This window comes from Castanea sativa, chromosome 8 (assembly GCF_040712315.1).
Source record: "Castanea sativa cultivar Marrone di Chiusa Pesio chromosome 8, ASM4071231v1".
NCBI lineage: Eukaryota > Viridiplantae > Streptophyta > Magnoliopsida > Fagales > Fagaceae > Castanea > Castanea sativa.
The window spans coordinates 27,915,521-27,987,609 of record NC_134020.1 but is presented as its reverse complement, the minus strand read 5'-3'; the positions used below and the strand labels follow the sequence as shown (position 1 = coordinate 27,987,609).

At 38.2% G+C, this 72,089-nt stretch overlaps 1 protein-coding gene and 1 long non-coding RNA gene across 2 annotated transcripts; both read left to right on the top strand.

Moving 5' to 3' along the window:
- Positions 1 to 39,366: 39,366 nt before the first annotated feature.
- On the top strand, positions 39,367 to 46,874 carry LOC142607200 (uncharacterized). The gene is made up of 3 exons (XR_012839261.1): positions 39,367 to 39,537; positions 40,724 to 40,792; positions 46,849 to 46,874. It is a non-coding gene; the product is annotated as an uncharacterized LOC142607200 (long non-coding RNA).
- A 13,584-nt stretch (positions 46,875 to 60,458) lies between these two features.
- LOC142605611 (abscisic acid 8'-hydroxylase 2) lies at positions 60,459 to 67,391 on the top strand. The gene is made up of 8 exons (XM_075777038.1): positions 60,459 to 60,835; positions 61,018 to 61,336; positions 61,453 to 61,602; positions 61,745 to 61,993; positions 62,318 to 62,407; positions 63,264 to 63,449; positions 63,860 to 63,978; positions 67,003 to 67,391. The coding sequence occupies exons 1-8, from the start codon at positions 60,609 to 60,611 to the stop codon at positions 67,100 to 67,102; spliced, it is 1,440 nt and encodes a 479-aa protein (XP_075633153.1). The 5' UTR covers positions 60,459 to 60,608; the 3' UTR covers positions 67,103 to 67,391.
- The last annotated feature ends 4,698 nt before the right edge of the window (positions 67,392 to 72,089 follow it).

Genomic DNA, 72,089 nt, shown 5'->3' with positions numbered 1-72,089 from the left:
GTACGGCTGATATCATGCCTTCCCGATTCCAACAGGAACTTGGAGGGAGAATTCGTTTGGGTGAGCGGCAACTAGCTTGCCGATGAGCTTATTTGTCCATTTTCGCCGTGTAGTGTTGAACGGTACAGAGAACCTTTGTTCACTTTAAATTCAAATCTTTTACTTAGCTATTTACGTGTATGCTAACTGGTCTGTTTGTCGATTTGTTATAGAATTAGGAAGATTTCAACCAGATCTCAGAGTCATGCAAGTGAGAGATCTTAACTTCGTACTTAGGTCAGAAATTTTTGTACACAAGGACAGACAACTCTGAGCATCCCATTTGATACTCGGTGTCAATCTGGTGTATACTACCTGGTAATCGTTTAGTCAGACGTTGTTGGTAGACAGCCCACTTCTCTCATATATAGACGTTCGGCACGCAAACTTCCTCCCGCCTACGCTCACCACTGGTGAAGCTCGGGACCTTGGCCCCTATTACACTACCACGGAGGATCTTGCACCAGTGAGGGATGAATCTGCCGAACGTGCGTCTCTAAGCTGCAAAGTCCACGTAGCTATTAAGCAGTCTGAAGCTCAAGTCCTAGCAGCAAAGCCAGGAATAACTGAAGCCGACCTAGACACAAAGATGGTTACTAGGAAAAAAATAACAACTGATTGGTTCTTGTCCGACACTCATCCCACGACTCAGCCTCAGCCTCAAGAAAAAGACCGTACCCCTCCTCCCCCTGTTGGCCGTGGCAAAAAGAGATAGCGTGTTGCCAATCAACCACCTATGGATCCAAGCGGCGCTTTAACGAAGACCTCTTCTCAGGGCAGGATCACAATCCGAGAGCTGAAGGGTGCTTCCCGGCCGACTCCTCAAGTCAGCCAAGTTGGCACTGGTGTAGCATCTTCATCCTGGCCCGAGGTGGGTTGGCAGCCTACCTTCCAACTCGGTGACGGGATTCTGCCAGCATCTGCCAGCTTAAGGACTTGGGCCCAAGGTCATGGGGGGTAGGTGGCCCAGATTCTAGTGCATGGCCTTCTGGTGCCCAAGGATGTTCATTTCTTTATGGAGGGGGTCGAAGAGTCGCTGACCAGACGGTTACAATGGCACACTATAGTTGTAACTCTCTCACCTTCACATTTATTTTGTCGTGTGTGTATTCCTTTTGCTTCCATACTAATCACTATTACAATATCAGGTTGCATAGCTTACTCACATTCTTGATAAGAGGTTGAAAGAGCTTGCCAAGGATGCCGAATGGGAGAAAGCCCTCAAGGATGTTACGGCCACCATGGTAAAGGAAAAGGGTTAGGTTGCTGAGGCTGCTGAAGAGAGGGCTCAAACCTCTAATAAGGCTCGGGAGGTGGCAGAAAAGAAGTTGGCCGAGTTGGAGGCCAAGCTTGGGAGCGTGGAACTTAAACTGGCGAAGGCAGAAAGCTTAAACCTGGCCAATGCTAACAAAATAGCTGACCTAATAGCAGCCCTCAAAGCTTGTGAGGACAAGTGGTCTAATGAAGGTTTTGCAGATGCTAAGAAGCCCGGTCTCATGGGTTCGGAGAGGGGTGGCTGGTAGCCCTTCATAGTCAAGTTGCTACCGATGACGGGGAGGATACTCCCAACATGAGGGAGCTGGTGCGAGCGATTGATACTCACGGGGAAAGTATTGAACTCGAAGTTACTAGCAATCTCAATGTTGCAAAAGACGCGCCAGTGTAGCAACCACCCACCAATCAGCCAACCGAGGATATCTCAAGACAGCAAGCCGATGATGTAGTTCATGTCCCATCCACCAATCCTACAATTTGATGCATTTTTAGCTTTTGTTTTCTGCTCTTGTTTTAGTTTCTACTTTTATTTGTTTGGATTGCCTAGGGTCACTGGGTTGTGGTGACAAAACAATGATTTGATTTGATTTTCTGTATGCTTTTATCAATCATCTAGACATGGTTAATGAACACTTGGTTCAATCTTATTTATGAACATTTATCGAACAGTTACCAAGTTATTCTTTCGGCCGTGTTCAGCTTGGTTGTTTTTGTTTCTGTATTTATACATGATTCTGGTGTCCGGGTAGCCTAGCCATCGTTTTTCACAAGGAGAGATTATACTCGTGTGTATATACTGACCATGGTCGGTATGATGAGGTTGCCTATTTTTAGAAAGAATTGGCTCCTCGACAATAAAAGCCGAATTCGACGTATGTCAACTTATCTAGGAAAGTTTAACGTTGGTAAATATCTTTGTCCATGATTTAGATTGAATCCAAGAGATCAGGTTCAGCAGTCTGACTAATTCGAGGGAGACTTCATGCGTTCGGTGATCAGAACAGAACTTGGAACGGGTTCTTGTTAGATAACATTCGTCCTGCTTTGGTGATGAGGATCGGGCCAGGGATAGGTTTCCATCCTTGATAATTTGTTGTAAAGTTTCCATATGCTTGGCGATTTAGGATCAAACTAGGGAGTAGGTCTCTGTCCTTAGGATAGTTTGTCATAAGGTTTCTATCTGCTTAGTGATTTAGGATCGAACAGAAAAGCAGGTTTCTGTCCTTAGTATATTTTGACGTAAGGCTTCCACCTACTCGGTGATTAGGATCGAACAGAGAAGCATGTTTCTATCCTTAGGATATTTTGACGTAAGGTTTCCACCTGCTTGGTGATCAAGATTGAACAGAGAAGCAGATTTCTGTCCTTAGGATATTTTGACGTAAGGCTTCCACCTGCTTGGTGATCAAGATTGAACCGAGAAGCAAGTTTATGTCCTTAGGATATTTTGACGTAAGGTTTCCACCTACTCGATGATTAGGATTGAACCGAGAAGCAGGTTTCTATCCTTAGGATATTTTGACGTAAGGTTTCCACCTGCTTGGTGATCAAGATTGAACCGAGAACCAGGTTTTCTGTCCTTAGGATAATTGGCCTCTAATCCCCTCGCGTTTGTTGACCGGGTTAATGAATTAACAAACGACGGTATTATATGTACAGATACACCAACTGGATAAACATCGTCTTCTTATTAATTAATAATGTGCACATACAACATCATACTAAGTTAGTGGTAAAATTTGTTCAGATTGTGGGCATTACATGGCAAGGGAAGTGGTTGTTCGTCTAAGTTCTCCAAATAGTATGCCCCCACGCCAGCAATGGCGATCACTCTGTAAGGTCCCTCCCAGGTCGGGACTAACTTTCTCGCATTGGTGTCTCGCATATTTCCTACCACTTTCCACAGTACTAAGTCTCCAGCACCGAATCCCCTTGACTTTATGCCCTGGTTGTAACGATGGGCAAGCTTTTGTGTTGATACTCGACCAGACGTATTGTCGCTGATTCTCGACATTCCTCTAACAAATCTAACTGCCTTGCCATCAATTCGCCATTATGGGTGGGAGTAAACCCCATAACCCATGCACTGCAGAGATTCACCTCAGTCAAAATGACGACCTTCGCTCCATATGTTAGGGAAAAAGGATTTTCTCCTGTGGACCTTTTGGGGGTTGTGCGGTATACCCACAAAATGCTTAGAAGCTCCTCGGCCCATTCACCCTTTGCACCCTCCAATCTTTTCTTTAACCCGCTCACGATCACCTTGTTGATGGCTTCGGCTTGGCCATTGCTCTGCGGATAGGCTGAGGTGGAATATCTATTTTTGATACCGAGATCGCTGCAAAACTTGCGGAAGGCTCTACTTTCGAACTGCAAACCGTTGTCAAACACAAAGGACTCTGGAACTCCAAACCTTGTAACTATGTTTTTCCACACAAATTTTTTTACATTTACATTCCGGATATTTTCCAATGCCTTGGCCTCCATCCACTTGGTGAAGTAGTCCACAACCACTAGAACGAACCTACGATTGCCCGTGGCCCTAGGAAACGGACTGACAATGTCTAGCCCCCACTGTACAAAGGGCCAAGGACTGACGACGGGATTCAGGGATCCTGTTGGTTGGCAGATCAATGGGGCGTGCTTTTGGCATTGTTCATACTTCCGAACGTATTTGGCAGCGTCCCTTTACATTTGTGGCCACCAAAATCCGTAGGCCATCGCTTGTTGTGCCAATGTGCGTCACCCGACGTGGCTACCGCACACCCCTTCATGGAGTTCCGTCAAAAGTTCGCTGACTCTCTCAAGGCGCAAGCATAAAAGATATGGCCCTCCAAAAGACCTTTGCTATAGCTTCCGGTCTGCCGACAACCAATACCGAGTGGCTACCTAGTGCATTGTTCATACTTCCGAACGTATTTGGCAGCGTCCCTTTACATTTGTGGCCACCAAAATCCATAGGCCATCGCTTGTTGTGCCAATGTGCGTCACCCGACGTGGCTACCGCACACCCCCTCATGGAGTTCCGTCAAAAGTTCGCTGACTCTCTCAAGGCGCAAGCATAAAAGATATGGCCCTCCAAAAGACCTTTGGTATAGCTTCCGGTCTGCCGACAACCAATACCGAGTGGCTACCTAGCGTACCCTACCAGCTTCCTTTTCATCGTCTGGCACCCGATCTTCAGCCAAAAAATCAATGATTAGGTCAATCCAACATGATTCGGATAATGCTGCCACTGAAACGCCAACTGTCGTGTTAATGCTTGGTTCTACAATGAGCTCTACTTTCATTAGCCAAGGTACCTCCTTAGTTATTGATGACGCCAGGGTGGCTAAAGAGTTTGCATGTTGATTCTACCCCTTGGTCACTTAGGTCACGTTCGCTTTAAGAAAATGGCCGATGACCTGCCTTGCCACTCGTAAGTACTCCTTCATTCGGGGGTCTGGAGCTTCGAAACTGCCTTGTACTTGACTGACAACCAACCTAGAGTCCGAGTAAATCTCAACTTCCCGAGCACCCATATCCCGTATAGCTCTCAACCCTGCAATCAAAGCTTCGTACTCGGTTTCGTTGTTAGAGACCCTAAAGCCCAACCTGAGAGAATGTTCCAGCCTTATCCCCTCCAGAGTGATGATGATGATTCCAGCCTCAACCCCTCAATGCATTGGAATCGCCATCCACATATACCTTCCAAGGGTAGACGTCGATATGACAAATCACCTTCACCTCCCTCCTTGGGGAAAATTCTGCGACGAAATTAGTAAGCACCTAGCCCTTCACCGAACTTCTCGGCCTATATCTTATGTCGAAGGAGCCCAACTGGGTCCCCTATTTAGCTATTCAACTTGTAAAATCAGATCTTTTTAGCAATGACTACAAGGGATATTCAATTAGCACATAAACAGTATGAGTCTGGAAATAGTGGGGCAACTTTTTCGTGGCATGCACTATTGCTAACATCCCCTTTTGTAGGGGCAAGTACCTCATCTCAGCGTCAACCAAGGTTTTGCTAACATAATACATTGGCTGCTGCACTCTAAGGTCCCTAAGAAGCACAGCGCTCACAGCATATTCAGACACCGAAAGATACATGAACAAGTCCTCTAAAGGCTCTAGGGTTGTCAACATTAGTGCTTGCATCAAATATTTCTTCAGATTTTGAAAAGCATTTTCGTACTCCTTATCCCATTTAAATCCCCTCCTCTTCCTCAAAAGCTGGTAAAATGGACGGCATCAATCAGCGAACTTGGAGATAAACCGATTAAGGGTAGCTAACATGCTTGTCAGTTTTTGAACCTCCTTCGAACTACTTGGCAGTTTGAGGCACTTTACGACTTCAATCTGATCGGGGTTAACCTTTATTCCTCAGTTAGTGATCAAAACCCCGGGAACTTACCAGCCCCCACTCCAAAAACACACTTATCGACATTGAGGCGCAACTTATGCCGTCATAGTATTTCGAACACCTCTTTGAGATCGTTGATATGCTGCGTTTCATGTTTGCTTTTTACGACCATGTCATCTATGTATACCTCAATAGTACACCCAATCTTATCTCTAAACATCCTTTTCATCATTCGTTGGTATATGGCTCCCGCATTCTTTAGTCCAAATGGCATCACCTTACAATGGTAGTTCGCATCAGGGGAGATCTGATGATAGCCCTAGAAAGAATCCAAAAAGCTCATCTTCGGGTGTCTATAAGTGGCATCTACCAGCTAATAAATTTTCGGCACCGGGAACGGATCCTTTGGGTATGCTCGGTTTAGATCGGTAAAGTCAACACAAACCCTCCACTTGCCATTCTTTTTCTTCACCACCATGGTATTCGCAAGCCACTCCGAAAAGAATGTCTCCTTTATAGCCCCCGCTTCCTTTAATCTTGTGACTTTTTGTCTTACAGTTTCGATGTGCTCCTTTGCTGATCTCATCGGCCTCTGCTTCTTTGGAGGGTACAGTGGGTTCACATTGATCTTGTGAACTATAAACTCGAGGTCTACCCCGGGCACTTCGTATGGGCTCCAAGCGAATACATCTATATTCTGCACAAGAAACAAAAGCATCTCCGTCCTTGCCTTGTCCTTCGTACTTGCTCCTATCAAAAAACTCGTATCTTCATCCTATAGTATCTTCACTCTTACTAAATCCTAGGCGCCACTAGCCCCCGTTTTCGCCTAGGGTTCCTATGATTGCTATAAGGGGCCTCCTCGGTTGATCCTTTTTGCTTGATTTCCCAACCAACTGCGGCCACCAAGCATTGCCTAGCCACTTGCAGATTACCCCACACTATAGCGATACCCTACTTGGTGCAAAATTTGACCTTCACATGTAGAGTGGACGGTACTGCTCCCATCATGTGAATCCATGGCCTGTCGAGTATCGTCTTGTATGGAGAAAATTACGCGACCACTATAAAGGTTACCATCACCTCCTTAATTCATATTTACAAGGAGGGAAATCTGCCCTTCTAGGATCACCATCTAGCCGTCAAACCCCACTAGGGGTGTATCATACTTGGAGAGATCTTCCTTCTTTAGTCTAAGCCCCCTGAATAGGCCGGGATACATCACGTCAACACCACTCCCCTGATCTATCATCACTCTTTTTATTGTGAAACCATTTATCCAAGCCGTAACCACCAAAGCATCATCATGTGGTTGAATTGTGCCCTAGATCATCATCGTCGAAGGCTATAGCCTCTCAAATGTATCTCAGCCTCTTTTTAGGGGGTTGCTCATCCGTGCAGCTTCCCATGAGCACCACTGCCAACACATTCCTTGTCCTAGGCTCCAACGTGCCCTTAAAGGTTGCATGAATGACTTCTATCACTCATAGCAGAAGAGGAGGAGGATTCCCCTACGGTCGAGCATCCTACCCAGTCTTCTGATTTCTAGGGCCCACACCCGAACTCTGTCAAATATCCCGCCTTAACCAACTTCCCCAAATGATCTTTTAACACTCTGCATTATTCGGTGGTGTGCCCCTTATCCTTGTGGTGAGTACAATATAGGTTCTAATTTCTTCTCGACGGGTCACCCCCCATTTCGTTTAGCCATCGAAAATACGACTCATTCTTGATTCGATCCACAATCTTGTGCACCGGCTCCTTGAACGCCACATTCACTTCCCCTACCCAAGCCCCTGGCTCTTGAATCTTTAAATCCTTCCGAGGATTGGGTTGAAAACCGCCCTACCAGGGATTGCTTACAACCGAGGCCTTACCTTTATTCTGGAGTCGGTCGTCTTCTAACCGCTTATATTCTTCGATATGCCTCATCAACTACCTCATATCCTTAAGAGGCCTCCTTGTTAATGACTCTCGGAGCTTGGAATCCTCAGGCAATCCCAACTGAAAGGTGCTTACCACGATTTTCTTGTTGCTACCCCCCCCCCTCAATTTCATTGTAAAACTCCCAGTACCGGCTAGTGTAGTTACAAAGGGTTTCTCCGGCCCCCATTTTCATTGATAGCAATGCGTCTACTGGCTATGGTACTCAGCTGCAGGTCATGAACCGGACACCGAACTCCTAGATCAGCTTGGCGAAACTGTGAATCGAGCCCTTCCTTAATCTATTGAACCACCTCAATGCAGTGGGCTCGAAACTACATCAACGTATCATTAAAGGCGTGCAATGACACCATCTGTATATAATGGCTTACGTGCTCTACTAGGTCTGTCTTTCCATCGTAAGAGTTAAACGGCGATCGCTTAAACTTGTTCGGCATAGGGGCTTGCTCAATGTCTCCCGAGAATGGTGATTAAGTAGCTCAACATAACACTCAGCTCATAACGTCCATGGTGGCATTCTGGGGCCATCGTTCTTCGGGGGAAGTCGAACCCATATCTGCATATTCCCTTGACCGTGAGCGGTCCCGGTGATGATGGGGACTGGACTGATAAGACCCGGTTCCATATCGACCTCTCACACTGGCCGACCCTGCTTCACGTTCCCCACGACCTCTCCTCTGATGCCTCCCTCTTGCTTCCAACTCCAAATCTCTCACCAACCTTCGTAATCACTCAAGCTCCTCGCCTCTCTCATCGATATGCTGAAGCTCAGAAGCACCCGACATTGTCCGATGAGTTAGATACGACCTATCTCCAAGGCTGGACTGCTCTTCTTCCCGCTCATGCTCCCTATCTTTGCGTCCCTTTTGCCTTCTTTCTTGCCAAGTAAATCCCTAAGAAGACCTCTCAGAGCCACTTTCAGCAATACTCCCTGACTGACCTTCAGAAATTTTCTCGTTCTGGTCTCAACAGAACCACAGCTTTGTAGGAGATTCCCACAAACAGCACCAATTGTGCGGGCCAAAAATCAGTTAATAATGGGCTCACAATTTATTTGTATTGTGGGTTTTTGGGTTTCCTGCTATGGGTGGCCCTATGATTTGCAACCCAAATACTCTCCTTCTTTCTACAAACCCTTCCCTCCCATTGTCACTCTCCTCTCTTAATCTGATTATTCTTTAGTTCTCACTCTCTCTCTCTTCAAAATTGGCAACCCCAGTTCCTCATTCTTTTCTCCTATTGATAGCCTGAGACAAGTGGAAATGTTATGATTATTCTTGACTATTAGTGGAGATGGGGGTCCAATTCCATCGCTTCAAAGTGGTCTTAGTGGGGGTTCTGTTGGGGACTGTGGCAATGGCATTGGAACTGGCTCCTGCTTCCAAAAAGTTGTTCGGCGGCAATATTCCATAAGGCAATATTGAACCGCTAGGACCTTGTATCCCGAGAAGAAGCATCCTTGGGAGGGGGGTTTTGCTGATTGTCGAGGTATGTTCAGACCAAGGACGTCAGGTGTTGTAATTCAAGGTGAGGGCCCATGGCCCAACGGGCCTAAGGCCTTGTCTCGTGGCTCAAGGCCTCTCCCCATACAACAACCTTATCTCTAAATGCCCCTTTTCAAAGAAAAAAAAATTTGGTTGATAGTACAAACTACAAAGATGCCACCTTAAATTTCGGTGGATCAAAAACTTTTTAGCATAAATGGAGTAATTAATTCATTTTGTAACAACAGTGGGATAATTGAGATCAGTCGTGTTGGAAGATTTGGGTAAGTGGAATTTTAAATAACTATAATCCAAAAGCATTGTTATAAGCTTTTTCATATGAGGGTTCCTCGTGAAGGTCCAAATAAACAATAAGTTCCTCGTTTAGATTTCCTCTCTCTCTCTCTCTCTCTCTCTCTCTCTCTCTCTCTCTCTCTCTCTCTCTCTCTCTCTCTCTCTCTCTCTCTCTCTCTCTCAAAAAATGGGGTAAAGACTTGAAGATTCGAATTTCATACTTTTCCACCATCCCAAAGGGTATGTGCCACTTGGCTAAATGGCCATTTAAAAATAAATTCATCAGTTAAGTTTTGAAAAAGAATGGTAATGCCTCATGGGTTTTATACTCTAGTTATAGACATTACATAATGTAATATAATTTTAATATTTATAATTCGATTACAAATTAATATGGTTGTTAAATTGTCATATTGCAAATTCATGACTCTACCTATTACACACACATATAACTATATCAATTTGTAACAAAATGATTATCAAAATCTGTACTCCAATATTTGTTTTTGAGAAATAATACCCAAAAAAAAACATGAATATTGATGATAATATAGAAAAATCTCGGATCTTGAGTGGTGATTCAAATTCTATATATTGAGTTTGATTCAAAATATAAAATCAGACTCAATATATAGTAATAAAAATTACCAATACAACACATTTTATTCATAGTAATAAAGATTACCATGACTATTGTAATCCTCATTCAATATACCAAACGTGCCCTAATAGTTTAAAATCAGTGTTTGTACATTTTTTTCTAAATATGAAGAAAGTCCATTTGAATTTTGGTTCTTGGCAAAAGAATTTTAGTTAACATCATAATATTGTGTCACGGTAGTTTTTGAGACCTCACAATTTTGCACATCATTATTTTAATATATATTTCTTAATTTAATTTAAATCCTATTTTATATTTAAACTCTTCATTAGAATCTTGATATTTCTTTTTATTTTTTTCTCTTTGAGAAATAAACACACACACACACACGAGAAAAGAAATGTTTTGAGTGAAGTTTACGGTGTATTTTAATGTTAGAACCCCATATTTTCTTTAAATAGTAAAATATATAATTCTATATTTCCATACTAAAGACACATAATCAACCTTTCTTTGGTCGTTCTTATTTGAAAATAAACTTAAGAGTAGAAAGTTGCATTGCTTAAAAGTTTCAAGGCCGCTAAGATCCCAAGGGAGAAAATGATGAAGAAGAAAAAGGAGGCTAGATTATCATACATGCATCCAGGACATAAAAATAAAAATAAAAATAAAAAGTTTTGAAAGTCGGTTTAAGCAAAAATTATAAGTGAGAAATCAACACAAATTTTATGTGATTCGGCAGCTCAAGGGAGTGGGTGGCTATCAATCCACTATATATATAAGGGATTAGGGTTACAACAATGTTTATACTTTATATAGCATAATCATACCCTCTATAAATTCGCAAGATAATCTTGATTTCACTATACTGTACCATAAAGGGCATTGCCCCCACACCCCCAATATATCAAACAAGACCTTATATTGAAAACAAGTCCACAAATATAAACAAGAATTCTCTTAATATTTCTTTTTCTTTTTGAGAAACAAATGCACACACATACACAAAAAGGAGAGAGAATGTTTTGAGTAGAGTTTGTGCTTTTTGTGGTGTGCTTTTATGTTAGAATTTCATATGTTCTTTAAATAGTAAAATATATAATTCTATATCTCCATACTAGAGACAAAAAATCAACTTTTCTTTGGTTGTTCCTATTTGAAGATAAGATTAGAGTAGAAAGTTGATTGCTTGAAATTTCCAAGGCTAGCTGCTAAGAGACCAAAGGAGAAAGTGAAGAAGAAGAAAAAAGGAAACTAGAGTATCCTACACGCATCTAGGGAAAAAAAAGGTTGTGAAAGTTAATTTAAGCAAAAATTATTAGTAAATCAACTAATATTTTATGTGATTTGGCAGTGTGCTTACACTCAAGGTAGCGAGCAGTTATCAATCCGCTATATAAGGAATTAGGGTTACAACGTATAGCATAATCATACCCGCTGCAAATTAATCCCCAAAATAACCTTGCCTCCCACACCCCCACAATCTATCAAACAAAGACCCTATATTTAACAACTCCAAAAGAAGTCCACAAAGATAAATAAAGGCAAAAAGGAAGTTTCAATGTGAGACTGAAGGAAAATGCAATACTTGATAATTACCACCAACGCTCTATTCCGTGGTATAAAATTATTGTCGTTGTTGCCCTTAGTGACAGAATTTGTTAGTTCTTGAACCTTCTTGGTCTACATAGGCAAAAAGCAAACCACATTCAGTCATTTTTCTTAAGCATGCATATATGATTTGGGGAAATCCTTCAACATGTTAAGTATTCAGTGATTTCTAGAAAATTCTAATAGATCACAAGGGCATCAATCCCGGCTCCTAGAAAAAGGGAATTCTCCTTGATTTTCTTATGGGCAAGTTGCACTAAGTTAAAGCTTAATTACGTACAAGCTAAACTATGCTAATCGTGATTGTTTTTTGCAGCTAATTGGCGGCACAACGTGTGGTCTATGTGTAAAGGCAGGACACATTGGAAAGTAATCTGCTTTTGCTAAGTATTATTTTGCACAGGAACCAGCTTAGTTGGGATAATCTAAGGGAATCAAGTGGAATCATTGTTAAAGATAAGTGACAAAACTATAACAATATAAGGTGTACTTAAAGTAGAAAATATACAGGAAGAAACATAGTGACGCACTTAGCTTTGTTGGGGATTAGAGGAACAATAATTTAGATACCAGGGCCAGGGGTTCATGACTACTTAGGAGTAGAAACAATATATTTCGCACTTGCCTGTGTTAGTGACGCACTTGCATGTAGTTTAGCTTTATAATCATGATCTATACATTCATTCATTTTTTAAATCATCAACCATTATCTTTGTCACAAACAGTGTTTAATCATGCAGTTTTTTTTTTCCCCCCCCATCTGAGCGAACTACGATTGAACAGCTAATTGCTTTTTCAAGAGATAAGAGTAATCGGAAGTATCTATGCCATAAAGATAATGTTTCTTTTCATTAGAAATTAATAACATAATGATCAAACATGTTCAAACCCATTTGAGCTTAAACAAAGGATTTTAAATCAGGGATGGAGTCACACTAGGGCCCAAAGGAGCCCTGCCCCCCTCCACCAGTTGCTTTTTATTATTATTGTTTATAGATATAAAGATATTCTTTCTTTTCATTAGAAATTAATAACATAATGATCAAACATGTTCAAACCCATTTGAACTTAAACAAAGGATTTTAAATCAGGGATGGAGTCAAATTAGGGCCAAAAGGAGCCCTGCCCCCCTCCCCCAGTTGCAGATTTTTTTTTTTTTTTTTTTTTTATTGTTTATAGATTTATTATAGGTTTAATTCAAATTTGGCCCAAAAAAAATAAAACTTACCCCTCTGCACAGCTTAGCCCAAACAATTGCACATATCAGCACAAACAACGTTACAAATCAACCCAAACAACCACAGTCCATAGATCATCAGCCCAAAAAATTAAACAAAAACTTATTACAAAAATAAAATAAAATAAAGTGGGCGCAACAATGTGTGTGGAGTAGTGGGTGAGTGACAAGGTGAGAGTAAGTGTAGACCATGTGATTGAATAATTAATGGATGCCTATTAAGGATTTTCATTTTTTTTAACACTTTGGCTCCCCCTTTAATTTAAATTTCTGCCTCCCTCTCTATTTTAAATGTATGAGTACTGAGAAGATAGGATTACCCCTATCATGTAACTTGCTATTGTCTCTCCTACGGTTTGTTTCATTTGGTTGGAGGAGTGAAAAAGTGAAAGGACAAGAAAAATTGTGAGAGGATAGAAAAGTTAGAGGATAAAAAAGATTTTAGTTTCTCTCATTTTTATTTGGTTGGGAGTGGAAAAGTGGAGGATGGAAAAAATTGATTTTATATAAATTTACTCATACACCCTTATTAAAAAAAATGATGGCCAATTAAAACAAAAAAGTGATAAACAACCAAAAAAAAAAAAAAAGCAATCACCCAATTTATTAAAAAATAAAAATTATGTCCCAAAAAAATCCATGTCTAGTTAAACAAAAAAACAAAACAAAACAATTATCACACCCATAGCACAGAGAATCAAAAAAAAAAAAAAAAAAAAAGAAGAAGAAGAAGAAGAGGAATGAGACAAATTGCCCATATACAAGTGCTCATGGGCATTTTTGTCCATTAAGCAACTTCAGTTTCTCCCTTCAGTTGTCTCTTCATTTTAGGGATAAAACTTTTTTATGAGTCTAAGAAGGAAACACCTGGGTCCCACCATTTATTTTTCTTCTTCCCCATTAAACCAAAAACACTCCAAATCCCATTTTCTCTCCAAAGTTTTCCATCTACCCTATTTCACCTCCAAACAAACACACCCTTAGTGTTAATGCCACATAATCTTTTAAGTATATAGCACAACCTTCTGTTTAAATGTAAATATATACATATTATCATTGCTTAAGGAAATTATAATTTACCTCGAATTTAATACTGCATTACTAATTAAAATATAACTTTTTTATCAATAACTTATTTGTGTATTCAAAATTCTTAATATATATTATTATATTTTTAATGACTCAAAAAATAAAGACCCAAGTCCACTTAGATCATTGGTACCTTGTCCCTCAAATCAAGCTCAAATAATAGAATTTTTAAGAGAGTGAGTAACTAACTCAAGTGCAATACTAGGATAAGTCCATGTCTAAGGCTGAAGAATCCAAAGTAACAGATAAGTGCAATTTGAACATTTTAGAATTGTGGGGGAGGATTTGTTCCAAGCCCACAAGTAGTTTGTCCGCTCTGGGGTCGAAGGACCGGCACAGCTTTGTTTCTTCAAGCGACATGAGCAGTTTTTGAGACTTGCTCTCACATCGAAGAAAGATGCGCCCCACTCATGCCTTATAAGCCTTAGCTGAAGGCAAGAGTATACCACTACAACATGTGGTGGTAACTCTTGCCTTCAGCTAAGGCTTATAAGGCATGAGTGGGGCGCATCTTTCTTCGATGTGGGAGCAAGTCTCAAAAACTGCTCATGTCGCTTGAAGAAACAAAGCTGTGCAGGTCCTTCGACCCTAGAGTGGACAAACTGCTTGCGAGCTTGGAACAAATCCTCCCCCACAAGAATAATGTCCTCCTTGGGCAAATCTAAGGATCAATCTCTAAGTATATAAGTTTAGTTCAAGTTCTACACAAAGCAATTCACTATTCTCTTTCCTATTCTATTGGTCCTTAGAAATTGTCTATCCTCCTTTTCTGGGGGGTTCCTTTCCTTTCATAACCTTTTTCCATGCATCCCAGCCCTCCACCTGTATGTCTCAAGGCATTTCTCAGGATACTTGTCTCATTAAGACCTTGTTAAAGGTAGTAGAAGGAGTTGTTAGCTGTGAAGTTACTGCTTAAGGGTCAATTTCACATTAATGCAGTTGATAAGGTTGGTGCAGAGCATTAAATGCAGATGTAGGAGGTATATCATTTAGGAAACTTTCTCACACCATCCTTGCCCTCTATACTATCTCTTCTCCTTTCTTTAGGCCTTTAAGGGATATCAATTGTCCTGATTTTCTTACTATCCTCAGGTAGGCAAAGTCTTCGGAGTTCGCTTACCTTTCTTGGCTTTGATTGGGCAAATTAATCCTCGGTTAAGACTCTTCAATCCTCGGACCCCACACAATATTAATTGTTAAAATTATTTTTGAAATTAAAATAATTATTTTTGTATTGTATATTACATTCGGACATGTAATAGTTTTATTATTTGAAGAGCTTTGACTTAATCCATAGCTTTTATATATTTGTATTAAGCCACATAAAAATGATAACTAATACTTTTCAAATTATATTTATTAATTTAAGCATATTTTAAGAAAAAAATAATATTTAAAAATCCATAAAATATATAGGAATTAACTAAACATGTATATATCACATTCTTAATAATTTTATTAGATTTATAATCAATCCAAACGTGATCTTAGTTAAAACTCCTAACATTCAGAGATTTCAAGCATCGCATTCTCAAAATAATTAAATGTCAAAGGCATTTAAATATTTTTTTTAGCCTTGTTTTTGTATTGTATCCCACATACGTGTAATGTTCTCTTTGCTCAAACAATTGCCTCCTATGGATCCCTTGTTGGTTGAAGTCCAGGCTCCTCTTTTGGCACTCAAGTTGGTGGTTCACCATCAACTTTCTTTTGTTATGTTTGAAGGTGAAGGAGACTCATTCCAATTCATAGAAGCTCTTAACCAGCTCTCCTCTAACTCATCAATTTTCCTAGTTCCTTTTATTCCATCTGTTGAAATTTTTGTTTCGTTAACAAACAGCCTAATTATTTAGCCAAACAAAGTTTCTCTCCAAACTCCTCATATATTTTTATATTGAGTGTCAGTTTGGATAGCTTATTTTTTGCCAGCTTATTTTACTATTCAACTTATTTTTGCCACTATTCATGAGTCTCACTGCATTTTTTGATACTATTCATGGGTACTATACTATTTTGGCTAACTTTTACCTTTATTAACAGTACTTTTAATAAAAAGTTTTCAGTTTCAGCAAAATAAACAAATTCCAAATAGACCCTGAGTGTGAATTTTAAAAATCTAACGTTAGATTGCATGTTCTTATTATATTTTTTATGCTTGCAAAATTTCAAGAATATCAAAAATTAATTGCTATCTCATCAAACAAGTGTTAAAATTTCAAATTTTTGTAATATAAAATTGTGTATAAAAAATAAATTTATTGATCGAATAATAAATAATGTCCAATTTAAACGAAATTTGATATGCATGTTAAAAATATAAGAAACATGAAATTTAACGGTTATATTTTCAAAATTCACAAAAAAAAAAAAAGATATATGAAAAGTTCGAAGAATTTCTCTCCAAACTCTTCTCTCTAAAAGTAATTTAGAGAGAAACTTTAATCTTATTAAACTCATAACCTTGTTTGTTGGGTAGCTCATTATAAGTGAGAATGTGAGATTGTATCCCACATAAGTAGTCAAAGTGTTGTGTTTGTAACTTTGTATTGTATTCCATAATTCGTAAGACCTACCAGTTTTTATTTTAAAATCTAGAAAACAGGCAGGCTAAGGGGAGTTTAGTTTGTATTTTCAAACAATAATTTTCAGTTTTTAAACAATATTACACGTATTTTCACACACACCTCTACGCATATTTCTACTAATGTTTTCAAATAACAATTTTTAATCACATATATCAAACAGGCCCTAAGTGTCAGTTGAACTTTGGTCCGCTCAACTGGGCCGCTATATTTCGGTCATAACTAATGTTACACAGACTTGGTTTAGGCACAATAGAGTCCGCCATCGCTAGAGTGGGCTCGGGCTTATATTTCACGCCCCAAAGATAATCACGTTTCAGGCCAGGCGAGCCCACCAAAAAAAATAGCATAATAAAAATTGTTACAATGATATGGCATGTGAAAGAAGTGTTACTCCGATCATAATGGCCCTTGAATAAAATTATCACAAAAAAAAAAATTGTCCCTATATAGCTGAAAGGTAAAAACACACGATCATATTAAACGCCTATGCTCATTGTGATCACTTTAATAATTTGATTAGGGTGACAGGGCTCGGATTCGGACCGCCACACCCACCAAAACCATCACATTGCTCACCTAAACGGAAAGAACAATCAATCACCACGCAAGTTTTAATTCCAACTTTCAAATTCTCCATGGAAGAAAGTTTCAGCCAAAAAAATATCAAGTAGATTCAACCCACTAAGCACAGTCAGTAAAACTAATTATATTACAAACAAGAAGACCACAGAACCAAGCTACTCTGAATTACAACCTCAATAAAAATGTACAGTAGCTAGCTACTTTTAGGGTACAGTAAATTAAATTAGTAAGCTAACAAAAAGGAAAAGAAAAGCAGCCAGATTAAGCACAAGCCTGCCTTGTTGGAGCCATGGCAAAGAAGATGTCAAGATCAGGTGGGTGGAAATACCCGTTTTTAGGAGGGACCCTCTTCTTCCCTAAAGCAAAAGGCTTCTTCTTTGGAGGTGGCGGTGGCAAAGACGCCACCGGTATTTGACACTCACAGCGTCTCGGGGTTGCACAACCCACTTCCTCATAATAAGCACCTTTCTCACCCTCCATTAATGTCACCAAACCAACAGGTTCTCTCTCTAAAATAACAACAAAGAAAGTTCACCAACGAAGCTGTGATTTTGAAGCTTGATCAAGTAGTAGTGGCTTAGTGGGAACTGAGAGTGAGAGGAGAGCTTATATATATTTATGTTTATATTTATATTAAATTGAAATTGAAATTTTGTGATTGGTGCCTGAAGTGAAGGTAATGAGTAAAAGTGTATGGTCGATTCTGGAAGTTGCTAGTGTTGAGTCTGTGTGTTATTGAAATGTGTGGTCCTTGTGGTGACACCTAGGCTTGTGTTACAACTACGTGTCAAGAAAAGGTTCAGCTTTGGTCTACGTGGAACTGCACGTGGTTCACTAAGATAGGGCCGTGTGTGTGTTCTTCCTTTATTATTATTACTAGAATGAATTTAAAATTTTGGCGCCAACCTAGTAAGGTCTGTCTGTGAAAGCGCGGGAATTAGAAGTGTGTGTGTTTGAAATTGGACCACTAGACTAGAATACTATGGTTTTGTTCTGTCTCTGCCTCTGCTTATTTTGTACAAGTATTTAAAGTTTATGAATCATGTCAGAGTCAGACTAGTTCTTTCGGAATTGCAGCCCACAATATTAGTATGATTTTCTTTTCCAAATTACAAATTATTAGTTGGTTTCTCTCCGTACAAAGTACAAAATAAAGAAATAAAATAAAATAAAAAGAGAATAAGCTGAGGAGCTGGCAAATGCAATCATGACTAAGGTGGAAATGTCATATAAGATACTAAAATACAATTGAGTGCTTAATTAGATGGTGAGAATTCCAAGGTGTGAGTAGAAATGGAAACCAGGTGGCTCATGGGATACATGGTGAGATATGCACTACAATGTGAGACAAAATAAAGGTGGGGACGTGTGTTAAGGAACATGTCCCAGACTTTATTGTATATATGCCAAATGGAAAATGATGTAAGAAAGCTTTCATTTCATTACTAATGAAACTTTAATGTCATTCAGCAAGGTAATATAGTAATATGTGTGAAATACTAAAGTGGTTGAAAAGCCATTAAAAATAAATAAATCTAGAAAATTACTGGAACTAGTCCATCGACCTTTGACATTATTGGCTACAAACTTTTGTAAAGGTTGGAATCCTCTCCAATGGGAACCCAGCTCCTCGTACCTGTGTATGGACTTTAACCATTACTAGTCACAGCTGTTACCAACGTAACGAGGCCTTAAATCCATAGTGAGTTTTAATTTTGATTTCGATGGGCCCAAATGTATGAATTAAGGTTAACTTATGAAATTTTGGGCCGGAGTCAGCAATTAAGTGTCGTAGTTGCATCTTGCATGACTCAGACCTCAATACTTAGACCTCTTATGGCAAGGCTTACAATACAATCATGACAAGGTGGAAACGTCTTGGAAGATACTGAGATATAATTGAGTGCTTTTAGAATTAGAGGATTGGAATTCAAACATGTGGGTAGAAATGGGATCCAAGTCGCTCATGGGTTATGGTAAAAGACGAAAAGTGTCGTCAGTATGTTTTTTGTCAATTTGATGGACGACTTGGATTTCTTGCTAAGAGAAAACAAGTGATAATAAAAGATGCTGGGTTGGTGCTGTTCAAAGACACTCCGATGCTTAAATTAATTAATCTCTTTTGAGGAAATCTCAAATATGTATTGTAGCTTCATGAGTAAATGCAAAGTCTGTTGATTTATCATGGCATTGTGCCTGAGCTAAAAGATTGATGGCTTAGTAATGACCATTAAACAGCTCATAAAGATATTTGTATTGGTCGTGAAGTGGCTCATAGAAGATGCTTGTAATGGCTTTGTAACTATTGCTCATAAGCTACTTAAATGAAGGATTTATATTTGATTTAAATATGCTTACAGTAGTCCATGTAATGGACGACCATTTGATCACTACTCGTCAAGTTACATAGCGAGGTATGTAGAACATGCGGGACAAAATAAAGTTGTGGTCATGTGTTGGAACCAGTCCCAAACTTTCCTGTATATATATCCAAATGGAAAATGATGTAAAAAAGCTTTGATTTTATTTATTTTTTCAATGTAAGATATATTTTTTTTTAAGTGTAAGGTTTGACCAATGAAGATTTTAAAGTTGTGATTTTCATTTCTGATTTGTTGGCTTTAATTTTGAATCAAATTTAATTGTATTTCGTCAATCATTTCCCAGTATGTTTGTGGGATTTAATGTAAGAGGTTAGTGTGTGAAATAGGTGAAGAAGTATGAACAACAGAGCAACTTGCAACTTGCTCGCAACTGGCTTGCAAGTGGAAAACCCGCGAAAAACCACATGTGAAGCACATGCTGAAAGCTGAAGAGTCAAGTGTCAGAAGACATCTCATAACTCATCTCGTGACTTGGCCAACTCCCAAGATGACCCACGAAATGCACTGCTAGCCTGTTTTGTGTCCTTTTCTCATTTTTTTACTCACACTATATAAGCCCATATTCTTTACCCACATTCTTTACCCACACTATATAAGCCCACATTACCCACGAAATTGTAAAGAGAAATTTAGAGAGAAAACCCTAGTGTTAAGGGCATATTTTATGTAGTTGGCTAATCTTTTGACAAAATGCACTTTACTTGTATTTAGGTAGATTTATGATGTGTTTAATACTTCAAAAAACATGTTGTTCAAGTCTAGTATTAAAGCCATGAAGATTGGACCAAGAAACAAGTGAAGAAAAGGTGTTTACTAAAGCTGGACGGATAGTTGGACACCTGCGGACACCTGTGGACACCTGTCGACACCTGCTCGACAGATAGCTATCTATCGAGATTTAATGAGGCTCGACACCTGCTATCTATCGAGGTTACGGAAATTCAGATTTTTAGATCTGATTTTTGGGTCAGGCTTTTGTATTTGTGTAGAGTTTCTTTTCTCACAACCCTAGGCATATATAAGGCTTATTTTAGAGGCCGTCACATAAGAGAATACAAGGAAAACATATGCAAAATGTAACCGAAACCTTATTCTCTCTGAAAGAAGCTACTACGTCTTTGCGTCTTAGAGTTTTGTAACCAAGTGCTTCTTGATCTTCATTGTTGATGAAGTGAAGAACTTTGCAGCCAACATTCTTCTTTCTCAAGTTGGTGAGTGAGTCACGTATTGGGATTCGTGCAAAGGAGTTAGTCACGTATTGGGATCCATGCATCAAAGGGTGGCGTTCATATATTGAAGAGTTCAGAGGTTCTGAAGCGGTAGAAGGTTTTTGCTGTGAGTTCATCTACGAGGATTGTAGAGTCTAGGGACAAAGGTTTTGTACTAGTTCTGAAATTTCTCTTTACTATAGTGGATTGCTTTTCGGGAAGGTTTCCCCCCGGGTCTTTTACTGTGAAACTGGTTAGTTTCATTGGTTTTCCTAGGTCATCATATCTTGTATTATTTATTTTTCCGCTACATATGATTTTGACATGATATTGATGTTTGTTTGTTTTAACAAGTTTTATGCATAATAAATCTAATTAACAACTTTGGTTTAAAACTTGTTAATTCTATCAACTGAGGTCTAAATTTCCTAACACTTAGAAATCCATTTGAGAGTTAGAGATTGCACACCCACAATCCTCTACACATTTCTCTTATTTTTCCTCCATTCCTACCTCTTTAATTCCATACCCTTTGAAAGTTTCTTAGCCCAAACACATACCACACTTAATCTGAGTGTTGTGAGTTATTTTGGTTCCTATGGGAAGCATTGGATGAATCCATTCTTTGGTGGACGCAATTGGAGCTAATTGCAAAATCCAGATAACTAGTGAAGACATGACTCGAAGAAGTCCGTTGGGAGTTGAAACTTTGACGGTTCAAGTATTTTGGGTAAATTAGGATTGAAGGGTCTTTTTGATATCCTTGCGCTTCAACTTTATTTACTAGTGGATCATTTCGGCTTAGAAGGCCACAAAGAAGTTTTTACGTTGACCACTTTAGTTTTCCTCTTCGATAACACATCGCAATGTTATCTTGTATTTGCATCTCTCTTCTCTTACTTCTTATGCTTTATAATTAATTGTTAATTATGTATGCCCATGCACTAGGTTGTAGTCCCGGTTAATTGCGCTTTTTTTACTCTTATTCCACACTTAGTTGAATAGATTGCAATTAAGACCTATTTTAAAATTTGGGGCCTAAACAAACTTTAGTAGTTTTACACTATTGAGCTTTCAAAGCTAAAACCAACATGCCAAGGTGGTGTGGAGGCAAGGTCTTAAGCCAACAAGACTTAGGTCTTAAGTTTGAGTTCTTACTAGTAAATGTGTTGGTGTTCATCTTCCTTCGTTGCATTAACAAGTTAAAAGATGTTGTAATAGTAACTTAAAAGTAGAAAATTATTGCATTAACAATAATTTGTTATTAATAGTGTATTGCTGTAAGATATTCAAAGCAATAAATTTTTTATTGCAACAGCATATATATCTTTGCATCTGTAGGGACATTGGGCCCAGTAATTTATAAAGGATGGCCCAAGAATATCTTTTGGGTTAAAAGCCCAATCCGAGAACATCAAAGTGATCTAAGGGTGTGTGAATGTACCTAATAAAGAAAATACTAGGTAAAAAAATGATAGTGTCTGAATAAATATGTCTGAGGAAGACTGTGTCCTCGAATAATGAAGCCGAGGTAATAGAAGGGAAGATTTAATATCCCTAGGCTATGTTATAGAAATTCCTATGGTTTCGGGAAGACATGGTACACGTGGAGGATAATAGAATGGGCGGTGGAGTATCTAAGATAAAGCTACTACCACCGCCCCCGCATTATAGACTCTGCAATTGATATGCTAGCTGCATTAGTGGAGAAATGGGACCTGAGCATGAGGTTTGGAGCTTGGCCCCTGTCTCCAGAAGACTTCAGGGAAATTGGATGGGACAAGTATCTAAACCAACGTTATAACCATGAGGTGGAAGATGAGAAGGGGAGGAAAAAGAAGTATAAATAAGAGAAGGAACCTTCGGAAGAGGAGAGGGCTTTCTTTGGAGAAAAAAGAAAGAATAGCATATGATAAATCTGACTGTCCACAATTGTAATCTATCTTGAGAAGCAGCATTATAAACTATCCTCGATTGTGTCTGAGGAAGAATTTTCATTCATATTCTTATAGATAACTCCCTATTTGTGCCATTGGGCCTAAAGCCCATTTTTCTTTGTTGTTTAAACCACTTTTGAATTTTAGATTTCAAGCCCACTCTCTACAAATTTATTGTAAAAAGGCTTTTCAAGCCCTTTCCCTTCTGATTGTGGGTCGGGAGCTCGAATTGTGTCCTTACAGCATCAAATTTGTCATTAAAATATATGAGTTTATTACAATGGAATTTTTTGTTGCTCAAAGCTATGACCTCAGATTTTATTGCAACAACTATGATATTATTGCAAAAAAAAATTCCGTTGTAATAAACATTTTTTTTTCTTGTAGTGAATTAATTTTGATGTTAATCCTTAGCAAGATAATATAATAATATAGGTGAAATGGTTAAAAACCTTTGAAAATAAATAAATATAGGAAACTAGTGGAACCAGTTCATTAACATTTGACATTGCCTACAAAGGGAAGCCCAGCTCTTCTAACATGTGCCATATAAGGAGAATGAACTTAAACCATTATCAGTCACTTCTCCTTCCAACGTAACAAGGTCTTGCATCCATAGCGGTTTATCATATTGAAATCGATGGGCCCAAATGAATAAAGGTTAGTTTTTTTTTTTTTTTTTTTTGGGCCTGAGTTAGCAACAAAGTTTTGTAACTGCATGATTATAATATGAAGACTCCCACGCCTCTTATGGCAGGGGCTTACGCCTATTAAGAAAAGATAACACATTGTAAATAAATAAATATAAGATAACACATTATTGAAGATTCTCTCTTCTTCTTCTTCTTCTTTTTATTTTTATTTTTTTATATATTTTATTTTTCTAGACTGACACATTATTGACGATTCTCTCTTCTTTAGCCAATTCCATAGTGGACATTTTGTATGGATCCTTCAAACCAAGATGTCCCCTATGGAATTGGCATAAATGAGGAAGCAATTGTCTAAGTTGCTTGATGCAGGATATATTTAGCCCTCCAAAGCTCCTTATGGTGCTCTAGTTTTGTTCCAAAAGAAGCAAAACGGCTTGCTGCGAATGTGTGTTGGTGCAAGAAAAGCATCTAGTTGCTTATGAGAGTAGGAAACTTGAGAAAGAGATGATAGCAGTTTTGCATTCTTTGCTGGCATGGAGAGTGTACTGTTAGGGCCTAAGTTTGTGGTGCGAACTACTAATGTTGCTAACACCTTCTTCAACACACAGAATAAGTTGTCCCTGTAAACAAGCAAGATGGCAAGAGTTGTTGTAAGAGTATGATTTTGTGTGGGAGCACAAACCTAGTAAACACAACCAAGTGGAAGATACACTGAGTCGCAAAAAAAGTGCAAGATTATGTTGCTGCCTTGACAAGAGTTAAGTCAAATTTTGTGGAAAGGATCAAGAAGGGTTTAAAGCTTGATGCTACCCACCAAAAATTGGTGCCAGTTGTGTCTGCAAACCTAGTGCGTCACTATTGGCTTGAGAATGGGTCGTTGTATACAAAGGGTGGCAAGTTGTATGTTCCTAGTGGGAAGATCCGTCAAGAGTTGCTGAAAGAGGCTCGTGATCCACAATAAACAGAACATCCTGGTAAGAAAAGAATGAATGCATTGCTGTCCCATTCCTACTATTGGCCTAAGATGGAGTTAGACATTGAGTTGTATGTCAAAACTTGTCTTGTTTGTCAACAAGATAAGGGGATAACTCCAAAGGAAGCTGGTTTCTACAACCTCTTCCTATTCCAAAGAGTCCATGGATTTCTGTTTCAATGGATTTCATTACTGGTTTGCCTAAAGTGAAGGGAATGGGTTTAGTTTGAGAGAGAGAGAGAGAGAGAGAGACAATTGTGGGTTGTTCTTTATTACTTGACTTAAATTAGTTACTTTACAACAATGTTTTTTTTTTAGAACCCAGACCCGAAAGCCAAGTTTTATTTACTTAACAACAGTATGTAGTCTCTTCTTTATAGACACATATCAACCACTTCATAAAACATATGAAATGCCAGATTTTTCTCATGAATGGTTACAACTCTTCCTCATATATTAGACAATTTTATTTAGACCAAGCCCACTACAGACATACTTATTTGGATTTAACTTGGTCTCTTTTATTTTATTTTATTTTTTGAATTCCTGGTCCAATATTTCTAACAAATAAATATTGTAGGGTCACGATTTGCACCTAGCCCAAAATAGGAAGGGGATAAGCCCAAAAAGCCCAATACAATGAATTTGTAGAAAGTGGGCTAGAAATATAAGTTTTAATGAGTTTAGTTAACAATCACAGTGGGCTAAAATCATAGTAGGATGAAGTTGGAATAATTTGTATAGTGAAAATTGTCCTTGGACTTAGGCTGAGGAGGTTGATTCTTATATTTCACTCTCTTAAGGAAAAATTACAGATATTGTTCTTGAGTCTACAGTGTTTTCTTTTTCTCTTTTTTCGTTTACACATCTCATGGGGGACCTTTTATTTAATATAGGCCCTTTCAGATGATCCTGGTTTCCACCTGTTGATCGCGTAGATCATCCCCCAAGTGCCAGTTCCATCTAGCACTTTCTTCAAGTCCCTATGAGATGCGGCACCCAAGGCAACACTGTTCAAAGGTCTTCTCCACATAAATGCGGCCAGAAAGTTTGGTGAGATGCATTAAATGTGGTGGTAGCCTCTAGCTTTTCAATCACATCAGCGCCATCCCCTTTCCCAAAACCCTTTTTGCACAGTAGAGCCTCCTCTGATGGCGCATTGATGACGTGATCACAAAATCCGAGGGATGGCCTCCTCGGCCCACTAATTGTACTTCTCGGCTAGGCGTGACACTTGGCATGATCACCTTACTTGGAATCCTTGTACCCCACAATAGCCCCTCAAAACTCTAATTTGTTTCCTCCCATCCAAGGAGGGAAATAAGGTTTTAACTTCAAGCAATTGTCCTGATACGTGTCTTTGACTCCCACGTGCGAGAATGTCATTTTGCGTGTCCCATAACTGTACTTGACGCTTCGAAGTTCACAACACTTCATTAATGCTCCAGGCGGCGCCCTGTTCCTCGCATCCAACTGTGAGATGAGAATCCCACGGTTAATATTTTTCCTCGAATTTTGGGTGGGATAACTCCCACCCAAAGCCCGCCTCCTATATAAAGTGCCCGGAGAGTTCATTTCCCTCATTTTGCACACCTTCGAACTCTCCAAGCGTCCCACATTCCCAGGCTTCCAAGATTTCCTGGTTCTTTCCATTCTCAAGAAGTTCCTGAGGTGCTCCTTCTACTTACTTTCGTAAGTTTTTTTTATTTATTTATTCTTTTAGACTATTTTCTCCTTGGCCAATCTTCTCGGCCTTCAATTTCCTGTCTCCTTCCTTTAAACATATCTTTCGCCTCTCTCTAGTTTGCTTAGATAGGTAGATTCAAACATCTTGTAGATTCCCATTTCGGTATGGAGGGGTTTAGGGCTAAATACCACATCCCTCGAAAAGTTTCCCTTCGATATTGTGCTCTGGGGCAGTGGCATACTGATAGAAATGAGGGGGAGGTCGTCATTCCCATGATCGACTTCATAGGAAGGGGAATGATGCTTCCTATGGGAAACGTAACTAAAGACTACCTGATCGCCCATAAAATATGTCCTCATCAATGTGCGCCTAACCTATTTAGGGTCCTGGGTAGCGTAGATGCCCTTAACACGCACATGGACTTGAATCTCACTTGGCACGACTTCGTTTGGATGTACGAGTGCCATTCATTCGGTGACGCGGGGTATTACCTCAAGTCCAAGTCCTCAGCCGTCAGGCTTATCTCATGTCTTCCCAAGTCCAACAAGGGCATGAAGGAAAACTATTTAATCACCTTTGGGGAGTGGCATGACGGTCTTCACTATCCAATACAGGAGGGGGAGCCAGGTAGGGTGCCCTTATTTTAGGTTCCTCATCGTGAGACTCAGTTTTGTGATTCTTCTCTCCTGTTTTTAGGTGTTCATCTTTCTAACTGTGGTTTTCTTCTCGACTGTGTTTGCAGATAAAAGGCACGTGGCTCCTAATATTAGACTTGTCAACGTCGACGATCTTAACAGGGTGCTCAAATCCGAGGTGTTCATGAGCGAAGACAAGCAACTGAGGGCTGTCCACCTCATCCTTGATTTTCAACCACTATCTGATACCTTACAGAACGTTGGCAATGCAATCCTTACAGGCGATCCTCGCCTTAATCGCATTGATGTCACTGTGCGAGGTTTTCTAGCCCGAGAGGACGTAGTGCAAATTGTCCGACCTCTTCAACGAGCTCTCCCAGCAGTAGCGAGTCCAAGGGAAGAGACTGCCTCTTCTCAGCTGTCACTTGAGGAGGAAATTGACCAATTCCGACTTGAGGAAGAAGAGAAAGAGCCACGAGGCCCTGTTATCTAACTTTCGGACGAAGAGGGCGAATTGGACAGAAACTCAGGTGTTCATTATCCTAGTTTTGTAGTTGCTCATGTGGATAATAGTACCGAGGAAGTAGAAGAAGAAATGGCCTTACAAATGAGGAGAGGTTTGAGGGACCTCCTTGCAAATAGGGCCAAGGAACAGACTTCAAAAGGCAATTCAAGGTCCCAACCCCTGCTATTCTCTCGCCCCTTCCTCCTCCTCGAGGTATTTTGCTCCCTCTACCTAACCTTAAGAAGAAAAGACAAGACAAAGATGAAACTGAGGAGGGGGAGCTGGTTCAGTAGAAGAGGCCCAAGCAGCAGAAGACAGCTAAGGGCCAGGTACGAGCTTCCTCTGTGGAGAGTAAGGAGGACCATGAAGTGACCGAGGTGCGCCACTCTCAATCCAATTGGGCCCCTCGGTTGGAGTTGAACGGGGCTACTATTCCCCGAAACTCCACCATAAGGGAGTTTCAAAAAAGGCATGCCCATTATTTGGCCGAAACCTTGGAGCAGTCTATCCTTCTACCTAAGGATATGACTGCTTTAAAGAAAATGAGGCAGCAAGAGCTCTTTCTGTCCCTGAAGAGGGACTTATCCTTGGTAAGTTCTATTGCCAGCATTACTGACACCTAGTTTGATTGTCTTCTTACATTCTCCTCTCTTTTGTGACATGCCTATTTGTTACCTTCGTGCAGGCTATCCAGGAGGTGTTTGTCACTGAGGAATGGGTAAATGAGGCTCGGAATAAGGCTAAAGTCAAGGCCAACCTTCAGGTCGATGTTGAAAAGGCCCTAGGTTTGGCAGAGCAAGAGAACAATGAGCTCGCCGCGAGGCTGGTAGAGGAGGAGAAGGGGAGAAGGAGTGCTGACGTGGGGCTCAAAAATGCTAAAACTTAAGTGGAGGATCAACGTAAAAAGCTACACTACACCGAGATAGAGCGAGCCACATCCCAACAATAAGTCCTTGAGCTGAAGGCAGAGCTGGCCCAGGCTAAGGAAGCAGCTCGCACTATCGGGGAGACTGTGGAGGTTTCGACGCAGGCTTCCTACAACCGTGGGGTCGAGGAAACTGAGATTCGCTTGGCTAAGGAGCTCGCCGAGGTGTGTAGGTATTACTGCTAAATGGTATGGGTAGAGGCCCTTAATATGGCAAGAGTCCCTACTACCTCAGGGTGGAGGAATGTTGAAAACGTATGGTTTCCCCTAGACATCCGTGCGATTCTAGCTGTCTTCCCACCTCCCACTGCCCCTGAGCCCATTCCCCCTGTGCAACCCTCTACCACCCAAAGCTCTCTTCCTCCTCCTAAGGTCCCCATAGGGCTTGACCAGGTTAGTAACCAAAGTCAGGAGGCTAAGGTGGCCTAGAGTGAGGGGGCTGGTCAGGGTAGTCCTCAGCCAAAAAAGAAGGATAAGGGCAAGGAGGCTGAGTTTTTGCAAGAGGCCAAGGTTCCAAGCGTTTCCCTTAAGCTCAAGGAGGTTGCTCCCAAGACCAAAGAGACTGATGATAAGTCAAAAGGGGCCGATCCCAAGGCAAAGGAAGCTGTGACCAAATCTAAGGAAGACCCTCCCCCAAAGGCCAAGGCATAGCTTAGGACCCCTTTCTCTTCTTTCTCTGTTATTGCAATAGTTTCATTTTTTTTATATGTTTTTTCTTGTAATTTTCCTTATATTTTCATCTATAATGTAATTATCCACATATATAATGAAAAGACTAAGATTTTTATCCTATGCATATTTCTGTTACTTTGAGATATTTGCCTCTGGCCAGTTATACCCTTTATTAGGGTTTTAGTTCAATGATGTCCCTATAAGTGGTAACCTTTTTTACAATGAGTAATGTTAATGATCTGTTGTTTAATTAGATAGGATAGGACTGTGTAAATGATGAGAAAAGAAAGAGAAAATGACTAAGTACTAATTCTGACATCTGTGTAATTAGCCGAGGAAACTACCTTATTTTAAGAGCATATTAATGAACCGTAAAAACTTCTTTACCAAGGCCCTGGGTAAGCCCCTGTTTTCATGTGATGACTCATATGTTGGGGTTCCATTCTTTGTGAGATCACTAAGTATTAGCTAATAAACAAATATTGAGAAGTATTAGTATACCCAAGGTATGTGGTTCTATTTGATACTTAGAAAAATAATGAACCAGGCATAGCAAAGTTCTATTTAACACTTAGAGAAATGATGCAAGGTATCAATTTACCCAAGGTATATGGTCCGAGGAGCCAGACATAGCCAAGGTTCTGTTTGATACTTGAAAAAATGATGAAAGATATCAATTTACCCAAGGTATGTGGTCTGAGGAGCCAGGCATAGCCAATGTTCTGTTTGATATTTAAAAAAAGGTAACCTGAAGTATTAATTTACCCAAAGTAGGTGGTCTAGGGAACCAGACATAACTAAGGTTCTGTTTAACACTTAGACAAATGATGTAAGATATCAATTTACCCAAGGTATGTGGTCTGAGGAGCCAGGCATAGCCAAAGTTCTATTTGATACTTAGAAAAATGATGAATGTAACGCATGAAGTAATAGGCGATATATAACAAAAAAGACCTTCATTAATAATAATACATTCGTAAGTTATTTACATTCCAGGGACGTGGTACAATATTTTCATCTAGGTCTTCAGGATAATAAGCCCATATTCCAACTACCGAGGTGATACCGTATGGCCCTTCCCAGTTAAGTCCTAACTTTCCTCATGCCAAATTCTTCGTAGTACCCAAAACTTTTCTTAATACTAAATCTCCCGATGCCAATGGCCTCAACTCCACATTTAAGTCATACCCTTGTTTGAGCTTGTATTGATAATATGCCAATTGAACCATGGTGGTTTCCTTTCTTTCTTCAATTAAATCCAAGCTCATTTGTAACAGTCCATCATTGTTGTTCAAAGCGAAAGAACTTGTCAATGTTGGGAATCCGGTCTCAAGGGAGATTACAGCCTCGGCCCCATAAGTCATTGAGAAAGGTGTTTCCCCTGTAAATCTACGAGGAGTAGTCCGATATGTCCAAAGGACATGTGGCAATTCTTCCACCCATTTTCTCTTCACATCGTCCAACCTCTTCTTGAGCCCATTCACTATTACCGTATTGACAGCCTTGGTTTGTCCATTCCCTTTTGGGTAAGCCGGGGTGGAATACCTATTCATGATGCCCAAGTCACAACAACATCTTCTGAAGGCCTTGCTATCAAACTGAAGTCCATTGTCCGAAAATGAGAGTATAGGGAATCTTGTAACAGGTGACAATGTTCTTCTAGACAAATCTCTTTGTGTCCAGGTCCCTGATATTTGATAGTGGCTCAGCTTCCACCCATTTGTTGAAATAGTCTATGCCGACCAGCACCATCTCCTATTTCTTGCTGTCTTAGGGAAAGGCCATACAATATCCAATCCCCATTGAGTAAAAGGCCAAGGGCTGGACAGAGGGTTAAGGACACCTCCTGGTTGGTGAATATTTGGGGCAAATCTTTGACATTGGTTGCATTTCTTCACATATTCTTGTGCTTCGCTTTGCATATTTGGCCACCAGTATCCCTGAGTGGGGGCCCTGTGGGACAAAGATCTTCCTCCGGTGTGGCTTTCGCAAATCCCTTCATGAAACTCTTCCAAGAGTAGCTCAATTGCTTCAGGGTGTATACAAAGCAGATACGAGCCAAAAAAAAGAGTGCTTGTGCAACTTTTGATCCTCGAATAGCCAAAACTAAAGAGCTTTTCTGCGTACTTTGTCAGTCTCGGACTTCTCCTTAGGTAAGATATTCTCTTTAAGGAACAGCACAATGGAGTCCATCTAACTAGGTCCCACTCTAATCTGATGACTACGAACTATATCCACATTTTCGTCTTAGTAGGCTTATATAAATCTTCCACCAGGATGACCCGAGGTAAGCTCTGTGCTGAGGACGTTGTCAGGGTGGCTAGAGAATCAGAATGAGTGTTTCTGCTTCTAGGGATTTGCACTAAGGTGAAAGACTCAAACTTTGATTGTAAATGTCTAACCTGATTTAAATACTCCTGCATCCTCGAGTCTCTAGCTTCCAACTCCCCTTCCACTTAGCCTACAACCAGTCTTGAATCCAAGAACATCTCCACTATCTTCCCTCCCAACTTCTAAACTATAGTCATTCCTACTAGTAGAGCTTCATACTCGGCTTCATTATTCGTGGTCGAGAAATTTATCCTTAAAGATTTCTCAATAACGATATTTTCTGGAGATATCACAACTAACCCCATTCTTGATCCTCTTTGATTTACCGGGCCATCCATGTACACCTTCCATGATAGAGGTTCCTTCAGGGAGATCGTGCCAACTGATATCTCATCTATGTCCAGCCTCTTAGTATTTTTTTCTAACAAGGGCTCAGCGAACTCGACCTCCAAGTCGGCGAGGACCTGGCCTTTTACAGAGGTGCGTGGCATATACTTGATATCAAAAGCCCCCAGAATTGTACCCCATTTGGCAATCCTTCCCGTATAATCAGTACTTCGAAGTAGAGACCTAAGCAAAAGTTGGGTCAAGACCACAACTGTGTGGGATTAGAAGTAGTGGGGAAGCTTACGTGTAGCGTGCACCACTGCTAAAATAGCCTTTTCCAGTGTTAAGTAACGAACCTCAGCTTCATGCAATGATTTACTCACATAATATACTAGTCTCTGTACACCATTGTCAACCCGTATTAAGACGAAACTAACGGCATAGGAAGCCACAGCAATATAAGCAAACAAAACCTCGTCTTCCTCGGGCCTAGACATAACTGGTGGCCAAGAAAGGTATTCTTTAAGCTGCTAAAAAGCCAAAGCACACTCCTCAGTCCATTCGAATCCCTTCCACTTATGTAACAGCTGGAAGAAGGGCCTACATCTGTCCACAGATCGAGAGATGAATCGGTTTAAGGCAATAGTCATTCCTGTCAATTTCTGAACTTCTTTAGGATTCCGAGGTAACTGCAAGCTGTTAATTGCCTTAACCTAATCAATATTGACCTCGATTCCATGATGAGTGACCATATACCCCAGAAATTTACCTGATCCCACGCCAAAGGAGCATTTGGAAGCATTGAGGTGTAGCTTGTGTTTCCTTAGTATCTCAAAGATATTCCCAAGGTCCTCCATGTGCTTGGACAACACTTTACTCGTCACTATCATGTCATCTATGTAAACCTCAATGCTTTTACCTAGTTGTGGCTCAAACATCCTGGTCATCATCTTTTGATAGGTAGCCCCTGCGTTCTTCAAACTGAAAGGCATCACTTTGTAGTGATAATTTCTTGTGGGAGTGATAAAGAATTTTTTTCCTGATCATACAGGGCCAAGGGCATTTGATGATATCCTTGGAAGGCATCTAGAAAACTCATCTGATGATGCCCCATGGTGGCATCTACCAATTGATCTATACAAGGCATTGCGAAGGGGTCTTTGGGGCAGGCTTTCTTCAAATCTGTGAAGTTTACGCATACTCGCCACTTCCCATTCTTCTTTTTCACTACCACTGTATTAGCCAACCATTCAGGATAAAAAAAAAACTTCATTGATAGCACCTGCTTGCTTGAGTCTGATCACTTCCACTCTAACAGTATCAGAATACTCTTTAGATGAACGCTGAGGTGGCCGCTTCTTAGGGAGGACAGCCGAGTTGATATTTAGGTGATGACAAATGAAATTTGGGTTTACCCTAGGAGCTTCATAAGTATTCCACGCGAACACATCGATATTCTTCTTCAAAAATATGACCAACTTTTCCTTCTCTTGAGGAGGCAACACTCCGACCTGAAAAAATTTCTCCGGATCGTCGTTAATAATAATTTCCTCCAACTTTTCACACGCAGGCCCTTCTAACGTTATCTACATGGGCATGGCTGGGGTCCTTGATTGCTACAAGCCCCCCTCGGCAGAGGCTTGAGGATTCAGCTTCAGGCTGATGCATAATTGCAGCCGTCATGCACTGCCTAGGCATGGATTAGCTCCCAACCAGCCCTTCAATCTGGTCCCTTGATGGATATTTTACCTTCAAATTCAGAGTTGAGGAAACAGCTTCCAGGGCATGAAGCCAAGGTCTTGCCACAATGGCTGTGTAGGGAGAGTAGGCATCTACCACGATGAAGTCCGCTTCCACCACCTCTGAACCTACTTGCACAGGTAATTTAATCTGACCCTTTGGAATGACAACTTTCCCATTAAAGCTTATCAATGGTTAATCATAGGCTGTCAAGTCTTCTGGTTTCAAATTCAGCCCTTTGTATAAGTCAGGGTACATAATCTCTACACCACTGCCCTGGTCTACCATCACCTTCTTCACATCATACCTTTCTATCCTGAGCGTGACCACCAAAGCATCATCGTGTGGCTACGTGGTCCCAATCTTGTCCTCTTCTGAAAAACTTAATGCCAGTCGGATATCCATTTTGGCCCTCTTCAGCCCAGAATTAGAGTCCTCAGTGAGTGTTTGTGCTACAGACATCACCCTGGAGGGACGACAACCAATCCTCCTAGGAGCAACAAAGATGACATTAATAGTACCCAAAGGAGGCCTTGAGGAAGTATTCCCCTGAGTTCTTGACCCTGTATGGTCTCCTTGCCCGTTGGGCCGATACAAAAACTATTTTAATCTTCCATCCTTGATTAATTGCTCTAAATAATTCAACAGAGTCCTACAATTCTCGATGGTATGTCCCCGCTCCCGGTGGTACTCACAATGAAGACTTTGGTTGCGCCTCATGGGGTCCCCTGCCATCTTGTTTGGCTATTTGAAGTATGGCTCATTCTTAATTTTCTCCAAGACTTGATGTACCGGTTCTTGGAACACCGTGCTGACCACCCGAGGAGCCGTAGACCCAGATTGCCCAGCGAAATCTCTTCGGGGTCTGTTATTGTTGTATCTGTCCGACCTGAAATCACTCCTCTCCTGAGGGATAACCTTTGCTTTCCTCTTCCCCTGTTGTTGGTCCTCATCAACTCGCTTATATTCTTCAATACGGTCCATGAGCCAGCGCACACTTCTCACAGGTTTTTTAGTCAGTGATTTTCTCAAATCATGCTCTACAAGTAGGCTGACCATGAAAGTTCTTATTGCTACATCGTTGAAGTCTCTGTCAATCTCATTAAACATCTCTCAGTATCCGTCTGAGTACGTTTTCAGGGTTTTCCCTTCCCGCATGGTCATAGACAGCAATGAACTAAAGGCCGATGAACTTTACTACTTGTAATAAGTGAGATCTAAACACCCATGTGAGTTTTTTAAAGGAATTAATAGAACCTGCTCCCAGACTGTTAAATCATCTCATTGCCACAGGTCCCAAGCTAGATGGGAAAATTTTGCACATCAAAGTTTCATTTTTGGAGTGCACAGTCATCCTTTGGTTAAAGTGGCTAACATGTTCCACAGGGACTATTCGGCCACTATACATGGTGAATGTTGGCTGAGTGAATTGTCGATGAAGTTTCCCTCCTTCAATTCTACATGTGAAAGGTGACCTGGAAATCTGGTTCAATGCTTTGCTCATAGCATAATTTCCCAGGCCTCTGCAAAATGAGTTTCTACTTCTGCGACCATGAGGGTTGTCCTCCTCATATGAGAAAGACTCACTAGGGGGAATCCTTGATCTGGGCCTGTAATTGTTGTCTCTACCATCATTAGAAGAAGGGTCAGAAAAGGAAGGAGTTCACCTCCGCCGTTCGTGGCACAACTTTCTCTTCAAATGATCAATCTCCAACTGCATGGTTCTAGCATTTTCATCATGAGAGACTTTGCTCCCACCTCATGACTGACTCCTGCTAGTGTGGGTGGTGTGTACACTTCCCTCCCAGTCCCTACTTCTTTCAAGATTCAGAAAGTGATCTTGACGTTGGGACCCCATCGATTCTGCTTGGTGCGGACCTGATCCTACCATAATGTTAAACTTACTAAACACAAGTTTCCCACGACGGCGTCAATTGAAGGGTCACGATTTGCACCTAAGCCCAAAATAAGAAGGGGATAGGCCCAAAGAACTCAATATAATGAATTTGTAGAGAGTGGGCTAGAAATCTAGGTTTTAATAAATTTAGTTAACAATCACAGTGGGCAAGAATCATAGTAGGATGAAGCTGGAATAGTTTGTATAGTGGAAATTGTTCTCGGACTTAGGCCGAGAAGGTTGATTCTTATATTTCACTCTCTTAAGGACAAATTACAGATATTGTTCTTGAGTCTATAATGTTTTCTTTTTCTCTTTTTCTGATCCCCCTTCTCATAGGGGACCTTTTATTTTATATAGACCCTTTCAGATGATCTTGGTCTTCCACCTGTTGATCACACAGATCATCCCCCAAGTGCCAATTCCATCTAGCACCTTCTTCAAGTCCCTGTGAGATGTGGCACCCAAGACAACAATGTTCAAGGGTCTTCTCAACATAAATAAGGCCAAAAATTTTGGTGGGATGCATTAAATATGGTGGCAGTCTCTAGTTTTTCAATCACGTCAGTGCCATCCCCCTTCCCAAAGCCTTTTCTGCATAGTAGAGCCTCCTCTGATGGCACATTGATGACGTGATCACAAAATCCGGGGCGTGGCCTCCTCGGCCCACTAATTGTACTTCTCAGCCAAGCGTGACACATGGTGTGATCACCTTACTCGGAATCCTTGTACCCCACAAATATTACATGAATTTGATTTTTTTTTTGAATTTTTTATAGTGAATTTTTTTTTAATTAATAAATGTAGGGTCAATGGGCCCACGAGTATGTATTGGGCTAAAGGCCCAATCCGAGGATACTAAATGGTCTGAGAATGTGGGAATATCGACTCAAGAAGCAGTGTTGATGGATAAAGAAGCGGAGACTAATCATGATCATCCCGGAAGTTGGTTCGAGGAGGAGTCCATCCTCAGCTAGATAAAGCCGAGGTAGGAAAGGGTTGCTTGATGTCCAAGAGCGATGTTCTAGGAGATCCTGTAAGTGAGGGTATGCATGGTAGGTATACAGGATAAGAAGAAGAACTGTGAAAATATCCAAGGTAAAACTGCTACCACCGCATTAAATGCTCTGTAGTTAAACCTCTGGCCGTATTAATGGGGAGGCGATGCCTGAATATCAGGTTTTAGCCTTACAACTACCTCCAAAGACCTCAAGGATGGGCTGATGGGATAAGTATCCAATCCAATAATCTGATCCATACGTGGAGGATGGAGAAAGGAAGAAAGATGATATAAAAGGAGGAGAATACATTCCGGAAGAGAGAGAGAAAAAAAAAACACTGTAGACATTAAGATCAATATGTAACCTATCTTTAAGAAAGAGAAATACATGATCCAATCTCCTCGGCTTGAGTCTGAGGACAATTTTTGTTATAAAAACTATCCCATTTATATGATGTTGCGATCTGGCCCATCATCTTTGTTTTTAACGTCACCAGAACCTAGATTTCAAGCTCACTCTCTACAAATTCATTGTATTGGGCTTTTTAGGCCTATCCCATTCTTATTTTTGGGTTTGGGTGCAAATTGTGTCTTTACAATTGGCGTCATCTGTGAAAAATATTGTTTTTTAGGAAGTTTAACATTATGGTAGGCTCAGGTCCACCCCATGCAGAGTCTATGGGATCCCAGCATCAGGATCATTGCCTGCATTTTGAACGGGAAAGAGATCAGGAGGGCAGTGTGCATACAACCCACATTAGTTGGAGTTATTCACGAGGTGGAAGCAGAATTTCTCACGAGAAAAATGCTAGGCCTATGTAGCTGGAGATTGACCATCTGAAGATGAAGTTGCGCCACGAAAGGCGAAAACGGACTCCCTCCTTTTCTGACCCTTCTTTAGAGGACACCAAGGATAGCAATTGTAGGCCCAAGTCAAGAACTCCCCCTGGTGAGTCTTCCTCCTGTGAGGAGGATAACCTTCATGGTCGTGGAGGTAGGAATTCATCCTGCAGAGGCTTAGGAAATGATGCTATAAGTAAAGCGTTGCACCAAATTTCCAAGTCACCCTTCGCACATAGGGTGGAGAGAGGGAAGCTTCCTCGGCGGTTCACCTAGCCAACATTCACCATATATAATGGTCGAACAGACCTTGTGGAGCATGTGAGCCATTTCAATCAAAGGATGACAGTGCACTCCAAGAATGAGACTTTAATGTGCAAGGTCTTCCCATCCAACCTAGGACCTGTGGCAATGAGGTGGTTTAACGGCTTGAGGTTAGGTTCTATTGATTCCTTTATGGAACTCACCTGAGCATTTGGGTCTCACTTCATTACATGTAGTAGAGTTCCTCGGCCCTTGGATTCGTTACTGTCCATGGCCATGCAAGAAGGGGAAACCCTAAAAAAGTACTCTGACAGATACTGGGAGATGTTCAATGAGATCGACGAAGATTTTGATGATGTAGCGATAAGGACTTTCAAGGTTGGCCTACCTGCCGAGCATGACTTAAGGAAATCTTTGACCAAGAAGCCTGTAAGGAGTGTACGCTGGCTCATGGACCGCATTGATGAGTATAAACGAGTTGAGGAAGATTAGCAACAAGATAAGGGAAAAGTGAAGGTTATCCCTCAGGAGATGAGGGATTTCAGGTCGGACAGGTACAATAGCAACAGACCCCGGAGAGATTTTTCTGGGCAATCCAGTCCTACTGCTCCTCAGGTGGTTAATACTGTATTTCGGGAGCCGGTACATCAGCTGTTAGAGAAAATCCAGAACGAGCCATATTTCAAATGGCCCAACAAGATGGCAGGGGACCCCATGAGGCGTAATCAAAATCTTCATTACCAGTATCATCAAGAAAGGGGCCATACCACCGAGAATTGCAGGTTCCTGTGGAATCATTTGGAGCAATTAGTTAGGGAGGGAAGGTTAAAACAGTTTTTGTATCGCCCCAATGGGCAGGAAGACCATTTAGGCTCGATAAATTAGGGAAACACTTCTTCAAAGCCTCCTTTAGGTATGATCAATGTCATCTTTGCTACTCTTGGAAGGACTGGATCTCGTCCTTCCAAGGTAATGTCCGTAGCACGAACTCTCACTGAGGACTCTAATTCAAAGCCAAAGAGGGCCAGAGGGAATATCCAGCCAGCATTAAGTTTCTCAGAAGAAGACAAGATTAGGACTATGCAGCCACATGATGATGTTTTGGTAGTTATGCTGAGGATAGGGGGATATGACGTGAAAAGGGTAATAGTAGATCAGAGTAGTGGTGCGGAGATTATGTACCCGGACTTATACAAGGGGCTGAACTTGAAACTTGAGGATTTAACGGCTTATGATTCACCGTTAATAAGCTTTAATGGGAAGGCTGTCATACCAAAGGGCCTAATCAAATTACCTGTGCAATCAGGCTCAAAAGTGGTAGAAGTGGATTTCATTGTAGTAGATGCCTATTCTCCCTACACAATTATTGTAGCAAGACCTTGGCTTCATGCCCTAGGTGCTGTTTCCTCAACTCTACATTTGAAGGTGAAATTTCCATCTGGAGACCAGATTGAGGAATTGGTTGGGAGTCAATCTGTAGCTAGGCAGTGTATGGCGACTGCAATTCTGCATCAGCCTGAGGTTGAATCCTCGGCCTCTACTGAGGGGGGGCTCATAGCAATCAATGACTATGGCCACACCTACAGTGGCAGCAGTAGAAGAACCCGCGTGTGAGGAATTGGAAGAAGTTATTATAGATGACGACCTTGAAAAATTCTTTCAGGTGGGAGCTCAGTTGCCCCCTCAGGAAAGAGAGGAGCTGATAAAGTTCTTTAAGAGGAATATTGATGTATTCGCGTGGAATGCTTATGAAGCCCTCGGGGTAGATCCAAGTTTCATTTGTCATCATCTAAACGTCAATCCGACTACGGTACTGAGGAATCAACCACCTTGGCGTTCATCCAAGGAGCATTCTGAAGCTGTCAAAGAAGAGGTAATCAAGCTGAAGAAGGCTGGCACTATCAAGGAAGTTTTCTACCCCGAATGGTTGGTTCATACGGTGGTGATAAAGAAGAAGAATGGGAAGTGGAGAGTATTTGTAGACTTCATGGATTTGAACAGGGCTTGTGTAACACCCCAAGCCTTTTTCTTAAGCAAATTTTAGATGTGAATAATATCTCAAATGAATTTTATTTTTCTTTAAGGTGGTTAATTTCTTTTGCTGAGGTCTTTTGAATATCTAAAGCATATAATGGCATTTATGTGATTTGTGGTAATGAGCTTGGTGAAAATTAAGGAAGTGAGGAAACTTAAGGGTAGAGTGGTAAATGTCTCCTCAAGATGTTTGTTGTTAATGGTCCACAATCAGCACAGCCCCCTCCTTGGATCCACACGTTTCTCTCCCTCTTCTTGTGTTCTTCTCTAGCTTCTTCTCTTCTCGTTTTCTCTACCCCATGGCCGACCCATTACAAGCTTCCTCTACTCACAACCACCCATTATCACCACTTAAAGCAATCTAAACCACACCAGCACCATTCCACTTTAATGGAGGCAGCAAGTGTTCTCCTTGAGTTGCTGAAACAGTGGTGTAAAGGTGAAATTTCTTGGATCCACTTCCTTATTGTTTTGGTTATGGTCTAAAGTTTGTGTAGAGTCAATCTCTTGGGTAGGGATAATATTTTGATATGGGTGTTTCTTCTTGAGGATGTTTAAAAAGTGGGTAATGCATGTTTCAGATATGGGTTTTATGTGAGATGTTTCTTTTAGTTTTGTACGATTTATGGTTTTGTATGAGTTTTGCTAAACTTTGTTTGTGGTTGCTTGTTGTGTTAATTTCTTAAAATTCTGGTGTTTATGTATAGTACCAATGATAAAATGGTTTGTTCAGGAAGAACATATGATATTTCTTGAAAGGGGATATGAAGTTAAGTGTTCAAAAATACCATCTGACCATACTTAATACTCAATTTGTTCTCTATAGAAACTCTGCACACATTGTAGTTAAAAGTTCGTAATAACTACCATAGATTGAATCTGGAAGCCTAAGATGGTTATAATGAAAGCTAATACACATATATTTTACTTGATTCAAGTCTCAAAGCATTTGGGCTAGTATAATAATTATAATGATTTTTCTTTTGGGGTTGTAAATATGTCCCTGACAGATTTGAGTAAGCTAAATTACGTGATTTTTAATAAATCATATAAAAATCATTTTAATCTGAATGTTTGATGGTACATACTAGACATATAAAGGCTTCTCTCTATTTAATTTTAAGCTTTTTGGATAAACCTAAGTGGACCAAACGAATTTTATAAAAAGGGCTGACCTATTGGAAGTTATCTAAAAGTGGCTAAGACTTTACGGAATTTACTTCAAATCTTTGTTAAATGGATTGGTTTGTAAATTCATGTGCTTTCTTCGACATGTGTTTTACTTAGTTAAGTCTAATAATTGTTTGGTTTAATCATTTAGTGCTCTAAAGGGAAACCCATGAGATATGCTGCCCCTATTATGAATTGATGTGTTTTATGTTATGTTTATATGTGCACATTGCTTGCTGTGGTGAATTAAAATGCTTTGGTTTTGTGCTGTGGCACTATGGGTTTGTATGCTTGTTTGGTTCCCGTTGGAATTAGGTACTTGTCTTAGGTTGGGTAAGCTAGGCTTTAGGGCATTTGATTTGTTTTAAGGGATCCTATTCGATTTTGGCGAAAAATGTGATGATAAACTTTGCAATAGGTCTTGTTATTAATAGGCTTGTTCCTTATGTTTCAAGGTTTTGAGATTCTCGGTGATGGACCTAGTGACGGGATTGGTTGATTCCTTTTATTTTTGCAACTAAGAGGTAAGTGGTGTTTGCTAATTTTGGGGGGTTTTCCCAAACAGTGTTGATTAATTAAACTATTTTATATCAAAGGAATATGTTGTTATTCTATATATATAAATGGATATTTTATAATTGCTTGATGTGCACATTAATTATTCATTTTATGAAAAACTTGTGGGACAACCTAAATTTATTTAAATGTGTATGTGTGAATATATCCTTATATTTTTTAGAATTATGAACGGATTATTTTTGTGAGCATCTTGAATTGATTGTTTATGTGAGCATCTTGAATATGTTTTGAAAACCTATAGCAAGTCGTGATTAAAAGCTCAGTATTGTATTAGTCCTTAGCAATGAACAATCATACTGCAGCTAGTCCTTAGCAAAAGACGGTCCCAGAAAAGGAGACAGTGCACATTTGATAGCTCCTTAGCAAGGGCATATACTATTGAGGATCCAAAAAGGAAGCTCCTTAGTAAGAGAGTGCACATTTAGGTTCCAAAGGAACCATCCTTAAGAAAGGGGATAAAAAGGAGGTTCCAGTCCCAAAAAGGGGACAGCACAACCCTGTCAACGGGGGGTAAACGTTGACCTCGAGAAAAGCCTAGGAAATTGTTTATATGATGATATTGATACATGTGTTATGGTGGCTCACAATATAAAGATATTTTTTTTATATGAAATATTTGATGATAAATATTGATGAGGTACAAGTTATGAATTTGTTGTAAGAATTATTTATTTGAAAGGTTGTTCCCACACCCCAATGTTAGTGAATTCCACTTATTGAGTTATCTCACCCCCATTTATTTCCCCTTACAGATACATTAGAGGTAGAGGGATTATTGGAGTAGAGATTTCTGGAAGTCAACAGTTACAAATTATGTTGTGGGACTAAAGATTTTATTTTTATTTTTATGGTATTAAACTTTGTACTGGAGAATTATTTTGAGGATGTTTTAATTTTTGGTGGATTAGAACTCTGACTTTTGTGATGAAATTTTTAGGTTGCTGGATCCTTTTATTTAATATTTTTATGGATTTTTCAAATTAAATAGAATTTTATTGCTTATGAATTTTGGGGCATTACAGCTTGTCCCAAAGATCTTTTCCCAATGCCTTATATAGACCAGTTGGTGGATGCCATTGTTGGGCATCTTCGGATGAGTTTTTTGGACGCTTTCCAAGGTTATCACCAAATACCTTTGGCTTCGAAGGATCAGGAGAAGACAACCTTTATCACTCCAACATGGAATTATCTTTATAAGGTAATACCTTTTGGTTTGAAGAACGCAGGGCTACTTATCAAAGGATGATGAACAGGATGTTTGAGTCACAATTGGGAAAAACTATTGAAGTGTATGTGGATGACATGGTGGTGAAAAGTAAAATGGCATCCATGCATGTGAAAGACCTAAATGACACCTTTCAGACGCTGAGGAAATATAAGTTGCGTCTTAATGCTTCTAAGTGTTCTTTTGGCGTGGAATCAGGTAAATTTCTAAGTTACATGGTAACTCATCGTGGAATTGAAGTTGATCCTGCGCAAGTCAGGGCAATTAACAACTTACGGCCACCTCGAAATCCTAAAGAGGTTCAAAAATTGATAAGGATGACTGCTGCCCTAAACCGATTTATTTCTCGGTTCGCAAATAGATGTAGGCCTTTTTTCCAGTTGTTGAATAAGTGGAAGGCATTTGAATGGACCGAGAAGTACGATTCAGCCTTTCAGCAGCTTAAGGAATATCTTTCTCGACCACCTATTATGTCTCAACCCGAGAGGGATGAAGTTCTGTTTGCCTACATTGCTGTGGCTGACCATGCCGTTAGTCTGGTTCTGATACGGGTTGATAATGGTGTACATAGGCCAGTTTATTATGTGAGCAAGTCCCTACATGAGGCCGAGGTGCATTATTTACCGTTGGAGAAAGCTATCCTAGTAGTGGTGCATGCTACGCGTAAGCTTCCCCATTACTTCCAATCTCATACAGTTGTTGTTTTAACTCAACTTCCTCTTAGGTCTATACTTCGAAGTGCTAACTACACGAGAAGGATTGCCAAATGGGGTACCATTTTAGGGGCTTTTGACATCAAGTATATGCCTCACACCTCTGTGAAAGGCCAAGTCCTTGCTAATTTGGAGGCATAATTTGCTAAGCCCTCGCTAGAAGAGAATGCTAAGAGGCTGGACGTGGATGAAAAATCAATTGGCATGATTTCACTCAAGGAATCTCTGCTATGGAAAGTGTACATTAACGAAGCAGCGAACCAAAGAGGATCTGGAGTGGGGCTAGTTTTGTTATCTCCTAAGGGAATTACTTTTGAAAAGTCCTTAAAATTGGGATTCTCAGCCACCAACAATGAGGCTGAGTATGAAGCTTTACTGGTAGGAATGACTATGATTCAGAAGATGGGTGGAAAAACAGTGCAGATGTTCTCAGACTCTCGATTGGTGGTAGGCCAAGTGGAAGGAGAATTAGAGGCCAGAGATCCAAGAATGCAAGAGTATCTGACCAAGGTGAGATATTTACAGTCAAAGTTTGAATCCTTTGCTTTGGTACAAATTCCTAAGAGCAGGAATACCCATGTAGACTCCTTAGCCACCCTCGCGAAGTCTTCGGCGCAAGGCCTACCTCGAGTCATCCTCATTGAAGATTTGTGTAAACCTACCGTGACGAACGGTGACACCATCCGAATTCATCAAATTAGGGTCGAACCTAGCTGGATGGATCCTATAGTGTTATTCCTTCAGGATGATATTTTGCCCGAGGAGAAGTCTGAGATAGATAAAGTACACAGAAAAGCACCTCGGTTCTGGCTATTTAAGGACCAAAAGTTGTACAAACGCTCTTTTTCTGGACCATATTTGCTATGTATACATCCTGAAGAAACGGAACTACTTCTAGAAGGGTTGCACGAAGGGATTTGTGGAAGTCATACAGGGGGAAGGTCTTTATCTCACAAAGCTCTTACACAAGGGTATTAGTGGCCAAATATGCAGAGAGAAACATAAGATTATGCAAAGAAATGTAACCAGTGTTAGAGGTTTGCTCCCAACATCCGTCAACCAGGAGGTGTCTTAAATCCTCTATCCGGCACTTGGCCTTTTGCACAATGGGGCTTGGATATTGTAGGCCATTTCCCAAAGATAGGGAGAAATAAGAGATGGTTGCTCGTTGGCACAAATTATTTTACTAAATGGGTTGAAACTGAGTCATTGTCAAATATTAGGGATTTGAATGCAAAAAGATTTTTCTAGAAAAACATTATCACCAGGTTTGGAATTCCTCATACTCTTATTTTGGATAACGGCTTGCAATTTGATAGTAAGGTCTTCAAAAGATATTGTTGTGATCTAGGCATTATGAATAGATATTCCACCCCAGCTTATCCACAAAGGAATGGGCAGGTCGAGGCTGTCAACAAGGTTATAGTTAATGGGTTCAAGAAAAGACTGGATGATGCGAAAGGAAGGTAGGTGGAAGAATTGTCGCATATTTTGTGGACGTATCGAACTACATCTCGGAGGTCCACTGGAGAAACACCATTCTCTATGACTTATGGAGCCGAGGCTGTAAAGCCTCTGGAAACTGGGTTTCCAACATTAAGGACGAGCTCTTTCACTTCAAGCAATAATGATGGCTTATTAGAAAAAAGCTTAGACTTAGTTGAAGAGCGATGAGAAAACGTCATGGTTCAGCTAGCTTATTATCAGCACAAGCTCAAACAGGGATATGATTCCAATGTAAAGTTAAGGCCACTTGCACCTGGAGATTTAGTATTGAGAAAGGTTTTGGGCACTGCAAAAAATCCAGCATGGGGAAAATTGGGACCTAACTGGGAAGGACCGTATCGCATTATTTCAATAGCTAGGATAGGGGCATATTATCTTGAGGACTTAGATGAAAAAGTTGTACCGCGTCCCTGGAATGTAAATAACCTACGAAGGTATTATTATTAATGAAAGGCACTTCTGCCATATTATTACTGATGAAATTATGTGTTATGTTGGTTATCATTTTTCTACATATGAAACCGAACATTGGCTACGCCTGGCTCCTCGGACTACATACCTAGGATAAATTAATATTTTACTAAGTGTTGAACAGAGCCTTAGTTACGTCTAGTCCTCGGACCATCTACTTTGAGAAAATTAACAATTCAGTTCATTTATCTAAGTATCAAACTGAACCTTGGCTATGCCTGGCTCCTCGGACCACATACCTTGGATAAATTGATATTTTACTAAGTGTTGAACAAAACCTTAGTCACGTCTGCTCCTCGGACCATCTACTTTGGAAAAACTAACACTTCAGTTCATTTATCTAATTATCAAACTGAACATTGGTTATGTCTGGCTCCTCAGACCACATACCTTGGATAAATTGATATTTTACTAAATGTTGAACAGAACCTTAGTTATGTCTGGTCCTCGGACTATCTTCTTTGAGAAAATTAACATTTCAGTTCATTTATCTAAGTATCAAAAAGAACCTTGACTATGCCTAACTCCTTGGACCACATACCTTGGATAAGTTGGTATTTTACTAAGTGTTGAACAGAACCTTAGTTACATCTGGTCCTCAGACCATCTACTTTGAGAAAATTAACATTTTGGTTCATTTTTCTAAGTATCAAAAAGAACCTTGGCTATGCCTAGCTCCTTGGACCACATACCTTGGATAAGTTGGTATTTTACTAAGTGTTGAACAGAACCTTAGTTACATCTGGTCCTCGGACCATCTACTTTGGAAAAATTAACATTTCAGTTCATTTTTCTAAATATCAAATTGAACCCTCTGGTTCCTCAGACCATCTACTTTGAAAAAATTAACATTTCGGTTCATTTTTCTAAATATCAAATTGAACCCTCTGGTTCCTCAGACCATCCATTTTTTAGTCAACTAACATCTAAGGTTGAATTCAACAATGTTTAGCCATTCTGATCGCATATCCTAGGAACTTCCAAAAAAGTGATGAACAGATTGGAGTTCATGAGCATCACTTAAAGCATTTGTAAGTATGTCAAACATATTTGTTGCTTGGTCCATGTCTAAGTACTTCCTTAAGATCATTAAGTTGTATTGGAAATTATGTGAATGATTGTTCTGTTGTATTATATAGACTTTGCAATTATAAAGGTGTTTTGCTAGATTGGGTAGACTACTTAACTTGTGTTGCATTAGAAAAGAATTATCACTTGTACAGATGATGAAGCCAGGCATATACTATTGTCTTATTAATTAAGCAGTAAGTAAAGTAGAAGTTATACGAAGAAAAGATACAAGCGTCATACACATAGAAGAAAAAACTTGGCATTTTCATCAATCTAAAGTCTTTTGAAAAGACAATTCACTTACAGAGTATTCAACTACATCATAAAAATAAAATAAAAAATTGAAAAAATTGTTAAAGACAGCAGAAAGGAGAGACAAGGGACAATCATGGCTTCATTTTTATTACAAGATTGCCCTTAGGGTTCTTCGAAGGTTGGATAGGAGCCGTGTGGTTAGAAGCCAACCCTTTGCCCTTTGGATCCTCCTTGGGAACGATTGGAAGGGTTGCCAAGACAATTTACATGGTCTCGGTAGCTTCCTTCTCCTTGGTAGAATCCTTAGAGGTAGAGGGAGTTGAGCAGCATCATGGGCCACCCCTTTAGTTATTTCAGTTGGCTGTCCAGTGACCTCAGCCTATTTAATCTCCTTGGACCGAGGTCCAGTGGAATGAAGAGCTTCGACTAAGCCGTCCTTGCCAACATCTACTCCCTGGGAAGTAGCATCAGCCTTGGGGATCGATGGAGCAGAAGCTTGAATGGCTGGGGGGTAGTAAACATTTTCTATCCTCTAAAGGGCAGAAGAAGCATCAACCCCAACCTAGGTAAGTGCTTCATTCCACACGTGGAGTGATGTGCATTGATAATAGCTTAATTTTGCATATTTATATCATTGTTAGAAAGCATTATCATACTTATTTTGAGGTAATTCATGCATTTTATATTTGGTTTTGGAATAATGGTAAATAATCAATTTTGTGCTTAATTGAATCTTATTGCGTGAATTTATCTTTTGTAGGAGAATTAAATAAGTGGATTTGTGCAATGAAGAAAGCTAATGGACTTTACTTTTACAAGGGCCATGATGAAGTTAAAGAAGACCAACCCAATTAAATTAAGTCCAATTGGAGCAGGGAATCAAAGGAAATTTGCATCAAATCCAAGTTCAATTCGGATTAGGATTCCAGCTTGCACATCAGTTAGTATTTTTGGCATAACTTTTGGCTCAGATGTCCAATGGAGATGATTCAAGTTGGACTAGAAATTTAACTTAAAGGGCTACAACTTTTTAGTTTACCAAAAGTCCGAATTCTGACATTAAATGGGCCAAAATTTCGGTTAAGTGAAGCCTAAAAATCTGGAATTTTCCCCAAACGGGAATTCAACTTGTAATAGGATTCTTTGACCTATTTAAAGGCTCTTTAGGGCAAAATTCAGGGAGGCGAGTGCTAAGGCTGAGGGCTGAACATAGAGAGTGCGGCTACTTCTTTGGTTTTCTTCCATGACAGTTAGTTTTATTTTATTTGTCTAGTTTAATGTTTAGTATTTTATTCTTGTGTTTTATTTTAATTACTATGAGTAGCTAAATTTATAATTAGGGTTGAGGATGAAACCTTGTTAAGGATTATTAGTAATATTTATGTGATTTGATTTCTCCCACAATAGTTGTTCTTTAACGATTTAAATTGTTCTTGCTTCATATCAATTGACTAAGATGAGATTCTAGATATGAGTTCAATCATGTTTTTCTCATGATTTAGGATTTGTCTTAATTAATTGAATGCTTGGTTTATTAATTCTTGATTATAAAATTGGATATCGCTAGTGATTTATTTGTCAATGGATACAATTTATGATTTGATTTTTAGAATTGGATATATCTTGTGATTTGTTTGGCTATAGATACAATTGATGATTTGATTTTATACTTAAGAAGCGAAGAAGAACATGCTTTTGAATTTTTAAAAATAAGGATTTTAATGAGAATATTTTCCATGATAGCAAGATTGATTTCTAGATTATCATGTAGTAGTTGGGAAAAATTAATGATCATAAATATATGCTGATATGACTTACAAGGTGGATTCCAAAACCTTAATTCCTTTTCCTTGATTGTTTACATCTTTTTATTGCTTTATATCTTTTGCTTAGTTTATTTAATTTCAAAACAACCAATTTTTATTAAACTAGATTAGGATTAATTTGGTTAAGATTTGATTAATTTTCCTACGTTCATTCAAGTCCCTGTGGGTTCGACCTTGTTCTTGTCAAACTATACTTCGGTACGGTTCGTACACTTGCGAGTATTTTAAAATTTCACAACATGGAGGCAGTAATGTCTACATACCTTTGAGACCTACAATCTGAGGTTTTCCTTGGTCTCAGCCACCCCAACCTCGTATCCATCTTGCTTGGCTCGGTCCCTTGCTTTCTCGGCTTCCTCTTTGGCTTTTTCAGCTTCCTCCTTGGTTTTGTTGGCCTCCTTCTTTGCCTTTTCAGATTCCCTCAGACTCTTCTGAAGATCCCCTATAAGCTTCTTTGCCGCAGTATAATCCTCATCGGTCTGGCGAAGCTGTAGCCATTGGGTCTCAACTTGTCTCTCAACTACTTTCAAAGCTGCCTCGGCGCTCATTTTTTTGCTCACTGCCTTGTTCAACTGGGAAGTGACCTCTTGAAGCTTCTTTTCCACCAATTCAAAGGTCTTCTGGGCATTGTTGCGCCTAGCCTCCTGATTTTTCAATGCTCTGTGTGAGCTAATAACTATCTCCTTAGCCCTATGAGTAGATTGGACGGTTTATTCACAACAATAAAAAGGAACAAAGGGGCATGGTCAATTTAGATAAACTAAGTATAAAAAACAAAATGAGTAAAGGGTGAAGAATAGTTAGATGAGAATCTTACCACAGCAAGCTCCTTCTTCAATGTCATAAAGACATCTTGCTTCCTCATCTGCCTCAGCTCAATCATGTCCTCAGGCAGTAGAAGAGCTTGTTCTAATGCGTCTGCCACACAGGCAGTTGATCCTACGTCAGAACCCCTAATGGAGGCGTCGGCAGTAACCTCATGATTGTCCATGATCATTGGTGGGGCCCATATTGGGGCGGATACAGGGGCCTAAATTTCAGCCCTTTTTTCCAGGCTCGTATATGTTGTTCGAGCCTGCTTCGCTTCCTTCTGAGGCTCCACATCTCTGGGAGGGAGGCTCTTTCCCCCTCTACCATTTCTTTGCCCTTAGGCTAATCCCTCTTTAGCTTATGATCAGCCTAGTCAACGCGTTGGGGTTGAATGGGTGGAGGAGGAGGGATTTTAGGCTGAGAAGACTTTTCTGGCCCTTTATCCTTGGTTTGGGGAAGTTTGGTCTTAGTAGTTTTTTCAAGCTCTTGACTCCCCACCTAGGACGCCATTATATCTCTGAGGCTCTGCCTGGTTTTGTGATAAATTCCCATTGTATCAGAGCTGGTAGTTTCTTCTTGTGGATGACTTGTTGGTTCTAAAGATGAAGTGTCGAGGTCACCAGCTGGGCTCTCCGGAGAATTGGGTTGGTTGAAAACTTCAAATTCGTCCTCGGAATCTGAAACTTCAACAATTTCTTCCTCTTCCTTTATGTTGGGTTGAAAAGAGGTCGTCTCACCGGCTGCGTGTTAGGATGGAAAAGGAATTAGAGGGATATCGTCAAGTATGGGTTGTGTGACGAGGGTGCCTTGAGGAATAGGAGCGCCCTCAAAGAGAAGAAAAACACTTATCTGGTGCAAGCGTGGGTCTTTCGCTCTAATCACATACTTCGGCGCCTAGAAAGATTTGGAGATAGGATTGTAGCCTAGGATCAAATGTGCTGCTCAAAGTTGGTTATCGATATGCACGAATACTTCTGCCTTCAATATTTCGTTCAATTTTTTGTGGTTGACAAGGCCAAAGTGGCGGATAGCCGCACGTCGGTCTGCAAAATCACCAAGAAAAACAAGATTAAATCAAGAAAATATTTCTATATAGACTCAAGTTAAAGAAAAAGAAGAGAGGGTGATTATAAGTAGTTTATCTAAACCCAGAGCCTCACTTGGTTCCCCTTCCCTTGTCGGACAGGGGAGGCCATCGTGTCAATCCCCAGATATGATCAGAAAGTCTTTTTTCAGACCCTTGTTGGAGTCAGGGAGGCATTGGATGAGTCTAACCTCCAGATATCTAGATTTTAAGTAATATCCCTGCCCCTTTAGGTGGTGAAGATTGTAATTCCAGTTAACGTCATGATGGGTGAGTCCCAAACCCATCTTTTCATTGAATGCATCTACAGAATCTAAAATCCTAAACATATTTGGAGCGCACTAGGTAGGAGTTAACCTAAAGGCTCTAAGGTAATCCCTAGTGACCGTCCCCATCGGGATTTTCATCCCTCCCTACCTCCCTATATGAAAGCGATCATCAAGATTACTACTTCTCCCTCTCACCTTTTCTCATGTCATTCCCCTTCCTTACAGTACTTAACGGATACCCCAGGTGGAATCCTATACAAGGCATTGAACTGTTCTATTTTTTCCTCGGAATCTACTAAGGAGGAAAATCTACCCATTTTTACAAAAAGATTGAAGGTATGGAAAAATAAAGAAAGGGCAGAATGAGCCGAGGAGAAAAGGATATAGAAAAGAGAAAAGTATGCGAAGAAATAATGAGTGAAAAAGTTTATGAAAACTTACGCTAAAAAGAAAAACCACCTCGAGTTAATTCTTGGTAATTGTGAGGGCACGTGTAGACTGAGAGAGTTTGCAGGTTCGTTGTATGAATGTTGAAGTGAGAAGATGATTTATTTTGATGTTATTTATATCAAAGAGGATTTGTAAGCAGGAAAATTCCCGCCTGTGTCCCTATACAATCCTCAGCCGTTGGATGTGCATCACATCGTAGAACATGAAGGGCAAAAAGCCGTAGGAATTTAATGAGGAAGTGCCTCGTATGTCGAAAAGTCAAGAACATGTAGTGGGTAGTTCAAGGGACACCTCCACTGTCAAGGATGATGAATGACGAACACAAGATCAGAGTCACAGATGTCGAGATCCTCTTTTCCTCCCGAGATGGCAAAAATGAGAATCTCGAGGGGCTATGTAGGGTCAATGGGCCCACGAGTATGTATTGGGCCAGAGGCCCAATCCAAGGACACTAAATGGTCCGAGGATGTGGGAATATCGACTCAAGAAGCAATGTTGATGGGTAAAGAAGCGGAGACTGATCATGGTCATCCCGGAAGTTGGTCCGAGGAGGAGTCCATCCTCGGCTAGATAAAGCAGAGGTAGGAAAGGGTTGCTTGACGTCCAATAGCGATGTTCTAGGAGATCCTGTAAGTAAGGACATGCATGGTAGGTATACAGGATAAGAAGAAGGGCTGTGAAAATATCCAAGGTAAAGCTGCTACCATCGCATTAAATGCTCTATAGCTAAACCTCTGGACGCATTAATGGGGAGGTGATGCCTGAACATCAGGTTTTAACCTTACAGCTACCTCCAAAGACCTCAAGGATGGGTTGATGAGACAAGTATCCAAACCAGTAATCTGATTCATACATGGAGGATGGAGAGAGGAAGAAAGATGATATAAAAGGAGGAGAATACATTCAAGAAGAAAGAGAGAGAGAAAATAAAAACACCGTAGACATTAAGATCAATATCTGTAACCTGTCTTTAAGAAAGAGAAATACAGGATCCAACCTCCTCGACTTGAGTCCAAGGACAATTTTTGTTATAAAAACTATCTCATTTATATGATGTTGCGATCTGGCCCATCATCTTTGTTATTTAACGTCACTAGAACCTAGATTTCAAGCTCACTCTCTACAAATTCATTGTATTGGGCTTTTTGAGTCTATCCCACTCTTATTTTTTGGTTTGGGTACAAATTGTGTCCTTACAATAAATATTTCCACCGTTGCCATTGCCTACCACCAATCACTTTTTTTATTTAATCTAAAATTCTCCATCTTTTATTAAATATGTGCTTGAGAGATGAGAAAATGTGAGAAAGTAGTAAAAAATGTGTTTTTCATACCATTTTCATAAACATAACCAAATATTTCAAAATATTTTCACCAAAAAATATTTTATAGTCGAAATATATTTCATTCAAATCAAACATAGTCGAAGTCTCATAGCATGTGCTCTATTACTAGTATCATATATGGAAATACCAAATATCTTTATTTAGGACTAGACAAAAGATCTTTTTGGGCTGATAAGAATAATATCAGATGTAATAGAGAAGATTCATTGATAATATATATATATATATATATATATGAAAGATTAGGATGTTTAAATAAACTCTATTAAAAATGTATTATTTGTTCCCATTACAATAAACGAGGGATGGAATTAAACTCAAATTATATCCATCAGGAATGTTTTAGTACTATCAAAACACATTCCTATGAAAGGAAGGAGATTATTTTCGTAAAAGTGAATAATTAAATAAATACTATTTTTTTTAATACAAGATATAAATTCTACTCTAACTTAATTTAAGTGTATATGTGTGTGAACTGTGAAGCTCCCTCCTGGAAACTTGAACCCCAACCCTTATCCTCATACCTCACAATTACTTATACACCATTAAAAATGTATTATTTGTCCCATTACAATAAATAAGGGATAGAATTGAACTCAAATTTTATCCATTAGGATTGGTTTAGTACTATCAAAACACATCCTCATGAGTTTCTCAAAAAAAAAAAAAAAAACACATCTTTATGAGAGGAGGGAGATTCTTTACGTAAAAGCTAATGATTTCTCCACAAATAACTTCTTTTTTTTTTAAGAACTGTTTTTGTTTTACTCAGGAATAGATGTTATTATGTTGGGGCACCACTAACTAGCTAGCTGGCCAAAGAGATGCAAATACAAAAGAAGTTTTGTCTTCCAAAAAAGGAAAAGATTTAATAGTTTTGCCGATCGATTGTGGTACTATGGTAATGAAATACAAACATTTCAAACTCTTTTTATGTAGAAAAGCTCTAGATTCCCTACCAATGATCTCTTGTCTGAGTTGCTTTATAATTCTTGCTTTCTTAATATTCAACGTGTAGAGCAATTAATTAGCAAAGGAGATTGTCGGTTTAGAAAAATGTGTCATGATATGCCGCAAGTAAATACAATTGAAGATGTCATAAGTTTGAACAAAGAATTTTTCTCTAAAAAAAAAAAAAGTTTGAACAAAGAATTGATAAGACTTCGCTACCTATTTTCTTCCTTACGGAAATCGTTTATCCACAAAAAGTCCAAGATGACCAATATATTATAGTCTAATATATCGTTCATACGTTTCCTTTAAGGGAAGTGATAGAATTTTGATTCCTGAAAAATATGTCATAAACGAAGGATTCAAAACTAGTAGAGATCTGAGCACATGTTTATCAATTAATTCAACGATTTGCTTGACCTCACATTTTCAAGCCAACTGTGTTGCACTAATTTTTGACATTTTCAAAGATCATATCTGTAAAAATTTACCAACTCAATCAATTAATTAATGGTCTCACTAGCCCCTGGAATCAACATGTGGCATTCAAATATTTATGGAACATAACGTTGTTCTAGAAAGCAAACTTGAATTCTATCTATTCATCGCAAACCGAGTTAATGTCTCAAACATGAGCTGGTATACATATACGTGTATCCATCCGATAATATATGAATGTATTTATGCGTTCACATGAGCTAGACCCAATGATAAATTTTTTCTTCAAACACATCACAGTAGTAAACTTTACTAGTTATGAAACCTACTTTCTTTTCTTTTTACAAGATAGAATTTCTACTTTTAACTTATTTATACTTTCACATGAGTTAGACTCAATGATAAATTTTCTCTTCAAACATACATCTATGAAACCCACATTTGTTTTTTATACAAGATAGAATTTTTACTCTATCCTAACCTAATTGTATATGTGTGTAAAGCTCCTTTTTGGAGACTTGAACTACAGTCTTGCCCCTGTACCTCACAAGCACTTATATTTGTGGAGTGACCACCTCACTAAAAATGAACGATAATATAAAACCTACTTTTATACAAGAGGATAAATGCATATATTAGATATACAATAGATTTTCTTCAAAAATACACATGGTTAATAGAGTTTACCACCAGAAATCTAATATGTGTTTGGATCAGTGGCGGAGCTAGAAATTTAGGTCAGGGGGGGCAAGATTAAAAGACAAGATTGAAAAATCATGATCAACTGGTTGACAAGGTTTATTTTGTAGATAATGCCTTCTAATTTGATCTCTTTCATTAGGATGATAGTTACAAATTTTTATTCTTAAACCAGAATCCGTGGGAAGATTTGCAACATCCACTTCGATACGAGTTCGTTTAGGATTTGATCCGGACTCATTATTATGATCAAGATTCTCCATAATCTCAATTAACTACAAATATATATGTCATATCATTAAAATAAAGAAAAAAAAATTACAATCTATGATTAAGAATAATCAAATGAGGAGATCATTATAAATACAAATAGTTTAAACATATAATTTGAATTATAAATTTATGGTTAAGAATAGTCAAATTAAGAGATCCATCTAAATATAAACAATTTAAACATATAATTTGATTCTTTAAAAAAAAAAAAATCAGAGCAAAAGTATTAAGAGTATGCATACCTATAAATATTTGAATGTAACTTAAAAACCCAACTTGAATGCTTTTAAAAACTGCACAGCAATTATGAGATCCAAACAAAGAAACTGGATTGAAAAGAAAATTTTTCGTTGTGATGGGAGGCGTGTCTTGTTTGCATTATATATACTTTTTTTTTTTCAGAATTCTACTGACTTCTAATCCGGGTAGGTGTAGTAAAGTTGTTATAGAGATCATTAGAATTGTACTACTTCTAGGGGTAGAAGTCTACTACTACTAGGAAAGCAGGAAAGGTTTTATCACTTCTGTCAAAAAAAAAAAAAAGGAACTCAATTAAGTCACGTTACTTTTCCTTTCTAGCTTTTTTTTTTTTTTTTTTTTTTGGTAGGGGGCAAATATGGTATTTCCTAATAAAAAAAAATTAAATTTTCAGGGGGCACCTGCCCCCCCTCTCCCCCCCCCTCCCTCCGCCCCTGGATATAAAATAGATTTTCTTCAAAGATACACATGGTTAATAGACTTTACCACCAGAAATCTAGTATGTATTTAGATACCGCTTATTTTGTTGAAAACTGAAAACTTATTGCTAAAAATAATATAAAAAAATAATCTCTAAGTTACTGTTCATTACTAAAAACATTGTTCAGCACTATAGTTTTGTCTTAATGCACTATTCATGTCCCATGAACAGTGTAAGAGGTGCTTGTAAAAAAAAAAAAAAGACAAAACGCAGAAACACAAACGCCAAAACGTGATCCAACCGTAGCTTAATCTATGATCTGATGCAGCACTTCACAATTTAATAGACTAGTGTGTTGTGTCACATTCACAAATATATATTAGCCATAATGTCCCTCATGTGCTTTTAGAATCCCAACGATGATCACATATTCATATATACATATGTAGAATTCCCACAATATCAAATCTCTCATGTGGCCAGGAGATAGTCCCAAGTCAGTGTCACAATCAAAATCATCCTCCATGTGTGTATTACTATTGACAACACGGGATGCAATCATGTGCAATCTTTTTCTGCCTATGGATGCTGCCCACCATAATTCCTCCACGTAACCCTAATTACAATCAAAACCCCACCGATGTTCCCTATGTGATTTAGTACGTGGACCAATCACCACCAACCTTGTGTCACCCATCCCTTTGGAAAGTCCATCTCGGAGTTAGGACGTGTTGGGATTTTCTTGCGGCCGCCGCCCCATTAAATTCCAGTCCATTCCATTTTTAATCATAAATTTTGTAAACACAATTTTTGTCACAGTTTTAAGAGCATTCGCAATTAAAACAATGTATAGCATAATAAGGGTCAATTTTTGACCAATCAATCCCAAAAGTAGTTCATTTCAACTTACATATGCATTGTAAAAAATGTATTTTTGCTACAATATTTGTACAAAAATACAAAAATATCATTGTTTTGCATTTCATTTTTTTTCTTTACATTTAAAAAAAAATGAAAGAATAAAATGAATGGCGGTTGTGGTATATATATGTGTGTGTGAGAGAGAGAGAGAGAGAAACAGCTAAAAAAATAAGAAAGATTGATATTTTAATTAAATAAAGTTTAAAATGAATAAATTCGATGCAAGTGTTTTAAAAAGTAGTTAAATAAAATTTTATACTAAAATAAACAAAAATATTTATATAAACTAATGTGAATGCTCTACTATAATGGATCAATGTAAAAATAATAGATAATCACTAACAGTCAAGTATATCAAATTTGTGACAATTCTCTATTCCCCAAGACAAGGAGAAAATACACCAAGCACTGGATGCATGTTTCCTTTCTCTCATATAGAAGTGGACTTCATTCGTATAGAAGTGGACTCCATTCGTGTAGAGTCAACCTCCTTGTAAGAGGGAAGAAACATGCATCGTATTCTTAACAGTTGTATTATTATTCCTAAGGGGATATGGGTGCGTTACACGTGCGCCCGTGTGGTGTATAAAGTGTGTATACAGCTGTGAAGTGGTGGACACGTGCGAATAGTGTCGAAATAGAAGTAGGGCCTGAGTTTGAGCTAGCTAGAGTAGTGAGGTTTGCGTGTTAAAAGGATAGGAGGGGAGGGGAGGGGGCACTTGTTTTATAAAGCAAGCTGTGGGTCGAGGTACAGGCGTACCCACGTGAATTGGTTGGAGGGTTTTGACAATCTAAATCACACGTGTGTGGTTTGTGTTTTTGTGAATTTAATTTAACCAAAAAGCAATATATACTCCTAAATAATCCTCCTAAACCAGTCGTTACCTTACCCACCCAGTTATTGATAAGATAAGTACAGTCTTCTATTCATTCTTATCCTATAATTATTGTTTATTATCATTAAGCATTTAAGTTCACACACACATTTACGACCAATGCATTGAAGTCGGCATGACTTAGACACATGACAACTAAACTTATTTCTAGTGTTTGAATGTATTGGACTTGGGTACAGCTTTTGTCTAGTGCTTTTAATGTACTGGATTTGTTGCGATCATAACACATATTCATTTTTAGACACGTGTTTATTTTCAGACATTTGTCATGATTGCAGCGGGTCAAATGTCATGGGATACAAAACATAAACCACACCCATTGAACTCAACATAATACAAGCACATGTTTGATTTTTGCCCTATGTGCTGTTTGAATCATGTTGGCTCTAGTGCTGTAGGAAAATAGAAAGATTGTTAGCACTGAGCTGTGAGATGTTTTATAGTTTTATACTTATTACTTCTTCTCTACTTAATCATGTAATTTCTGTTCGAATTCATATCTTTTATACTAATTAACAGTTTAAGTTAACTAAAACACCCACTGTCTTATACTGATATATATGAATTTCAACAAGGTGTGATAGATACGACTTTTGAGTTTTAAACACTTTTTCTTTGATAAAGACGTTGATGTTATAACCTTGAAATAACATGCAATACATAAAAGTTTTATATTCAATTACTAGGTTTAAATCCATTTATGAATTTGTTTAATAATAAATTCATATATATATATATGGTGTACAAAAACTAAGATTTGTGAGAACATGGGTGTCGTAGGCTCGTAGAAGAGTATATAGATGGTAACAAAAATCATTGGCAATGATGAGTGCATGGCGTATGGGCATGCGTAAAGACATTCCTTGGATAAGCTATATTAAGGTGGGTATACGTGGAAAGGAAAGTCAATGTGAGCAATAAAGTGAGAGCACGCAACAGTGAGTGATGGAAACTTAACGCAACGCAATGCAAACCAACGCACACATGCAGCTCGATCTATTATGGCTTCATCTAATAACTATATCGAGAAATTTGGCAAAAGGATACAAACCCAGAACTCAGACTCATATTAAAAAAAAGGCAGATCTCATCTAACTCTAAATCAAAAAATATACAAGGCTCTACCGCAGTGACAGATTAATAACTCATAGACGGTGGCCCCCACTTGAGTGCTGAACAGTACGGACTCTCTCTACTGAGAAAAATAGATGGGGGCCCAGCCCAGGACTGCTTAGTGCTCAGGAGTCAGGAGCTGCATAGACTTGCATCTTACACACCTGAGATTCTAACACGTGTGAGGTTCGATTCCCATCGTATGTTGTAAAAAAAAAACAACCACAAATTAAGGTCACGTGTTGCACGGATAAGATAGGCTGGTCATGGGTGGGCTGGACTGCGATTATTGGGCTGTGCCTGTTGCGGCCTTGGTTAGTTGGGCTGACTCATCTCATGGAGTTTTAATTTGGTCGTGGGTGACCGGATCCAAAAATTTCGGTTCGAGTGGCGGGTATCTTGTTTGAGAAACCGATGACTCTAACTGTAATGATACCTTCTTATCTTGTTCCTAATTTTGTAAATCTGGCAAGATCTCTACCAGTTCCTAATTGTGTAAATCTGGCAAGATCTCTACCAAAATTTATAGAGATCTCAACCAATCTGGTGAGATCTATGATTGATTTGATGAGATCTCCGTAAGATCTAATGAAGAGCAGTACATCAATTGATTTGACAAGAGAAAATTTATACCCGTGGAGACTAAAGTTAAGTGAAGTATTAGTAGACGGTAGGTCTTCAAGTCTCCTACCCAACATTGTTGAATCAGGTGACGAGCCACCTCCAAACCTAACAACTCCGACCCATAGACACCTTATTTATAAAAAAAAAATATTACAACACTTTTTTGTTCCCTTACTAATTCAATAGTTAAAACAATGGTGGTGGAAATTTTGAAACATTAGATGTAAACAACATTATGATGTAAATTGAAGTAAAAGACTTTCAACATCACTTATTTACATTTTAGAGATACAATGTGTAAGTCATCCCACAAAAGTAGCACAAAAAAGCTAAGGATTGATTGTTAGTACATATTAGTACATAGATAATCTAGTTGTTGTCCACATATATGGCTTGTTCAAAAATTTTCTTTCTTATGAAGTTGTACCCTTTTTCTTTTTAAAATTTTATAGTTAAGAAATGACGAATTTGAACCCTGATCGTCTTCGTTAAAAGCACTAAAAAGTACCAAATGAGTGAGGAGACTTTTGACAAAGTTATTGTACCTTGATGTGTCCTAATCTGGTGAGTAGTACATAGTTAAGTTGCACATAGTAAACAACTATTTTACAAAGGACAAGGAACATGTATATTGTGTATTGGATTAATATAGGAAGTAGGACCGTGAAGCTCAAATACTTGGTGGATGAATACGGCATAGAGGTATAGTAGCTACTGTGCATACAAGTAACGTTTATCGCAGAATGTAGATATTGTGGTCGAATTTCATCCATGTAATAAGTGTGTGGTATATATATTAAACACAATAGAAAGATTGATATTAGTAGCTTAATTTAGGAAACAAGGTGAGTTTGGCATTAGCTTTGAACCTTTAAGTTTTTATGTACAACTTTTTAAAACCTCATTTTTCTCACTTTTTCTCATTTTTTTCAATGTACAAGTACACTTCAACACACTTTCAGCAAAAAGTTAGCTAAGTTATTTCCGAACCGACTCTTAGGGTCTGTTTGGGATCTGCTTATTTTGCTGAAAGTGAATCTTAAAATTTTTTGCTGATATTACTATAGATAAAGGTAAAAATTAAGCGAAATAGTATAGTGGGACCCATGAATAGTACCAAAAAGTACAGTGAGGCCCATAAATAGTACAAAAAATAAGCTGAAAAATAAAATAAGTTGGCAAAAATAATTTTTGCTAAGCACACACTTAGGTGTTTGGCTCTAGATTAAAAAGCTAGTTTATTTTACTATTCAGCTTATTTTTACTACTATTCATGGTCCTATTACACTTTTTGATATTATTCATGGGTTTCACTGTATTATTTCAGTGGAAAATTATTAGGTACTCCTAGAGTACCATAAATATGTACTCCCTCCTCTCACATAAATGGTCGGTCCTACCATGAATTTAATTAATGGGACCCACCATTCATGTGAGAGAAGGGAATATGCATTTATGATACTCCCGAAGTACACAATAATTTTCCTATTTCAGTTAACTTTTACCTTTATTTACAATACTTTCAATAAAAAAAATTTCAGTTTTAGCAAAATAAGCGAATGCTAAACAAACCCTTTGTATAGTAATTTTCTTGTAATCTAATTCCAGTTTAAATTTTCAAAAGCTATCTATCAAACTCAATTGGTTTACAGCTCTAGATCCATAATTATCGAATTATAATTTTTTTATTAAAAAAATCCAATTTAAATTTCAATAGTAGTAGTATTACAAGAAAAAAAAATTATTGCAATAAAAAATTGCTACAGAGTTATTACAATAGTTGATGAGAAATGTTGTAATAAAATTTTAGATAATAAGTTTGTGCAAAAAAAAATTCCATTGCAATAAGTTTCAAATATTTTTAAGTTATTGCAATAAATTTTTGTAATGTAATACCATTAATAATTTATCAATTTTAAAATGTAATAACTTATTTTTGGTGTAGTCATGGTCCAAAAAATAAATAATAAAAAGAGAGGTAGAGCTGCAAGGTGTTTCCATAACTATGGTGACGTCTGTCTCAAACCCCAACCTCCCCACTCTATAAAAACACCCACGCCACCACGACATTCTTCCTTCAACAAGCACTTTTTGTTCAAGTTAGCCTCTTGCCACCTCTCTATCCTCTCATTAACACCATGCAAGTTTTCTCATTATCACCCCTCTTTGCACTTTTCCATTCTCAGTTTGTCATTCTTATACCATTACTGTTCTGTTCTTTGTTGCTGCTCCTACCCTTCCTCCAATGGCGCCAACCCAGACACAAACGCTTACCCCCTGGTTCAATGGGATGGCCATACATAGGAGAGACTCTCAAGCTCTACACTGAAAACCCAAATTCCTTCTTTTCCAACAGGCAAAAACGGTACACAAAATCACACATAGGCCCCCCCAGATTCTCATTTCTATGTTGACCCTTTTGTTCATAGCTAGTTCCTATCCAGAAACTAATTAAGTAAAATAATTAAATAAACACACCGAGAAAGAGTAAAAATTGTCTTTTTATTAGTAAGTTCTGAATAGTTTTTTATGGTCCATTTATTGCAGGTATGGGGATATATTTAAGACCCACATATTGGGATGCCCCTGTGTGATGATTTCAAGCCCAGAAGCTGCAAGGGTTGTGTTAGTGAGCCGAGCTCATCTATTCAAGCCAACTTATCCACCAAGCAAAGAGAAAATGATAGGGCCAGAGGCTCTCTTCTTTCAACAAGGGGCCTACCATTCAAGGCTCAAGAAGTTGGTCCAAGCTTCCTTTTTGCCCTCAGCGATAAGAGGGTCAGTCTCGAAGATTGAGCATATTGCTCTCAAGCTTATCCCCACATGGAACAATTGCACCATTTACACCTTGCAAGAGATGAAGAGGGTATGCCAGTTTGTTACACTTCCTGTTTTATAAATATATATTAGCTTTTTTTTTGTATGACTTTGCACATTAGAATTCTATTAATTAAGTTTATTCCTATTTTTTGGTCTCTTCAGTACGCCTTTGATGTGGCAATGATTTCGGCCCTCGGTGACCAACATGACATAGAAATGGAAGGAATAAAAAATTTGTATCAATGCCTTGAGAAGGGCTACAATTCCATGCCTCTAGATCTACCGGGAACTCCTTTTCGCAAAGCGATGAAGGTAATAACTAATAGTCCTACGTTGCTTTGAGAACATAATTTGTACCATATGTTGTGATAATGTAAGATAAGGTTTATAGATATTTCTAAAATGGGGTTTTGATTTTTTTATAATAATTTTATATTTGCTAATGTTAAATAAGGCAAGGAAGCTTCTGAATGAGGATTTGAGAAGAATAATAGAAAAGAGAAGGGAGATTGGGAAACATGGTGGAGGCTTATTAGGAATATTATTGGGAGCCGAAGACGAGAAGCATAATCAGCTTAGTGATTCTCAAATTGCTGACAATATAATAGGAGTCATCTTTGCTGCTCATGATACAACTGCGAGTATTCTAACATGGATTCTAAAGTATTTGCACGATAATGTCAATCTCCTAGAAGCCGTGACGGTAAAATTTTCATTAAACTAAATTGGTATTTGTTTGTTCTTCAATTTTAGTCCAAATCTCTATAGATTTTTAGATTAGATTTTTGTTAAATATGTGTGTGTCTTTTTATTTCTTGAAATGTATTTTTCCACTCGGTTATATTTTAATATTCTTGGTTGAGGATTTTTGCTTCTTTTTAAAGCTTTCCCCAGTCATTGTCTTGATAAAATAAATAAATAATGCAATGATAGGGAGAGATATTGTGGCATTTGAATATCCAAAACAAAACAAGAGAACTCTTTGTTCTATTTTTTAATGTTATGTATTGGCAATTAAATGTTTCAGAAGGAACAAGAAGGAATTCAACGCAAACTGTTTGAAGAAAATCGTGGGCTTACGTGGGATGATACTCGGCGCATGCCATTGACTGGCCGGGTAAATTTTTTATTTTTATTTTTATTTCTATTTTTATAATTGATAAATTTTAGAAAATTATAAATTTAATCATTTAACTATAATTATAAAATTAAACCCATATATTTGAAAGATTGAAAATAGCTATTTATTTATTTTGGATAAGCTTAAAATAAGTCATTTTCCTTTCAAATGGATTTATTTCATAATTCTAATTAAATATTACATATTTAAATATGTACTAGTTTCATCACACGCGCAAAGCGCATGCAATGAGGTTTTTTTTTTTTCCGGTGGTCCTACTTATAGAAAAAAAAACTGTGATTTTTTATTTTATATATATAATTTTTATTTTGAAAATCTAATTTATAAGTGGACAAAGTAAATTAATAAGAAAGTAATCATATTTTTTAGGCAATGTTTTAGTGGAAGTTAGAGTTGCATTTTTACCGATTATCTTTTAGTTTTATCTCCACTTAAACATAGAGGAATATGGGCATTCTTGTACTAAAAAATGTGGAATCCAAATAGGAAAAGCTCCTTAAATAATAGTATAGATACAATAACATATTATTTAAAATTTTAAACAATAGTATTATTTAATTTCAAAAAAATAAAATGATAGATATTTTATTATATTCTCTCTTTCATTTTTAAGTGAAATGGTGAGAGTATATTCTATGATTCAAATTTATTTATTTATCTAAAAATGTACATGACAATGCATTTTTTGATCGCTAATACTGAACTAAAATTTATGAAATAGATCAAGTTGAAATTGGAGATGGTCTTATTGCCTCCACACTCCATCAACATTCGTGGTTTGTTTTCATAATTAAAGCTCATCATGAGTCATGATAAAGTGAATTAATTTCAGGTGATTCAAGAAACACTAAGAACTGCAAGTATACTCTCTTTCACATTCAGAGAAGCAGTAGAAGATGTTGAATTTGAGGGCTATTTCATTCCGAAGGGTTGGAAGGTTCTGCCTCTCTTCAGAACCATTCATCACAATGCTGAGTTCTTCCCTCAACCCGAAAAGTTTGACCCTTCAAGATTCGAGGTAAGTAAGTAAGACTTTTCCTGCTAGCGTACCCAAATGCCAGCCTCCCATAAAAACAACTTCTGAGCATATCTGTACCAAGATTCAAGAAGTGGGTCACACACACTGTTATATTCTATCTTGTTTTGGCAGAAATATAAGGTTGTCAATTGTTCGATTATCTTGAAGTGTCTTTTTCATTTCCATGTAAATCTTCCTCTACTCAGACAATCTGTGCCTGAAATCATTTCATGTTTCAGATCACGTGAGCTAATTTTGTATGGTAGTAAAAATTTTGTAGCATAAACTAGTTTGGAAGTATATATTTAATCCTGTTGTATAGTAAAAAAGATAGAATATATTGTTGGGTGATAGAGAAGACTTTAAAGAGATTCTGGCTTAATTTGGTTTTTGTTTGTGTGATGGAACAGGTGCCACCAAGACCTAACACGTACATGCCGTTTGGGAATGGAGTGCATGCTTGTCCAGGAAGTGAGCTGGCTAAGCTAGAGACTCTCATTCTTCTACACCACCTCACCACTTCTTGCAGGTTCTCTCTCTCTCTCTCTCTCTCTCTCAGATTTCTTCAAGTTTATTTGTACAATCTTAATCACTCACACTTTAATACAAATGGGCTTCAATAATGGTCCATTTTATGGTACTAATTTCGTTTTGTAATAGTGGAAGATATTCATAACATAGCATCACATATTGTCAACCAGTATGAGTTTGTGAAAAAAGGTTGTTTGTTTTTGTCTTGGTTGACTATAGAGGGGGGGTTTGATGCTTTGATCAGTGGTCCATTTTGGGTGTTCCTTAGGCTATGGAAGTGGTCCTCAGTGGCTTTGAAGGCAAGTGAACATAAATTTTTTCTTGTGAACAGGAAGAGTGGATGCCAAATTGCCAATCTAGCTTACCAAAAAAAAAAAAAAACTAAAACTAAGAATTGTTCACCTACATGTTTCTTCTATACACGTGGCACACATGCAAGACATTTTAGTCAAACGTAACTCTTATATGACCTCTGCATGACATACAAATTCTCTCAGCCTCATTGTCATCTGTCATCAGTTCAAAAACAGTGTGACTGTATAACTGATCCACAAGATTCTTCATTATCATTTATGAATTCAACCTTGTCTTCATGCCCATTTTACAATTTAATTACTACTACTATTAAAATTTCCTTATCTTCCTGTGAAATATTGTATCTTAAAAAATTACTAAGTATTTTAATAAATTTATTGAAAATAATCTAAATGATTTTGCACTGGTTACAAGTAAGACATATGGTTTTTTTTAGGCAAGATGCCCATTTATAGAATAATGGGCATCTTAAGCTGAATGAAAGACACATTTTGACTGCAATATATAGCAGAGAAATTCTTTGTGCTCTCATTTTCAAGAAACTAAATGGGAGTGTTAATTAGATTTTGACTCTACCATCTAAGTCTCTTAATTTAATTAGTTTTAGACTTCATCATCTAAGTCTCTCACGCATCGGTTCATAAGTGGGTAGAAGAACTACTATATGGTCCATCTAAGCCTTTTAGTTTTAATTAATGAGTCCAATTAATAAAGTATCGTTAGGACAATTGATAATAAAGTTTTGACCCTCACTTTTATTTTATATTTTTTATGAAACTCTCACTTTTATTGAAATATAAAAACTTGTCAAAACAATTAATTCATTTTTTTCTTTTTTCATAAAAAATTTCTAAAAATACTTCATAAACCAATGTCTTTAAAATATTCGTTAACTTTTATCTTAATTAATTAGTTTTAGATTCTATCATTTACATTTCCCAGTTTTCTTTAGTTCTACATTTTATCATCCAAGTCTCTCTATTGGCAGAACTATTATGGTCCATCTAAGCCGCCTATTAATTAAAGAACCAAAGCCATAATAGTACTACCAAATGACATTGATTCTTTATTGTGAAGAACTATTATGGGTCATCTAAATCTCAAGAAATTATAATATTTTCATAGTAGACCACGTCATTTATTTATCATTTTACTAAAAAATGCTCACTCATTTAATGAGTAAAAAAACATTTTAAGAGAAATTAATTACTGATTTAGTAATTTTAAATAGGTGAGAGTCTTTTAATAAAATGGTGAATAAATAACATAGTGTATCACAAGAAGTGTATAATTTCTTATAAATCTCCTAATTTAACCCTAAAACAAATAACTATATATTATTGTCCATCTAAGCTGCCTTGTTTTAATTAGTTTTAAATTATATGGTCTAAACCTCTCAGACATTGATTTCCAAATAGGTAAGACAAGCATGATCATGTCACAACTAATAGTCTCGACCACCATGTTGCTGTTTTTACCATAAGTGAAAGGAAAGAGATTTGTACATAATAGTCTATTTAGATTGAAATAGAGGAGGGTGGAAATATAAAATAGAATAGATTTGACAAAAAATTAACATATTTTTAATAAGTTCTATTTCACTTTTCTACACTCACCCACTTTCTCCAAATGTGCCCAAGTTTTTGTCAAGGAGGAGACCCAACAATGTCACGAAGCTACAACCTACAAGGGCCTACAAGGCTCTTCCCAGTCCAATCACCCTTTAAATTTAGGAAAAAAAGTTTTAGATTCCATTGGTCTGGGTAGAAAATAGATATTCTCCAATTCCAATGTCGTCTCTATCATTCATACAAAATATCAAACCAATCTACTCAATATCTCAATTCTCTAAATTTTACACTAGCCGTTGGATCTACTATGTTAGAGATACGAACCACAGCCTAGTAAAAGGGACACAATTTGCCAGTCGCAGAAACCAGTACAAATGTGATTGTGTCCTAGCTAATTGTACAGGTCTCCTTAACACCACAACTTTGCTTTGCACATTTACATCATGTCATTTCTTAATTTGTCTCATATCATTCATAACAAATTTCAGTGATAGAAAATTTCAGTGATAGAAAATTATTAATAATGGATATGTAATATAGTAGTAGTGATTGATCTAAATAAGAATCAATAATATTTTGTCAACTCACTAATTGTAAGATTTATTTAAAAAATTATTGTGTCGGTAATATTATTAGAGAAAAATTGAGAGCCGCGAGTATAAAATTTATTTTGAAAAAATATCTGACTTATGTTATTGATTCCCTAATAAATATTATTTATTAAAAAACAGTTTTTTTTTTTTAAAAAAATGAATATTGAAGCATAAAAATCTGTGCAATTTATGTTATTTTATGTGGTTGCACCCGGTCTGAGCTCAGCTAATACAAATACTTCTTTGATAAAATAAAAATGTGTGTGCGTATACACGGGATTTTATTTATTATAATATGAGACTAGTACCTATGGCTAGATACCACATGAATGGCTAGACACAAAAGGGTGCAATTTTGCAAGGTATAGTTAAAATTTGAACACTTAAAAAAGTCCCCTACTTCATGCTTTTTCACATTCAAGGTTGGGGGAAAAATGTTGATATTTCTGTTTGAACAAAAAATTAAGCCCAACAATTTCAAAAGTTGAAATCTTGTGTCTTACTTTCTTTTAATTGTAATCTCATATGTTTGACTTTAATTAGGTGGCAAGTTGTAGGAGACGAGGATGGTATACAGTATGGCCCTTTCCCTGTACCCAAACAGGGTTTGCCTATAAAGGTAACCCCAAGGAACAAGAAATGAACCCTGAAGAGCATTGAGTGTGTTGTCCAATGGGTAAAAAGAAAAACACATTTCCCCATTGAGAGTTTCTGTTTCTTCTTCTTCTTTTTTAGTTTTTTTTTTATTTTTATTATTTTTATTATTTTTATTTATCATTTCTCCATTTTTCAATTGTATTTGCAAACTTTCTTGTTAGGATTTATGTCTAGATGTAGGATGAGTGGGTCAGTGTCAAATGCATTATTAATCTTTGTGTAACGTATATCAAAATCCCCTTCAACAAGAGTAATTGATTTTTGCATTTTGTGAATTTGAGAAGAAGATCATGGCTTTGAGGATCAAATGTGTGTGGTCTTGAATTTGGACCGAGTAACTGTCATGTTCTTAGATATTTTTCTTTCCTCTCTCTCTCTTTTTATGGTGCACAAGGTTTCAGTGACAACCTGGGCTAAAATGAGGTGCAGGCTCATCTAATGTTACCCCATAAGGCAATCATTGCACAGCAGTACAGCACGTGGCTAAACTCCATGGTGGCTGCTGTGGCACACTGAGGTTCCACGTTGGTCTATGTCTCAGCACAATATATTGGTCTATGTGTGGATACCTAACAATGTCCAGTAAGTACTCCATTTAAACCCAAAAAAGAGTTCATCCAATAGATAAAAAGAACTTGAGGACAGCATCGCGAGGAAGGAAGGAAACACATTAAAACGACGTTAAACATAGTCCAATTATGTACTATTGGTAGATGTTTTTCTTTCCTTGAGAGTTGGGACCACAACTTCTCACATTTAGAGGTTTTGTCACGACTCAGAGAAAGCGTTAGCAATGTCACATCACATAACATTACGAGGTTATTATTCGATGATGGGTATAACCAAACTCTACCTAATAAACATCTGATTCAGACCTCAACACAGGGTTGCACAACATGCTTATCCAATCAAATTTCATTCAATTCGGAGTACCACATGTTTGTTTACTCCTTAAGATTGTTTTGGATTATGCGTTCTGTAGATTCACACATAAAAACCACTATTCCTTCGAAGAAAAAAAAATCTTTGTCATGATGGACTAATGCCATTTTTCGTGACTTCTAATTAGTTTGAAGCAAAGGGGTCATTGTCTAGTCTAATAGTAATTCATGTAAAAGTATTGAATCCTTTTCAGGACCCCTCTTTAATATGGCCTATACAAAGTAATGACCCTGTTATTACAAAGCAAATTAGTTAGCCCGCTATGCATACTCTTCTGGACACAAACTCGCCAACACCTTAAGGCTGAAGCGTTCCCGATCCTGCAAATTCTAACGCCTGAGCAACATGAACCAGCTGTCCCAGAAGCTGTACTAAGAAAGACAAACTTATTCTGTTTGAATGGAGAGCTATGCATTAGACCAATTACTTCCATAAGGAATTAAATTAACTAATTACTTCTATATCATAATCAATTGACAGAGGGTAGAAAAGTCTCATGACCATTACCAAATTAAATCACCACCAAATTCTAGAAAGATTTTCTTATGTCTAGATAAATGACTTGGGAACTACATAGGAACACAGACTCTGGCACCATTGTTCTACTCGTGTGCACGTTTTATGAAATGAAGTGTATATATAAAAGTCACTAGATCATCACATCAAATTCTCAGTTACTACAAAATTCAGCATTCCATATAATAACCACAAAATTCGGCATTCCATATGGGCAAGCATGTCCACAACAAATTAATTTTCATTAGGAAGACAAGGGAACCCATTACTACAAATATTGAGAATATGATGTTGAACAGATCTGCAAATGACACCAAGACCTTTCTTTTTCTTTGTCTTTTGGTTAAATGATGGAATCAGTATTTTGTTTTATTTTTACTAATAACAAATTTACTAGAAAAGAGAAGAGACCTTATGAATACAACTTATACAAGATGTAAACAAGGGTTTCATCTGCACAGGACAGGACCTTTCAACGAATACAACAAAAGCTAAGTATAATCATTCCATATACTAGAGCTGAAAGATACATAACGAAACGGTTATTAAGTGTCTCGGACTTAGTCGCTATTCCTGAAAAGGACTTTTTTTTGGGGGGGGGGGGGGGGGGGGGGGGGGTAAGTTACTTGAAAAAGACACCATCAAATAACAAGCCAAAATCTTTAGTCATCTTAGAACTCGTCTATGAACTATCGTAAGGATAAGCACATCAAAGGAAAACCATATCCAATTACCACAGCCTGGAAACACATGAAACCAAAATGGATTTCCAAATAGCACAAGTAAAAATCATGTCAAAAGTAGCACAATCGTACATCCAACTTCGAGAAGTATTGCAGAATGGGAAAACCTGTAGAGGTCACTGCATTTTTATTTTACTATACCAAGAAATTAAGAAAAAACATGGTCAAGCCAGCCTGCAGTCACACACATAAACTTAAGAAGAGAAGAAACGACAGGATACCAAAGAAAAAAGAGAATCTGGATATCCCAAGACAGAAATATTGGTAGAAATAAGGAGCCAAAATAGGACCAGCCAATCCTTGTCTTTAAGTGCACGAAATCGATAACCATTAAAAGTAAATCAAAGAAGTGGTTTTTTTAGCTTGTCATAAGAAGAAAACCCCCATGCAAGATTATAAGTGTTCATTATGAGGATCTTGTAATTTACTTTTGTGTCTGTGAAACGTATGGTGCAAAATAAAGCTTATTTCACATCAGATGAGTTGGCTTACATGTGCGCATGAGGTGGCTTCCACAATACTAGATATTTTTCTTTATGAATGTTTAAGTCCCACACTGCCAGTCAGCACACCTTGTCAAATGCTAGAATGTTGGGTAGCCGTTTGCTGATAGGGAGGATTGATTTGCAGGCCGGTTCATGCAATAACCATGAGGTCTCTGCCAGGTGCATTGTGATTTATAACTAGATAATACTCATAGTTGGAAAGTTTTCCTTAACTAAAGAAACAAGACAACCTTTTAGTGTAATCTGTTTTATTGGTAAGCATTCACACACCCAATGGGGTGCGGAACTTACAACGTGACAGTCCACCTCCAGTGACAAGGGGAGGAGGTTTTATCTAAGCTAAAGCTCATTGGCGTAGTGTAAGTTTTCCTATTGTTCAACACATTAGTCATTGGAAAAACTAAAAGGTAACTCAATTTCTAACAAAGGGAAACATTAAACAGGCTTGATCATAAGATCTGCAAAAGTTGTGTAATCTACCAAACAACAAATGGAAAGGACAATCTATCAGACAACATATGAAAAGGACAATCAACGAAGGGTATTAGGCTATGTAGAGCATGGTTTTGTGTTCAATCTGGTTTGGACCCGACCCAGCTTGGGAGCATTATGATTTTAAATAGGTTTTTTTGTGAGGCTTAGGCCGATAGGAGCTTTTTTTCCCCTCTTTGGGGTTATATATATTGTCAAATCAGAATTAAGGTTTGATGTATTGTAAACTGTCTCTGTATTATTCTCTCTAACATAGTGAAAATTGCTGCAACTCCATGGACATCGCCCTAGTGGTGAACCATGTAAATCTTTTTGTTGTGTGATTGTTCTTTGTGTGTTCTTCTCTATTTTTGCTTCTCACAAGGTTTGGGAATTAGAGTCAATTCCCTTCAAAGGGTCCAATACATAATCAATTAAAAAAGCAACAAGATGTGGATGTATCAAACTCAGACGGAGACTTGAAGTCACCTCATTGGCATTGTATTCTATAGATATTATGACTGATATGATATACAGGTACAATCAACAAAGGTTGTTTCAGTCTGTAGCGAGAGGAGATCATGAAATGCTTATCTAATCTGTAGCAATCACAAGACAGCATACTGAAAGATAATCAAGGAAGGATCAAAGCATATCAATTAAATAGCAACAAGATGAAATGTATAAAGCGCAGATGGAGACTTAAACCCCATTCAATGGCCAATACCCAACAGATAATAGACCTGGTCTAGCTGGTATCTCATAAACTTCACTCCTCATTGTCTTCATTATTTAAGGGACGTATAACAAGAAAATTAACAAAGGGGAATTTTATAGAGCCATGCCTGTTGTAGATGTCTTTATTTTTCAAGCAGTCACACATTTCCGAAACCCTTCTCTACAGCAAAATAACTAGCAGTCTCTATATCTTTGAAGAAAAAAAAAAACTATGTATTTAGATCCAAACACTTGCGCAGTGGATTAATTCAACAAGATAAGCATATTCCAAACAGATAATCCAACATGTGATTCAACCACAGCAATCAATCACAAAATCTAAAGCAATGATAATGAAAGCAGCAAAAGCACACAAAGATTTTTGAAACGAAGTGGAAAAACAATGAACAACCTCTTCAATGTAAAAACCAATTCAGATTCAGGGGATCCAACCCATATAGAAAAAGCAATTACAAATAATCTACTTCCAAAACTTTTGCAAAGCTAAACTCTATATTGTAATCTCCGCAAACGCCCCATTTGTTTTCTCACCACAATGATTCAAGATACTCTAGAATCTTTCTATGTGAATCTCTTTTACAAGTGAACCTCATTTGCAACCTAGAACTCAACAATAACAACCCACTATTGAAGAATTAACTCACTCATCATATGCACACACAACACATACAATCCACATAATCCAAAGTATCCAAATCACACCCCCCCCCCTTAAATTCCTAATGTCCTTATCAAGGTCCACATTGTATTGCAATGCCCCCTAGTCACATGGTGTTACTAGGTTGGCTCTAATACTATTTTTTACAACCTAAGGAAATGCTAGTCACATATGCGCTATACCCCAAAAGGACAATTCAAGTTACAATTGAGACCCTGAGTAATCACTTTATAACCCAGTTTATTTAAGTAAATACCCAATGTGAGACTCAGCACATGCCCGCACAACACACACTTATCCAATCCAATCCACATTTTTCGAACTATCACATCAACAATCTTGCTTGAGTGAGAGTGAAGCAAAGTTTCTGCCTATTTCAATGTTTCGTTTGAGCAAGTC

What these genes read in the sequence shown, in the direction of transcription:
- LOC142605611 (XM_075777038.1), top strand. Translation starts at nt 60,609, where the DNA reads ATGCAAGTTTTCTCATTATCACCCCTCTTTGCACTTTTCCATTCTCAG. An exon ending in ATCTCCTAGAAGCCGTGACG is followed by an intron (nt 61,994 to 62,317) that starts GTAAAATTTTCA and finishes TAAATGTTTCAG; the next exon opens with AAGGAACAAGAAGGAATTCA. An exon ending in GCATGCCATTGACTGGCCGG is followed by an intron (nt 62,408 to 63,263) that starts GTAAATTTTTTA and finishes AATTAATTTCAG; the next exon opens with GTGATTCAAGAAACACTAAG.